General features: G+C 42.0%; 1 protein-coding gene across 2 annotated transcripts; it reads right to left on the bottom strand.

Moving 5' to 3' along the window:
- Nucleotides 1-2,989: 2,989 nt before the first annotated feature.
- On the bottom strand, nucleotides 2,990-46,020 carry NCKAP1L (NCK-associated protein 1-like). Of its 2 annotated transcripts, none has more exons than XM_012653861.1 (31): nucleotides 45,837-46,020; nucleotides 44,627-44,737; nucleotides 43,843-43,935; nucleotides 37,005-37,061; nucleotides 36,082-36,224; nucleotides 34,851-34,941; nucleotides 34,622-34,759; nucleotides 33,302-33,350; nucleotides 33,047-33,203; nucleotides 29,162-29,218; nucleotides 28,764-28,860; nucleotides 28,104-28,213; nucleotides 27,800-27,932; nucleotides 27,338-27,419; nucleotides 27,090-27,148; nucleotides 26,731-26,876; nucleotides 25,568-25,700; nucleotides 25,160-25,279; nucleotides 22,228-22,373; nucleotides 21,803-21,934; nucleotides 19,072-19,290; nucleotides 17,401-17,531; nucleotides 14,540-14,637; nucleotides 14,317-14,410; nucleotides 14,081-14,163; nucleotides 13,707-13,787; nucleotides 10,885-10,978; nucleotides 10,238-10,354; nucleotides 9,793-9,902; nucleotides 7,420-7,509; nucleotides 2,990-3,530 (listed from the first exon to the last, which is right to left on the bottom strand). In XM_012653861.1, the coding sequence occupies exons 1-31, from the start codon at nucleotides 45,936-45,938 to the stop codon at nucleotides 3,399-3,401; spliced, it is 3,405 nt and encodes a 1,134-aa protein (XP_012509315.1). In that variant the 5' UTR covers nucleotides 45,939-46,020; the 3' UTR covers nucleotides 2,990-3,398. The 2 variants fall into 2 exon arrangements, with proteins under 2 accessions (XP_012509315.1, XP_012509323.1); XM_012653869.1 differs by having other exon boundaries at nucleotides 14,317-14,407.
- Nucleotides 46,021-61,117: the final 15,097 nt, after the last annotated feature.

Below are 61,117 nucleotides of genomic sequence, written 5' to 3'. Positions count from 1 at the left end.
ATCCCTAGCTGGGACCTCCCTACCTCCTGGATCCTGGTGCTCACACCACAGTTGTTCCCTTTCTGCAAGGCAAAGTACTAAAGGACAAGATCCCTTTGGCCAGGCCCTGGACCTTCTGCACTTTGAAATTGCCCTCACCTGCCCACTGGATTGAACACCATGGGGGTGGGGTGGGGGCTGTTTCTACTGTCCAAAGGAAAGGGAGCTCCTCTGCAAGCATCTTGCCCCAGGCCTAGTGGGAGGAATAATTCCATTTCATTGCAGCAAACAAGTTAATGGAGATTTTAATGAAAACACTGCACTAATGAAAATGCTGAGGCTAGCACCTACTCTCTGCCTGCAAGACAAAACAATCAGGGTCAGAATTTTTCCCTAATATTCATTCCTCAGTTCCTTTTGGCCCAAAGTAAAGCAAACTGGGGAACTGGGAACAGAAAGCAGTTCACAGTTGATTGTGTCCCAGGTTGTAAGAGGTCAGAAACCCTCCCGGTCAAGGAAGCAAATTGCCAGAAATGCTGATGAGTTTTGTCACCTTATCTGTCCCTTCACCTCTAGGCCTTTTGTTTCAGGTGGTAAAGGCCATTGTGTCTGCACCTTCTCCTATTTGCTCTTTTTAGGGTCTCTGGATTCTAATAAGGAAACCTTCCCTTACGAAGAGGCAATCTGGTCAGGTAGAAAAGGTTTAGGACTGAACATCAGACTTGGGTCCCCGTGCTAGTTCTGCTAAACATTCGAGCTTCATTAAGTCATTTAACATTTCTGAACCTGTTTCCTGACCTAAAATAGGAAAGCCTTCCCTGGCTACCTTGCAGAATTGCTATGAGGAGGCAAAAGCACTTTGAAAAAGTATAGGTGGTAGAAGTGTGTGTACAATTATATGTTTATAAAAAGATATTATGTCAAATGACAATTTTAGAAATGGAGAACAGATCTGTGTTGCCAGGAGTTAGGGATGGGGAAGGGCATTGTGGGAGGGAAGTGGGTGTGGTTATAAAAGAGCAACATGAGGGATCCTTGTGGTGATGGAGCTGTTCTGTATCTTGACTGTGGTGGCGGATACATGAACCTACACATGTGATAAAGCTCTGTAGAACTAAATACACACACAAGAAGTGAGTATAAGTAAAAACTGAGGAAATCTGAATAAGATCTGTGGATTATATCAATGTCAATATCCTGATTGTGACAGTTTATGGTAGTGTAGTTTTGCAAGGTGTTACCATTGGGGGAAACTGTAACAGTACAAAGAATCTTTCTGTATTATTTCTTACTACTGTATGTGGACTATCTCAATGAAATTTTCTTTATTTTTGAGACAGAGTCTCACTGTTGCCCTGGGTAGAGTGCAGTGGCATCATCATAGCTCACAGCAACGTCAAATTCCTGGGCTCAAGTGATCCTCCTGCCTCAGCTTCCCAAGAAGCTGGGACTACAGGTGTATGCCACCATGCCCTGCTAATTTTTCTATTTTCATTAGAGATGGAGTCTCACTCTTGTTGAGGCTCACCTTGAACTCCTGAGCTCAAGCAATCCTCCCAGAGTGCTAGGATTACAGGTGTGAGCCACCACACCCAGCCTAAATTTTCAATTAACACAAGTTTCTCCAGAGGGATAGGGAGTCCTTAATTTTTTTTTTTTTTTTTTTTTTTTTGGTGGAGACCAGGTCTCACTATGTTGCCCAGCTGGTCTCAAACTAATTCCTGGCCTCAAGCGATCCTCCCCCTCCACTGGGATTATAGGCATGAGCTCAGCCCTGCTCTTATGCAGTTCTACATGCAAATGGAAAAGTCTCCATCCCCTCAAGCAGAACTGAGCAGAGATATATGAGAGTATAGGTAGTTGTTCAGATACTTCTGAGCCTTCTCTTCCTCAACAACTTTATAGGACTGACACCAAATCACTCCTTAGAACATAATGTCTTTCCCATAGCAAGGAAGGACAATCAGCTGATGCGTGAAACAAGATTCCCTGTTGCTTCTATCCTAAAGAGCAGACAATTGTTGCCAAGAACAACTTGTATGTGATTATGGGTGCCAAGTTAAGAAAGTATTGACTAAGCCTGAGTCTTGAGAAATAAAAAGCAAACACGCATACAAAATCCAAAAACAGCTGTCAAATTGGTTTAATGAAGGCTGGATGGTTTCGCTGAAAACCAACAGTTGCTTCTCTTTCATCACGGAAGTATGGACATGACCCTAATTAATCAACCAGCTAATTATTTTTGCTCCTTCCAACCACACTAGACCTGTGATCTATATGATCTGTTGCTCCAGTCCTCCATGGCAGTGGGTGCACAGAAGTGAAGGATGGAGGCCACTGTTTCCTGCCATGGAGTTAACTAAACCTAGTTTAATGCCATCTTGAATGCCCCAGGCTCTGACACTTGAAATTCTAATTAGTGCAGAAAAGGACCAAGTTGAAACAGCTTGTACTCCCTCAAGGATACCCACTCTTAGGGCCCTACAACCTAATGAGGTCTGTGAAATTTAAGATCTAGAAGAGAAATCCCTGCCTGGAGCAACAGCTGTACCCAGGCTGACAAGAGAATTTAGGGTTAAATTAGTACCCCTAGATAGGAGGGGGAGTATACCCCCAAATGGCATGGGAATGAAAACCCATGAGCCTGGTCCAATTAGTTGTCATGTGACTTAGAACTGACCTACACTGACCCTCAGCTCTGGGCTGTGGAGATATAAAAGCAGGAGGGGTTAAAGCATGAGAGAACTCACTCATTACCCACAATGTGTAGTGGAGCAGGTGGGCAGTGAAAATCTCTGAAGGGCACTTCCTCTTTGCCCCGGTAGGAAAGGCAGTCAAGCTAGAGGCTAAAGAACAGCCCCAGTGACTCCTAAAATAGCCCCACAAAAGAAAAGAGGGGTTCCTTTGCTGCTACTTTGTAGTATGAGCAGGCTGAATGTTTGCTGAACACATTTGGAAAAGGAAGAGAGGAGATAATGGTCCTAATGAATGTGCTGGAGACAATAGCAGCTCCAGTGGGAGGATTATAAGCTCATTATGGTTTAATATGATGATTGATCATCTCTGCCCGCCAGCATTATCCTAGAATAGTGATGAAGGTCAGAGAGACCCATGCCTGTCAGAGCGCAACCTCCACTCACCAGAAGATAGAAAATATACTTGTACGTCACTTGTTTTTTCATTGTAAAATTCACACTTGTGGCCCCAATCCCCTAACTTTTTCCATAAACTGTTCTCCATGGCCCCAGCCTGTGCCACTTCTCTGTGATTTCTCAGCCCTGATTGTTCCTCTGTGACCTGCCCATCAGCTCTGGCTCCTGACCCTTTCCCTAGTGACCCCACCCCATTCCCATCCCACCCCTTGAGAAAATGACCAAGCTTTCACTAAGGCAAGGGTTTAGGTAGGCCCCAAGGGCCCTTCAGTGGGTACCACCAAGCACCCGGTTTAGATGGAAGGCCCGGGATACCTCCCGATAGGCATTTCGAAGCAGGACATAAGGGAAACAGGACTCCAGCATGTCCAGGGTCAGGAAAGATGACTCCTCCACCACCTGGAAGAGATAGGGACAAGAGATAAGAATCTCAGGTAGGACATATGTCTGTGACATCCTGTTCCTCTTCATGTAGTTCCTGGGCCCTCTGAGCCCTTAGAGTCACAAGTGAACAGCATTCCAAATCGTGCTCTCCCCGCTTCCTCCCTCACTTGGTTTGGCTCCAGGAAAGTAATGGGGCCTCTTCAGCCCCACTGTAGTGGCCCCTGTCTCCTTCATGAGGGCCACACAAAGGGCACGGAAACAGAAGGCAGGAAAGAACCACTTCCCTAGCAGCAGAAAAACCCATTCCCTACCATTCTGGATGCTAAATCATACGTGGGTGGGAAGCACAGATGCAGGTAAAGATGGATAAAAGTGCTAATTACAAAGCTTTGCAGCAAGAGAAACAATCGCCACTGCAGGCCAAGGAAGAAGGGCCTGGAATCTACATGCACCCTCTTGTGTTGGGCCTCAGTCTCCTCCCTCTCTCAGTACAGTGCTCGGGGAACTGTAAGGATGCTGCATGAAGGAGCAGGCATGATTAATTAGTTTAATTAGAAGCCTGCATGCTGCAGTAATCCCAGACGCCCCCACGGCCAAGCAGGAAGATAGATCAAGATGCCTGGGTAAGGGTGGGGGTGGACAGAGGGGCATATTCGTAAGAACAGCACAAACGAGTGTTGGGCTGGAGGGTCCCCATCCCTGAGGAAGGAGCAGGGTGTTATTTCCTTCAGTACCCTCCTAATCCCAAACTAAAAAAACACTCTGGAGAGAAGTGTCCCATATCCTCTGGCAATTCACACAGATAGGCCCTCCCCAATATGTCTGGTATTTCAAGTCCTGAAAATTCACTAAGGAAAGAGAATCTCCCATTTCTGTTCTATCATGTTTCTTTCTCTGAAGTCCTTTCAAGTTTTAAAATTTGTAAGAGTTGGCAAACACATGCACACACAATACACACAACAGCTGCAACAGAGTAGAAGCTTCAGGCAGAAGGAAAGGAAATCTGCTCATAAAACTGTAACCCTGATCTTAGGTTAGACAACAGAAAGAATTCCTCACTAAGCAAGACTTTCAAACTCTAGGCCAGGAGAGAGATGAGATCTCTTCTCTAGGATACTACCCTCAGGTACAGGGAAATGAGTAATGACCAAGTGAATTCACTGGCCCAAGACTTTCTATTCTCCAGGAAGCACAAGAAAATAACAGGACTCCCAACTGGCCGACGTTTATGGGAGTGGAAACAGCCCTAAAGTGAAGGCCAAGAAACCTGGGTTCTAGTCCCAAATCTGCCATATGTTTTAGGGGAGACTTTGATTGTCATCTTTCGCTCTTCCTCGGTCTCCTCACCTATGACTTGTATGTACTGGACTAATTGCCAGGATCTGGTCTGGTTCTGACACTAGGATTCCATGATACTATGAGAGAGCCACCTCCTTCCCCAGGAAACCCAGGCCAGGAACAGGCTGCCAACACCGGGCGTGGGCACTGCCCAAGCTTGACACCAAGACAGAAAGACCCCAGGGAGAGAAGTGCTGGCCAGAATTTGAGGCTACAAGAGTAACCTCTTAACTCAGAATACGTCTCCTTCCCCTTCAGTCGTTTCCAATTTCTCTGTGGAAACATTTGCATTTAAATTGCTTTGCAGCAGCTAGTCCCTCTAGTTTCCCCCTCCAGCAAAAGCGCCTGGTCCTAGCTCTGCTCCTGTCACCCTGCCAGTCTCACTGGGAGGCCACAAGGGGCAGACACTTTTCTACACTTGGGGGTGGTGTAGATGGCGGTGTCAAAGCAGAAGAGGGAGTGGGGCTGGGGGGTGATACAGAATCACCTCCAACCTTAGAGAGGTGAAAACATCTTACAGAGGCATGCCGAAATCATCCAGAAACAAAAATGAGGGGCAGAGAGAGGAGCTTATATTTGTTGAGCAGCTATTAGGTACTGGGCACCTTCACACATATTACATCTCACTAATTCAAGCCTCTCTCTCTTAAGAGTTATTACCCACTTTTTTTGTTCTTTTTTTTTTTCAAGACAGAGTCTGGCTCTGTTGCCCTGGCTAGAGTGCCGTGGCATCAGCCTAGCTCACAGCAACCTCAAACTCCTGGGCTCAAGCGATCCTCCTGCCTCAGCCTTCCAAGTAGCTGGGACTACAGGCATGCGCCACCATGCCTGGCTAATTTTTTCTATACATGTATATTTTTAGTTGTCCAGATAATTTCTTTCTATTTTTAGTAGAGATGGGGTCTTGCTCTTGCTCAGGCTGGTCTCGAACTCCTGACCTTGAGCAATCCACCCGCCTCGGCCTCCCAGAGTGCTAGGATTAGCCACCACGCCCGGCCGGGTTATTACCCACTTGTATGGATAAAGAACCAGAGTCCCAGAAAGTTAACTGCTTTGCGAAGCTCATGCTGCTCCACATCACTTGCCCACCTCGCCCACTAGTAGCATTTGCCCTCCCTCTGTCCTGCCTCCTCTTCCCTCTCACGCCTTACCACACCCACGCGCCCATGTCCATTCTCTTCTCCATCATAATCCTTAATCAGCCCAGGCTAGGCCTTTTTCTAGCTGGAGAAATAAATACATAAATACCACTGAGACATAAATACCACTCGGTGCCTATGTACTTAACGGAGACCAAGAGGGAATCCCAGGAATTCTGCCCCTAACATTTCTGGGCCTGAGTCAAGAGTACAAATGGAGATGCACATAACATATGACTAATTAAATCAAACCAAGAAACTTATATTCTATCCTCCAATCTTCAGAATGTATCTTTGTAATTTTATAGAAATCCAGGTTTGAATTAAGAATTCTCGGACTCCTGAGAGTTCTGCAGCAGAACAGGGTGAAGGGAAGAAACAAGCTTCCCACCCAGTCTCCCTTCTCTTCCCACCCCCAGTTGGAGGGGTTTTGTGTACACATGTCGACCTCCCTAGCTGCACATCTAGACTCCAGCCATATGTTGCTTGGGCACTAGAGGCACATCCACCAGGAGCATAGTCTGCCTCAGTAGGATGGACTTGGGGAAGAAGTTCCACGTGGGCCCTACGAGTGGGCTGGAGCTGCTTAGAATTCTGGGGTCCCAGATATCTTTAGTGTGGGCTTGGAGGTGAGGCACAGGCTCCAGGTGGGCATATCCTCTCCCTATAGGCCAGAGAAAGGCCAAAGGAGGGCCTTTTAAACATGGAGCCCAGGCAGGTGCCTTCCTGTCCATGCTTAAGTGCAGTACTAAGCTGGAGGATAAGACATTTAGAGGAGAAGAGTAAGTGTGTTGAAGATCGAAACAGGGTCATGATAAAAAAAATGTTTTAAGTTAACCGAGTCAGAGTTCCCAGAACTTTCTGCCAGAGTAGAGGAAAGGCCACAGCTTGGGAAGCAAGGGGAAAAGATAGCAGGCGCTGCCTGATTCATAGCCCGCTGGGCTCCCGGCCTTATAGCTCTTCAGCAAAAATCCCTTCTGTCCTCTGAGCCCGGGTCCCTCAATTCCTTGCGTTCAGCTCTGTGCTATCCAGCATCCTCGTCATAGTACCCTTAGTGACAAGAAATACAGTGTAGGAAGTTGGCAAGTGAAACCAAGCATGTACTGAAGAGGTAGTTACAGATAAGGGACATAGCTGCCCCACCAGGCCAGACTCAGAAACATTGCAGGAAAAGGGGCACCACCAGCTACGGGTCAGGAAGGCCCTGTCCTGCAGAGAAGTCCCTGAAGACTCTACTCTGGGGTTGCAGGACAAGTTTAAAATGTTAACCAGGATGTGAGGACTAGACCCAGAGGGCCAGGCAGAATTAAGTTCTTAGGTAATGCTTTTGGATGATAACAATGGCAGAGACCCAAAGACCCTAAAGAGGAGTCTCCCTCTGGCCTTTCCTCTCTCTTTTCCCAGACCAGCTTAAACAAGATACATACCAAGCGCATGAGCAGAGAAATGGATTCCCGATTTCTGGTTTTAAGCTTGTCTGTCTCCTGGCCCAGCTGCAAAAGGCTGACAGAGGCCACCTGTAAGGGAAGAAATTGTAAAGCAGATTTTTATGAAGGTCAGAAAAGGACAGCCTTGGGCCACAGGAAGTTAAAAAAGATCAAGGAGGAGAGTTGAGAAGTGCCAAGATGTTCCTGAAGACTCAGGGTGGAAAAGTGGCAAATCCCCTAGGTTTCAGAGACACACATTGCCTGCAAACCAGCTTGGATCCCGTTGGCCTGCCAATGCAGACAACAGGAGGTGCTGGGGCAGAGGCTGCAAGGAGCAAGGAAAGAACCTAGAGCAAAGGCAAGAGATGCTGTATGCCAGGAGAGTCATCTCTCTTTTCTAGGCAGGCTCCAGACACCACTGTCAACAGGCTGTTTATAAGCTGATTTCCCACCCGGCTCAAGACAGAGCTGGGCCTCTGATTCAGACACAGAGCTCTTGGTATTCTCCTCCTGTTAACTCCCAAACGGCTGTCATCTCCATTCACCTCCAGGCCCCCAACAGATCAAAGTGGGAGGAAGAAACATGATTCACTGTATCCCAGGCCCAGGTTACCTGCATTTAGCAAATAAAGAGGATAAAAAGGAAAAGAAAGGGAAAAAAAAATTCCCATCTCACCCCATCTTAGAGATCTGGCATGAATCCTCCTTATATCAAAGATGCCCAGAGCCAGGTCTATCTGGTTGGTTGTCCCAGCTTAAACAGAGATCCTCTAACTAAGCTTAGGTCCCTGATACGTACTTCTCGGGATGAGGGTATAATTTCTGAGAAAACAGTCTGATCTGCTGTATTTCCTCCTGGAAAGAGACAGATGAGTCCCCAGTTTTTAAATTGGGACCATGTTTTGCATAGAAATAAGCTCCCTATTACTGAGAATGCTCAAGCAGGCAGTGGGTAATGGACCATGTATCAGAAGTATATGAACGAGATTACTCCATGGGAGATTTAGAATGGAAAATTCTAGGGCCTCTTTCACCTATGGAAATAGTTCGTTAATTCTGTTTTCCCCAGAGGCAAAACTGAGATCAATGGTGATAGTTACACAGAGTCAAACTTTGGCTAAATTTTTTTTAACATTTTTTTCAAACAAATTAGGACATATTAATAATTTACAGTGGAATCAGCTGCCTGCTTGTAAGCTCCAGTCCCTAGAAATTGAGACCAGTGGCTCTCAAAGTGAGATCCCCAGACAAAACAGCATCAAGATTACCTGAGAACTTGTTGAAAATGCAAATTATTCAGCCCCACCCTAGTCTACATCAGAAACTCTTCAGGTGACTCTGATCTATACTAAAGTTTAAGAACTAGTCATTGACTATTTCTTAGTACAGAGTTAGAAGAGGCCTTATGATTATGAAACTAGGCAAGGCGTGGTGGCACATGCCTGTAATCCCAGCATTTGGGGAGGCCAAGACAGGAGGATTGCTTGAGGCCAGGAGTTCAAGACCAGCCTAGGCAACATAGCAGAAACACAGTCTCCACAAAAAAATAATATTAACCGGGCATGGTGGTGTGCACCTGCAGCCCTAGCTACTTGGGAGGCTGAGGCAGGAGAATCACTTGAGCCCAGGAGTGCGAGGCTGCAGTGAGCTATGATGACACCACTCGACTCCAGCCTGGGTGACAAAGCGAGAGACTGTCTCTCTTTTTCTTTCTTTTTTTTCTTTTCTTTTCTTTTTTTTTTTTTTTTTTTTTTTTTTTTTTTTTTTTTTTTTTTTTTTTTTTTTTTTTTTTTTTTTTTTTTTTGAGTTAGGGTCTCAAGAGACTGTCTCTTAAAAAAAACAGATTATAAAACTCAACGTCTCTCTAACTTTAATATGCATCTGATCTTCTGGAGACCTTATGAAGAACACAGAGGCTGGGACTTACCCTATGATATTCTAATTCAGTAGGTCTGGTGTAAAGATCAGGAATCTGTATTTTAATGAGCTCCCCAGGATATTCTGATGTACACCAAGGTGCATGGATTCACTTTAATTTGAATTCATGGATTTAGTTTAATCTCTATATTTTATAAATGAGAAAACTGAGGCCCCAAAAGTTTGTCTCTTCAGAGGTCGAACAACTTCTTAGTGGCAGATCCAGAACTAGAACTCAGATTTTCTGACTCATTGTCCAATGATCTTTCCAGCTATTCAGCTGTTAGGGAATTCAGAAGAAATTCCTGCCTTTCGAAGAGTAGCCTCTCACTACTGAATGAATTAGGTGGGAGGTTAGACTCGAAAGCCTGTTCAACAATAACTGTTTACATATTTAAGTCAAACCAATCCCGGCCCTTTGCTATCTTCCATTCCTTATAACCTCGACCCACTCACCACTAGAAATTCCTTGAGGTGAGTTTCAATGTTCTTGTTGTAGAGAGTGAAGAGGGCAGCAGATACTTGGATGATGGCTTTGGTCAAGCAATGAATATTGTTGTTGTATCCTAGGTTATTGATATCGGGGAAAGAAAAAAAGGAAATCACAAAGTGAGTCACCCCAGGCTGACCCCAATTGGTAATTTCTCATTTTTTTAGGCTGGGCCACCCCTATTTGACACCAAAAGGACAAAAAGGCATTTTGGGATTAGGGGAAGGATATTCCTATGAAATCTTACTGGAACAGAATTTTATGCATAGTTCATTCTCAAGTCCTTTTTGAAATAGAACTTCACACCTGAGCCAAAAGTCTGTAATTTCCAAAAAGTGTCTCTGTCTCTTCTCCCCACCCCAGGACACTAACCTGAATAGCACTGGCCTCTCAGACCTACTCCTTACTTACCATCCTTCTCAATGCTATAGAAGGAAGAAGGGTCAGTGGCGAGGAGTGGGAGGGAGACGGCAAGAAAGATCAAGAGCAGGCAGGCCACCTTATATTCTTCCTCAGGGGATGAAGTATCTGGTGAGAAGGAAAAAGAAAAAGAGGAAAAGTAAATAAGGCTAGCAAAGAGGAGTTATCACCTGTAGGGATCCTACTTCACAGAACTGCCATGAGGATCACATGAGAAAATATCCATGAAAACATTTTATAAAGCACCATAAGCAAGTTTTACTGCTGAAGGGGACAAAACTAGCATCCGCCTAGAGTGAGGGGCCCAAGTCCTGGAGGCCTCCCCCGGTAACAGAGAGAACTCTCAGCCAAGGGCTCTGCTGTCAGAGAGCAGTTGTTCTCTCATTGTTTCATTTGCATTAAGACTCTCACTTAATACTTTTTAGTTGATTGGTAGATCAACTGATTGGAACCTGAGATGAAATCTAAACTGCTTATGTATGTATTTTCTGGAGGTTAGGGTTTTCCTTAGCTCCCGGTTTATATCCTCAGTTTATATCCTCTGAATTCATGATCCCAATAAAGTCTTCTTTGGCATGGACATTTTCCCACCCAAAAATAGGGCCCAGGCCCTCCCTTGTCCCCTTTCCCAATCTTACCGGCTTTCAGATTGGCAATGGCCGCCACCAGGGCCGGGTCAATGTCACAGCCCACCCCTGCAGCAGATGCCAGCTCAAAGACACTCAGGGTCACCTGGTAGAGAAGAAAACATATTCTGGAGAGGATTCCCAGGAGAAAAGTGCTTGGCAGAAGCTATCAGATTCTTGGATCAGGAATTCCTGGATCAAAGATTTTTAAACTTTTGGTGTACTATCTTTTCTAGGTATTCCTTTCACAGCTCTCCCCAACCCACGGGGAAAAAATCCAAATGCTTTTAGCTTGGCATTCAGGATACTCCATAGCACAAATTTATTTTTTTAGTCAATGCTTCCTTCAGTCAGTGCAGCCAGGCTAATTTATTCACTGCCCACAAACTACAACTTTCTTTCTTTCTTCCATGCTCTGGTTCGGGTCCCTTCCTCTCCTCTATGTATAGCTAAGTAATGCCCGTCCGTTGAGGCTTAACTCAAATCTCATCTCTGTGGAGCCCTCCCTGATGACTTCAGCCCAAACCCATCTCTCCTTCTGTTTTTTGTTTTTTTGTTTGTTTTTTTTTTTGAGACAGAGTCTCACTGTTGCCCGGATTAGAGTGCCGTGGCATCAGCCTAGCTCACAGCAACCTCAGACTCCTGGGCTCAAGCGATCCTCCTGCCTCAGCCTCCCGAGTAGCTGGGACTACAGGCATGCACCACCATGCCCGGCTAATTTTTTGTATATATATTTTTAGTTATCCAGTAGAGACGGGGTCTTGCTCTTGCTCAGGCTGGTCTCAAACTCCTGAGCTCAAACAATCCGCCCGCCTTGGCCTCCCAGAGTGCTAGGATTACGGGCGTGAGCCACTGTGCCTGGCCCATCTCTTCCTCCTTATATCGGTACCACTGATTTAGCATTGATCACACACAGCATCTGGTACTAGTTATTTTTTAGATAGGAGGTGAGACTCACCTCCTTATCTCACCAAAGAGATAATTTTTTAAAACCTCATGACATGGTGAAGGGAGAAAAGCGCTTTGGAGTAAGACAGATCTAGGTTCAAATCCTAGCAGCACCACTTAACCAGTGTGTGATTTGGGCTAAAAGTTGCTTAACCTCTTTGAGCCAGTTTTCTCATCTGTAAAACTGGGATAATAATACTTACCTCATATAGTCGTCATGAAGATTAAGTTAGACCACATGTGTAAAGCATCTACCCTAGTGGCTAACAGAGTAAATGTTACGCCTTTCCCTCCTCTTCCTTCATCTTAAGGCCAGGAACTTAGCATGTCTCTCGATCCTCTCTAGTGTTTAACACAACGCTGAGCACATAAAAGGCATTCCATAAATATTGACTGGTTGACACCTGAATCCCTCAGAGTACTTAGAATCAGGTTCCCAGGGCATAGCTTCAACCCCCCACTCCTACACCAAGGACTTAGTAGTCTTTTGAGGTTAAAAAAAAAACTTAAAAATGTTCTGAGAGAACAAGGATAATTGTTTCAATACTAGACAACTAAGTAGAGGGAAAGATTCTTATGCAAAGAATCCCACAGACATAATGACATACACACACTTTGCCTATGGTACTGACACAGAAGCCAAACCTTTGTCAACTCTGCTCTGCCCTTTGTTTAAATCCCCTGCTACCTAGATGACTCTGTTTGCAGCAACCATGGCCTAGGAGATGAGGGACCTTGTCCATGACCTGCAGTTTTCTGGAGGAAGAGAGGAAGGATTGAAGTGGTCTTATTTTCTCTTCTTCTAATCATCTCTTCCCTCTGAGGCAGTAACAGCTTCTCTGATGGACAGGCCATCCTCCCCCTCCGCCTCTACCAGCTTATTTTCACAGGCAAACAGAGCCTAAAGAGCAGAGCTGCCCAGAAGATATCAGCTAGACAAGCTCCTGACAGGCTAGAGCATTCGGCCCAACATTGGCAGCTGCCAGAAACCCAGGCTCAGCTTAAAATCAAAGGCCGTTCAAGAGGGGCAGCCATCATAGCAAAACATCGCCCCCTCGCCGCCTCCACGGCCACTTGACCCTAGTAAGATGTTAGGCAGATACAGGAGGAAATTTCATAACTCTTTTGATCTCGATGTAAGGATGTTTTCCTTAATATCTAACTTTAATTCTTCCTGCTAGTCAGTATCCTCTTAGACTCTCTCCACTAAAGAAATCAATTATAGGACAAGTTAGCCTGCCCTATGTGTTGGAAGGCCTTTGTTCCCAGGCTTCAGTTGTATTTCCTGTATAACACCTGTTAGTTCCGGATGATTCGAAAGACAAGATGATTCAAAGGTGGGGAGGCGTGGGGAGTGGATGTTTAGCTTAGGCTGTCTGCAGCAGCCCTTCTCTGGCCCTCCATCTCCTATAGCAAATGGTAGCCTGAGGCAGGTGATGCGGTAGAGAAACCAGAAAGTTTAAAAGGCCAGGAAAAGAAAGGACACCCTGAGGGCAGGCATGGTGGGTGGGAACAGAAGGAACAAACCTTACAAAATGTACCTAAGCTCTGGACTAAGGAGGGTACTCGTTTGCACATAGTTTGGCTTCTAATTTGCACAGTGCTCCTTTCAGGTGAAAACCTACAGATACTTCTTACCCCTCTCCTTCCGGTAATGTTCCCCCAAGCCCCATGGGGTCTCCCAAGCTCCCACTTCCCTCCATCCTCCCACATCTCCCCAGCTCTGTTCTCTCTCTCCAAGAAGAACTGTCTGACCGGGCTTCCCATTCAAACCCTGGCCTTTATCCCTATGGGATTCTTCAGAGCCATCCCTCCCTTAAAAGATCCTAGCTACACCCTTTGTCAACAACAAAAATCTCTTAGATTCCACTTTGACTCCTCCATACCTTGATGTCTGTGTCTGGAGTGACAAACTCCTTCAAGCACTCAATGGGACCCATAAGAAATGGGCAGTGGGAGGAGAAAACCTGGAGAAAAGAGAAGATAAATGGGTCCACAGGACAGTGACCAACCAGTGCCTTCAAAAATGGGTGGAAACAAACAAAAAAGATCTTGACTTAGATGAGAACCTAGCCAGCTTTCCAAGCCGTCCCTCTCCTTATGCCTCTAGGTTTCCTAAGCTCATCTATCCCTAGGGATCTTCCAAGACCTCTGCCAAATGAAGCTGCTTCTTCTCAGTGCTCACCAACCCCTTCTGCAACTTCTCATGTGAACCCTACCCACAGATGTTTTGGTGATTCCTCGCTCCTCCCCAGCTCACCTCCCGAAGTCCTTCTTGCGCCATGGCCCTAAAACTCAGGATAACTCCAATGATGGTCATGCGCTTCAGCACATTTTCAGCCCCTGAGGAGAAAGAAGGGTGTTAGAGAAGAGAGCTTAGGAGAACAGCAATGGTTTTACTTCTTCAGACCCAGCCTAGCCCCCAGATCCCTGAAAACCCCTGTCATTCGCAACACTATTCCCACAGTTCCTTCTCACTGTGCAGACAGTGCTCACCCATCAGCTGGGGCAGCAGAGAAGCCATCAATTCCGGCTTGCTAAAGTTGGATCTGATCTGAACAAGTATGTCCATGTTTTCCACCACCAGCTTCTGCAGCCCAGGAACACAGAAACATTAAGCAGGAAAAGAAGACCAATGTTACCTCTTTCCCCAGAATCCTACACCTACCCCCTTTCTCCCAAGGTGGGACCTTTTTCCCAGGGCTTGTGCCTACAGTACCTTCAGCTCCACAATCTGAGAGGTCACATGCCACATCAGGTTTTCACTCAGGAACTTCATGCCATAGGGGCCCAGGAGTTCAGCCAAGGCCCGCATCTCTGGAACAGAGTTACCGAGGTCCCAGGTGGGACTCAGAAGGCACTGGGACATTTACACAACAGCTACAGGGTAATTTAAACATTTAAAATGTTTTGCATCAATGAAAGGAAGCAGGAAGTCAAGGAGCAAAAATGGCCTGAAATCCTACATTCCTACAGGTCTGGACTTCCCGTGGGACAGTCACCCTGTCCCCACCGGTACTCACACCAAGACTTACCACAAATAACTATTTACTTTACTTTCTTATGAGAATCCATACTTTCCCAAATTCCTTTACATGGTACCTGGGTTTTACTCTGGCTGTACTAGCTGTACTATTTATTAGATGTAAGACCTTAAAGAAGTCACTGAACCTCTCTGAGCTTTAGTTTACATCTCTGTAGAATGAAGAAATTAATATCTGCCAGGAATACTTCACAGAGTTGATGTGAGAGTAAATAAGATACATATAAAAACCTTAGAAAATTATAAAGGTATATATGAATAAGGGATTATTGTGATGATAATTATTAACAGCCCTCTGAGGTATGTGGCACAGGTACTATCATCCTGGTTTTACAGATAAAGGGGCTAAGTGCTTGTCCAAGGTCACTTAACCACATCTGGGGCTGGCACCAGAAACCTAGTGCAATGCCTTACTACCTCCTTACTGTGTCCCAGAACACACAACTATTTCCTTACCTAAGGTCTGGCTTTTTGCATGTTTCTCCCTTCACTTCCCTTACTTAGTACTTCACTGTACAAATTTCCCTGTCCTTGAGCCACCTTTTCTTTTTTCATAATCAACACGCATCCCCACATCCCCAGAGTCCCAGTTTTTTCCTCTAAATCCTTCTTCTCTTTCATCTGCCCCAACTGCCTTATCCCTCACTCCCCAGCCTGCTCTGGCCCTCTGTGAATTAAATAAAACCTTCCTGGGGAAATCCCATGTTGGAAACACCAGTGACAAATTCAGACAGGAAAGAGCTCTAGCTGTGATCTTTGGCTGTGGGCCATCCCAGCAGGGAAAACCATGAAAGACCAGAAGTAACAACAACAAGAGGCCAGTAGAAGAAAGGCAAGTGTAATATTGTTAATAAGAGTTCAGAGAGAAAAGGAAGTCAAGGCTGTACACTTAGGTCTTTGAAGGCAGGACCAGTTGATCTCTACCTCCACCAGTGACAGAGGAAGTAGAACTGGTCACAGCAGCTGAAACAGAGCTTTGTCCAGTAGATATTAAACATTTTTAGAGTCACCTGTTGACAATAGGAAGAACTGAGCTGAGAACTATAAAAGGATTTCCGAACTGGTCAACTTAGATTATGCTAAAATGGCTGACATAGAGGAAGAGGGGCTGAATCGCCTACTCTGGAGCTGATAGAGGAGATGCACTGATCTACCAGTTTAGATCTGCCAGATCTCCTTGTTCCAGTCTTCTCTACCCCTGGCTAGTAACCCTAGGGCATCTTTCTCTTTCCATCTATCTATTTTTGTAGTAGCATTGCCCCATCACCATGGCAACCCGGAGAAATTGGGGTGGGGGTGGTAGAAGGGGGGATGAGCATTACCTCCTGCTCCTTGTCATTTGTCAGCAAGACCTAAAGCTGATTTTAGAGGCTGCCTACGGTTTGTGGGTAGAGCTGATGAGAAGGGGACATCTGAAACCTCCAGTGGGTAAGAAGTAGGGTCAGCTTACTGATGGGGGTGGGATGCTGGTAAGGAGGCAGAACTAGAAAACAGAACTATGTATTCTGGCTTTCTTGACACCCCCTAAGAAGGAGAAGACTGGAGAGGGCAGGGTCACTGGAACATCTTCTGCCCATCCCAGATACCGTGCAGTATCCATGATTTACACGGAGGTGAGAGGAAGGAGGGAGAAGTAGGGTAGTTTATGAATTAGTCAGTAGGTAAAACAAGTATATTAAAAAGGATCTGTATGGTTTCAAGCATTCTTTAAAAAGGGAATGGCTTCCTGACTCATTCAGTACACACCCCTTACCCACTCTGCCTTGAGACACAAAAGCACTTCTGTATACTGGAGAGCAGAACTGCATGGTAGTTAAGCACCCAGCTTCTGAAATTTGACTGCCTTGACTTGAACTCCCAGCCCTACCATTTATGAATGTGTGGCCTTAAGCAAGCTCCTTAAACTCTGTGTCTCAGTGTCCTCATCTGAAAAATGGGGGTAAGAGTATCTGCCTCAGGGCTGTTGTGAGAATTACATGAGTTAATATGTGTAAACATTTATTATAACTTAGCCCACAATGAATGTCAGTTATCGTCTTATCATCATTGTTATTATTAAACATCAGCAATCCAAACATTGGCTGAGGCTCTAAAATTTATGTCTAAGGAAGAAGATTCTGTGACATCAGACCATGTTAAATAATTCCAAGCACAAGAATGTCCTCCTTACACTTTATCCTTTACCCTTTACACTATGTCCTGCTCTTTCATTCTTTGTGGAAATGGAGAATAACCATTTACCACGCTTCGAAGAATAAATCCCTTCAGCGAGTTGAGTGCCCCTGCTTAACTCCTAAACTCCCCCCATTTTCCCATTTTCCCTCTTCGCCTTCAACTCCCAGGCCACTCCCCAACCCTAGGTCTCACTGAGAATCTCTTTTTATTGTCCCGAAGGTGGAGGCTAGCAGAGACGCTGAGAGGAGCGTAGAACGGGCCTCTGGGAAGGGAGGAGAATTCCGCCGGGGTCTGTAGGCCGAGGTATTGCATTGAGGGGGACAGCTCAGCTCCTTGACAAGGAGACCAGGCCCCAGGCTCACCGGAGATGTCAGAGAACTCCTCTGCGCTGAAGTTCTGCTCTCCCTCTCGGGGGAGGCTGATGAAGGCCTGCATGGCTGGGGAGAGGATGATGGTCCCACTGCTCGCCTGTCTGAGCAGACTTTCCAGGTACCTACAGAATTGGCCAAGAAAGTACAGATGATTAGTGTCCAATCCCTTCTCCCTACTAGGACCACTGGGCTCAGAAATAGAAACTCTGCTAAAGTCTGAGGTGGGGTGAAGAGTCTCAAAGAAGACAGTACAACGCTCTGATTAACACCCCACGCTGTTGGGTCAGAAACAACTGGCAGTAATATAATTCCACTTGGCCTCTAAGCTGCAGAGAATTTTGCTATGCTGTCCAATGCAATGGCGCAAACGCCCCTTTGTCAGCCCCTGTGCTATTCCAATAGCTGTACTCCCCTCACACTTATCCTCACAGGCTCAACCTGGCAAGAAAATAATTCCTACTAACTGAGCTCCTCTGAAATAGATTTAGCCTCAGTCTCTCCAAGGAGAATGGTGGACTGAGGACCTATGATCCTGGAAGCCAGTTTCAAGTCAAACCTCCTGGGCAGAGAGATGCCCCATGGGCATCTGGTCATCTAGTCTATAACATTCCCTCCTGACCACTGGGCAAGCTTAGAGGGCCTGGGCTCCAGGCAGTGTTGGCAGAGGAAGGCTTGACCAATCCCTGCCACTCTCAGGTACTAGCTCTGGGTCTGGGTCTTATAGACATCACAAGCTAACCACCACTGAGCCAAACCCAGCTGTCAAATGGGGCTGTTTTTTTTTTCCTTGTAATTTAAGTTAAATGGCTGCAGAGGGGAAGAGGGGCTGAACACTGGAGCTCATGGATAATTAGTTATCAAAATTTTGAAACGGAAATTTCACATAAAAAATAAGGATTTAGTGGGGCAGCAATCAGGTGGAGCCCCTTTAGAGGGGCACTCTTTCTCCAACTTGTCAAGGTCCCCACTTAGCCCACCACATCCATTACTTTACCTGCCTGACCCCTGGTGGCCTTTGTATTTGCAAACTTTGTTCCCCCTTACTTAGGAGGGGCTCTTTGCGGCCTGGCTCCTACTGAGCTGATTTTGGATTAAGAGCGCCACCCAGTGGCTTGGGAAGGTAGGAATCCAGTTCCTTTCCATTCCTTAGAATCTCAAAGGAAACTGATTCCACCTTCACCAGTTTGGGGGAGGAGGCCCCCTTCTCTATTAAGAATAATCTACTAGACTCGATATGTTCATGTCAGGGGACAAGGAGATAGTGTTCTGGAGAGATAGGGGTAGACAGAATGGTTTTCATGAGGGAGAAGCTAGGACAAAAAGAGAAATAAGAAGTTCAGAAAGAGGAAGAGAGATCCTTTGAAATTGAAACAGTAAGAATTCAGAAAAGGAAGGTTAAGAACTGGAGATTAAGAGGGAAAAGGTTAAATAACTACAGGGTAGGTCAATATTGCATTGACGGTTAGAAGGAAACTCTGCAGTGGACAAAAGGGGATCTGGGGTTTGCCCAGGCTATTGTTCCAATCCTCAAGCAGAAACAAGCTGCCATTTGGGGGTCTCTGACCCTGGAAGCCAAAATGCTTGGGCCCTGAGGTCCTCCTGTGTAAAGGAAAAAGTGCCAACACAGAGGTGAAGCAGCAGGAAAGGGTAAGCAACACTGACCAGTTTGTGTAGAGAGTGGTGATAGTCTGCTCCCCACAGGAGTCCAGTGGCTGCGTCTGCTGCAAGAGGGCATTGCGGATGACTCTGGAAGCATCTGCACCCAAAAACCGGGCCAGTGACTGTATGAAACTGATGTATGCTTTGAGTCCTGCCAGCAGCTCGGAAGGCCTTACGATCTCCTGGGTTGTGGCGTTGTAGCCGGCCAGCCACACAATGGCTCTGGGTTATAAAAATCCATAATTACAATCATACTGATGAACGTGGTAACAATTGCTGAGTGTATACAGTGTTCCAGGTGCTGTGCTATGATTTTACTACATATATCTCATTTAAACCACATAACAACCCAATAAGATAGGGACAATTATTATCCCCATTTTACAGAAGAGGAAACTGAGACACAGATATTAAATCATCACTGAAGACCACACAGCTGCCAGTGGCAGAGCTGGGACTTGATTCCAACAACATTCGATTCCTAATCACTAAGCTTTTCTGCCTCTCTGGAGAAATTGGTTCAGGTGGGTTCTCAAGTTCTATCTAACTCTACCTGAGAGTTCATACCACTTGCATTCTCAGTGCCGATATTTATGTTCTCTCCTTGGAAAGAATTAGTTCCAACCATTGTCAGAAATGGAAAACCATGCCTAGAAATCCTTGGAAGTGCAGTGTAATCCTGAGTTAGCCATGGGATGCCAGGGCTGAATAAAGAGCACGTTTGGCTAGCATGCAGCCATAGCCAGCCTTAGAGAGGGTGGAATAACTGTCTCCATTATGCTATTATAGGGGCACATCAGCAAGACCCCTCCCCACTGGACCCCCAACTCCTTCCAAAATGCCTTGCCCAGGTATCAGAGATTTCACAACTAGAGTCAGTCCTTTGACTAAAAGCTTTTTTCCTTGTTAAAACATAAACCTTAGGGGAAAGAGGTAGCCTTTGTCAGTCATCTGCACATCAGTATGAATGAGTTAACCACCCTCTTCCTTAAGCCATAGATGTTTGGGAGTTTTTTGTGGTTTTGGCAAAATGCTTATGACAGGGGAGGGGAAGGGAAGAGGAGGGTCTACTAGGCAGATGAAAGGGAAAAGACCCTCACGTACCACTTGAGGGAAATAATACAGAAGGGAAAGACTGAGGGCAAGCCTAACTTATTTTAGAGTTTTCACCAAGGTTAAACCTCTAGGCCAACCTTGGGGCTTTGGGAACACTGAGGTCAGTGAGGCAAGCTTCAGAGACATGCAGGGAAAACTTGAATATCACGTGCTGCTCCAGGGCCTGGAAATCACCACCAGTTTCTGAAGGTTTGCAAATGGGCTATTATCAAACTATCATCTTCCTGACATTGTGCATGCGACTGAGACACTTCCTTCCATACAGCTAATGTGTACATAATGAAAACAAATTTTACTCCACCCAAGCAAAAACCTAATTGAAAAATAAATCTGCATCTCCTACAATCAAACCATAGACTCATAACTTGTCTCCCCACTTCTGTCCTTGCCCCCACTAATGCAGCCAGAGTGAAATATTGCATCAAATTTTACTATTACAGCTCCACTCAAAACCCGCCAAGGCTACTCACCTCGCTCAGAAAAAAAGCCAAAGTCCTTGCAATGACATATAAGCACCTACACAGTCTGCCTCTCCTGCCCTCCAATCTCACATCCTACCAGGCCCGTTCCGCCACAGCCACACTGGCCTCCTCCATGTCCCTTGAACATAGCAGGCATGTTTCCACCTCAGAGCCTCTGCACTTGCAAAGCATTCCTCTTCCTCCTGAGAGGTGCATGCCTGGCTTTCTCAGTTCCTTCCGCAGGTTTACACAAATGTCACTCTCTCAAGGAAGCCTTCCCTGGCCACCCTATCTAAAACTGCAACACCCACCGCCACCACACACACCTCCTATCTCCCTTTCCTGCTTTATTTTTCTGCTTAGCACTTATCACTATCCAAGCTACTATGCATTCTGTCTTCTTATTTTGTTTATCTCTCCCACTAGAGATTAAGCTTCAGGGGGACAGGAATTTTTATGTTTTGTATACTACTGTATCAAGAGTTATTAGAACACTTCTAACACACAGTAGTTATTCAATAAATATTTGTTGAATGAATAAATAAGCTACATATCCCAAAACAAAACTCAGAAGAATAGAGGATTATTCATAATAATTCTTCTTCCCATTGCCCTCATTGCTGACCATAGTGCCCAATTCCTATGTAAAGGGTATTCCTCCTACTTTAGGGGGCAGTAGAATGAGGGGCAAAGCGGAGGGAAGGGGATGTATTTTACTGAGGCTTAACATATGTCAAGAGCTTTGCACTCATTATTCATTTTCATTCTCTACCAATTCAGAATTGTAGGTAATTTTCAATTATCTATAAGGTAAATACCATTATCCTTACTTGATGAGGAAAGAAACTGGCTCAAGTAAGTTAGATAATCTGCTCCAACATCTTAGCTAAGGGCCAGGTTATTAACACAGGTCTGCTGACTGCAAAGGCCCTGCTCATTCTACTAAACCAGTGATCAATTCTGGCTGTTCATCAAAACCACCTAAAGAGGATTGGGGTTCTTTTTGTTTGCTTGCTTTTAATAGAGATGCTGGGACCTATGCCAGACTGACTGCATCAGAATCTCCATAGTGTGGCCTGACCACCAGGGTGAATCTAATGGAACCCAACTGAGGACTACTATACCAAACAACATAGAAGATAAGGAAAGAGTGATACCTGTTGAGTCTGGCCTCCAGGTGGCTGCTGAGATACTCAGAAGGAAAGATAGTATGTTCAAACACGGAGAAACTGTATACATGATTCATTGTCAGTGCCAGCTCCGTCAAGTTTAGGTGCAGCTTGTCCATGCTAGAAAATAAAATGAGCCTTGATTATGGGTCTGGCACCATCTGCTAGTATCTGGGAAGGGTGTGTCAGGCTATGACCCTCAGGACCCTTCCATCTTCTGGGGATACTCAGCCTGAACAGTACATGTTGATGCTGACTTCAAAGGCAAAGTAGAAAATTTACATTTAAGTGATTTTCCATATCCATCATTCCTCACGACCACTTCCACATTTTTCTGCTACAACACCGTCCCCCTTCCCTTTCTTCCTTCTTTGATGCAGTGCCCATCGGCCCTCTAGGGCCTGGGTCCTCACTTGGTGACGATGCTGCGGTTCTTCCGGTGACTCTCAGCTCCTGGCTTATCCCTCTCAGGCTCTCCTTTTCTGGGAGTCTGCCTCTGCTTCATGGTTTTCTTGTTCTTGGCCTTGCTGATGGTAGTAGCACAGTGCTTAGGTAGAAGCTTTAGAAACAAACGCAGGTGAACAGAGAAACGGGATTTGTTGCTAAATCTGCCAAGTAGCCCATCAAACAGTTATTAAGAGGTCTCTCCACTGTTGTCTGTTCTTTTATCTTTCTGCCTTTCTCTCTCTCCTTCCACGCATCTCTTTCCCTAATGAGAGGCTATTTGGATGTGCTCACCCCTTTTAGTTTTCATAAATATCTTTCCATGTATAGGCTCAAAGTCTCAAGAGAGCAGTGTCTTTCAGGGATCAGAGCATCATTCCCCCACCCACATCCTGAGAGAGCCTTTCCTAATGGAAAAATTCAAGCAATAATAAGATCTAGGCTGGGCAAGGTGGCTCACACCTGTAATCCTTGCACTCTGGGAGGCGGAGGCAGGAGGATAGCATGAGCTCAGGAGTTCAAGACCAGCCTGAGCAAGAGTGAGACCCTATCTCTACTAAAAATAGAAAAATTAGCCAGGTGTGGTGGTGCACGCCTGTAGTTCCAGCTACTTGGGAGGCTGAGGCAGGAGGATTGCTTGAGCCCAGGAGTTGGAGGTTGCAGTGAGCCATGATGACAGTACTGCTCTCTACCCAGGGCGACAGAGCAAGACTCTGTCTCAAAAAAAAAAAAAAAAAAAAAAAGATCTAAGAGCTCCACTGAACTGTGCTTTCTAATATCTTCCAACCTAGGAAGCCAGTTATTATTTGCTAGCTAGAACAACCATCTCACTTGCTATATTCCTTCATAGTCTGTCCTATGGGACAGTTACCCACACCACCACAGCCCTCCAAAGATTCAGAATTCACAATATGCTCATCACTTTATTCCCACTTCTTTTTTGACATATTTCTTTCTAGTTAGCTTAAACATCAATCCAGCATCTCTTCTCTTCACCTAGATATCCCAATTAACCATACAAAAAATATAAGCTAGAATTATATATTCAAGTATCTCCTTCAAAATAACTGGAATGCTCTCCATTTATTCCAGTGCTGCTGAGCATGTGCAGAGCATGTCTGGAAACTCCTCAGCTGGAATTACTCTTAAAGCAGCATAAGGGCCACGTGAGAAAACTGGTTTTGTTATTTTATAGTCACACCTTCTTTTTTAAAGTTCAAATTCTTATCTGTTTCCAAAAAAAAAATCAAGTCCACCTTGACGGAAAAGGATGTATCAAACCCTGAGATTATGCAAAAGTGTCTGTAGTAGATCCTGAAAGCAGTCCCAAAAAAATGTAACTCTATTAGTAATTAGTAGTCACTAATTACTTACTCAAAATGTTAACCTGGGAAGGCCAATACTCATTTGGTTGCAAAGGTTCTGGTGTGGGTGAAAATCATTCACACCAGGTTTTAGTCATCCCTGATACAGCACTGAGCAAACCTCCTTACCAGTGTCCCTCGCATGTAGCAGGTATTCACAGCGAGTGATGAATACACCTACAATTGCACTTGTTTGCATATCTTCCTTGCATTAATTATTCAAATTTCTTTCAAACATGTATTTGTACTCCCTTTTCCGTTAAACTGGGACATTCCTCCAGGGCAGGGATCGTATATCTTCCTTCTGGGCCCCCACCCCAAAACCAAGCACAGAGCTTAATGCCTGGTAAGTAACAAGTAATATAACAGCTAACATTTATTGAGTGCTGCATGCCAAATATTAAATGAACTCTATTTTATTTAATACTGTGACACTTCTGTAAGGAAAGTATCTTTTTTTTTTTTTTTTTGTGTTGCCCGGGCTAGAGTGCCGAGGCATCATCCTAGCTCACAGCAACCTCAGACTCCTGGGCTCAAGCGATCCTCCTGCCTCAGCCTCCCAAGTAGCTGGGACTACAGGCATGCGTCACCATACCCGGCTAATTTTTTCTATATATTTTTAGTTGTCCAATTAATTTCTTTCTAATTTTAGTAGAGACGGGGGTCTCGCTCTTGCTCAGGCTGGTTTCGAACTCCTGAGCTCAAACAATCCGCCCGTCTCGGCCTCCCAGAGAGCTAGGATTACAGGCGTGAGCCACCGCACCCGGCCAGGAAAGTATCTTCATCCCCATTTTACATAGAAGAAAATTAAAAAGTTGAGTAATAATGTAACTGTGTGTCTGTATACACACACAAACACATACACACACACACAGCCTGGCTCCACTTCTACCAAAGTTGCTACAAAGCCTGACTCAACCCCGGGAAGGGTGGGTAGTCTGGGAAATCTAAAAGACTCCAGGGCAACAGCAAAACAAGTTTCTCATTTTCAAATTTTCTAAAATTTAGGTTGAGCTAATCATGAGCAGGTGCTATGAGTCAGTGAAGGGAGGGGAGGGTAGGGGGAAAACAAGAAGAAAAAGACAAGAAAGCAGCCCCGAGGATAAACACAAAAGAGGTGCCCCCAAATGCCCAAATAGCCACAGATTAGGATGCAGATGAACAGAAAGATGAGACAAGACAGGTGATCTGGGGGTGACTGTCCTAAGTATATGTACACAGGGCAGAAAGAAGAGGGGAAATAAATTAGAAAGTAAACTCATCTCTCAAAACTCTTCAAATGACAGCACAGATTTTGTTGGCAGGCAGCTGTTCAAATAAGAGTATTTTTATACACCTCTATCTAGTCCTAAGGGAGTAAAGACTGAAGGGACTATACTAAGAAAAGAATCCTGCCATAAACTCAAGTACGCAAAGGCCCCAGTCATCCTTGAGAGAAAGAGAGAGCTTGGCATCCGAAAGGGAAGCAAGGATGGACAGAGGAGAAGGCACTGAGGGCTGGCAGAGGGGAGGCTGAAACAGGGAGGGCTCAGCCTACCTGCTCACTCAGGTTTCGCTGCTCAGCACAGATCTCCAGGACACAGTTGCTGGTCTGCTTGGCCAGCTCTTCCAGGAAGGAGTTACAGTGGTGAAGACCATGGTTCTTCAGATGGGGATACTATGGGAAAGAGGGACCAAGGAAGAAATTGTCACCCCTGGGACAGCCACTTCTTCCTCATAATACCACTCTGATCTCCCCTTGCCTGAGCTACTCACTCCTACAGAAGAAGAAACTGAGGCACAGAGAGAGATGTACATTCTACATCAAGCTATTTAGGGACTCGTATCACATACCTATGTTTGCACACTTCCTGGGACGAAAATCAACCCTTGGAATTGTGTTTTTGGGGAATAAGGATGAGATGTGACTAGAAAGATGACATGGTTTGGAGTTCAGGATACCCACCTCCTCTGGACACATCTCATGTGTGCAGTGGACAAAATGAGCACAAATCAGGGGGAAAGCGATGGCATAACGCAACATAGAAGGTTCCTCCAGTGTCATAGCAAACATCTTCTCAAAGGTACGGAGATGAAAGCTGCAGAGAAACAGTTCAGCAGCTGGTCTCTTTGAGGTGGAGAGAATATTAATTCTTTCAACAAACATTTATTGATATTTATGACTCTTTCCTTAATTTCTCTACCCTTGAGACAGAAGGCAACCCAAGAAACTTAACCCTTCCAAACTTTTATAATGGACCCCAGGGCAGTTTAGTGATAATCTTCTTACCTTTCCTTACACAAAATTTGCTATTCCCCCTCAGAATCTTGCATGATTTGGGCCATTTCCTCTAATTTAGAAGTTGTTCAGTAATGCTAATTCACATTCCTCCCAAAATTTGACACTCAGTCTCCAGAAAACCTTCTCGAATTAATCCCATGAGACTGATCTTTCTTTAACCCTATATCCTCTCAACTTCTTGTACTCTTTTTACACTTTCTTATATATCCAAATATTATTAATATGTTGACATCTTTTTCACAAACAAATGCTATATCTCCTCACCTGTATTGATTACAGAAAGCAAAGACACATATTTTTCACTTGTTTGATCCTTCAAAGGGTAGAGTTATGTACAACCGTGGTCACCTATATAATAAATGTTGAGTGCTACCTAAGGAGAACAAACTAATGTTCATTCTCCAATTCTATTTTTCAGCCCATTAAATTATTTTCAGTTCTCTCCACCACACCTCCAAGTTTTTCATGTCTCTTTTAAATCACAATATCCCAAGAGAAAAAAAAGCTGAAAAAGTTCCCAAAGATAACAGTGAAGGTGAGAAAAGACATATGGATGAATTATCCTAGAGAAGGGAAGGTCGTGTAAACTCCAAATGGCTTCCCACAAGAGAATCAATACAGAACAAAAGGGAATCAACTTCAAATTCCTACCACTTAGGATTATTGGTAGAAACTGGCATGAATGAGCCGTGGAGTTTGAGCATCTGCCTTTAAGGAGATCTCGAAGAAAACAAGACTTTCCCATCTGTCTAGGGGAATTATAATCCTCTACAGAGGACTGTCAAGGGAGCAAATGAATTGGAAAACAGCTCTGAACCAAGACATACCAGAAAATAGATAGGTCAGAAGTTTCCACCAGCAGTTTCTCTACTGAGTCCAGCATTCGGGAGTGAAAGATAATGAGGTTCATCACCTTGGCTAAGTCAGGGTTCTCATGCAGGTGCAGTGGGGCCTTAGCCACACTAGTGTACGCCTGTGGTTGGAGTTGGGAAAGGGCAGAGAAAACAAGATGAGTGAAAGGACCTCCAGCCTTGGAACTGAAATTCGGCCTGGGTACGTCCTATCCAGTCGGCAGTTTTCGAGATTGACTCACTCCATAAAGCAGAACTTAAGAGATAAAAAGATAAGGGATTGTGGGGAAGGAAGAATCTGAGGATGGGAACCATTAACAGCAACAGACAATTACCTGTAGGCGGAACCAGTCCAGCCTCAATCCTGAGAATTCAAATTTCTCTCCGTTATCAACTGCAAGAAAAACAGAAGCAAGTTTTTTAAAGGACACAATAAAACAGCAGACTAATATCCAACTGCATGGAAGGGTAGGTCCTCTTCAAAGACATCTTGTCCCATTCTCTGGCTGAAAGGTCAATATTTCTAGAAAAAAGATGTTCACCCTCATATATGCCCTGCCTTCTCCACCTCCCCCCAAGTTACCTTGTTTGAGATTCAGAGAGGAGAGAGTGCTGACGAACGAGGACATGATGATGGATTCCTCCTCTGGACACACAGACAGGTTCTAAAAGAGGAGTGGGCATAGGTTTCCCAGGATAGAAACCGGGACCACAGGGTTCAGTCAATGTATGAAGGTAGAAGCATTGCTAAGTGCCAAAAACCAAGAGAAAAAGCCAAGCAAGAGATGGAGGAACCTTCCTGGGTTCTTTGGCATGTTAACACCAAGCTTCTCTTTATTTTTGTCTCCTATTTCTATGTAGTTTTACTTAGGGAGGAGGAAAAAAAAGGATGGCTGAGATTTTTTTTTTTAACAATGTAGAGGGGGAAATCGTATTTTTTGACACCCAATCTAGAAAGCACAAGATTCAGCCAGGTTAGCTCCAATAGGAAAATGAGCAGGGATTGCCTTGAAATTTCCGAAGTAAAATCAATTAAACATCATACCTGAATGATGTCACTAAGCACAAGAGCATCAAATCTTGCCAAGTACTGCAGGTGGTATTGCTGTATCACTTTGATGTGTCTTCGGACCAGAGCCCTAATCTCCTCCAACAAGAAAAGTAGTTCTGCAATGCTCCTATAAAGTTGAGGATGAGAACAGAGAGATGTATGAGACTAGAAATTTGAATTAAGACAAACACAGTGATAACAGGGCAGAAATTAAGACCTCCTGAGGTCATTTGATGTCTCCTTGTCCCTGGTTCATCCAAGGACAGGGTTCTTAGCCATATCTTAGCCAAGTACTAACGAGTCAGCATAGTCCTCAGGTGTCTTTGTCTTGGTGACATTTTCAGCATGGCGAACCAGCCAGGTGACCTCATCACGAATGAAGGACAGGGCCATGAAAGCAAAAAGAGCCTATGGAGAGGACAGGGACTATTAGAATTTTCAACTTTAAAAGTGGATTTCAAAGCACAGAGAAAACTTCCATGATAATATACATATGGATACAATTGTGTAGCCACACCAACAGTGTCCAATAATAAACATACACACCCACAAACAATCTCAACTACGTGACGCAAAATCAGACACGTACGTATGCTGACACTGGCTCACAGTCAGTACCCTCTCTCCCTATCAAATTAAATTTCAGAAATATTTACTGGGCATTTATGTGGTTTAAAGCAAAAAATCAAGCTGTCTCCAATTAGTTCACACTCAAACCGATCATAAGACGAGTACACAAATAGCTAGCTATAATATATGACATGCTATGATAGTGCCAAAAACAGAGATATGAAAAGCTTTGGGGTGCTCCAAGAATATTCAAGGGAATCAGCATATACACATACAAATAGATCACAAAAGACTCAGAAATGCAAAATCTTGTGAATGCCAAGTCACTCCCCACATAGAGTGTCTTATCACTGGTCATTGTCCCCCTCCCACCATTTCTTTCTCTTGCCTTGGGACCCAGTAGTCCTGGTTCATCAGTTAACACAGCCTCCAGCTCCTTCACTGCCATCCGCAAAAATTGCCGCCGTTGACAGTGAAACTGGCCACTGAGGAAGAAAAGGGAAACTAGAGAACATTGCCTCTCCCACCCTTAAAAATCCTCCACAGGCAGCACAGGAGCGAGATGCACTTAGGAAGTGATGTAAGGCAGGAGGAAGGTCCAACGCTAAAGTTAGACTTGATGAAAAAAAAAAATTAAAACCAAACACAAGAGTCTGTGGGGCAGCAGCAGGTTCTTCAGCTGAGGTGGTAAAGCTATACAGAAACTGGGGATGGCTTAGGTGAGAACAAATGTCAGGCGAGATTCCTATTCCATCCCCTTTCAGAAAGCACATTCCCCACCTTTACCTGTTTGCAATTACGTGTTCCTTGCTCTCCTTTATGTCTGCCACTCGCTTGCCATACCTGAGGATTGACACAAGCACAGCAGTGTTGGCCATACTACCAGTCAGGGGCTCTGCCCCACCTTCCCAGTCCTCAGAGTCCAACCTGCAGCCCGGGGGGAGAATGGGCAGCCCACACTGGCCGCGTCTTTCCAAAGATCATTCAGTTCTACCTCACTATTTTGCAGATAAGGCAAATAAGACCTAGAGAAGGGAAATGACTTGCCAAGGTCACATAGGGCTTTAATGGCAAAGCTGGGCTAGATTTCCTTCAAGTCAAGGTACTCTTCCAGGTTTGAGAGGGGTAAGAGGAGCAGTGCATAAGTATAACACAGGCCCTGTTGTCAGGTAAAAGTAGATACTCCAGCTCTACCTTGGGTCCCATTCCTGCACGCTTCCTTTTAGAATGTAACTATCTATTATCTCTTTGTCACTTTAATCTTTCCTTCTTCATTAGCTTATTCTCTTCTCCCAACAAACAAGTTCAAAGCCTCCCTTATTCTAAGAAGGCCCTAGTTTGACCATGACAATCCACAATTCTCCCACACCACCAAACTCCTCCAAAGAAACACCTATACTCTTTACTTCCTCACCTCTCACTGACCCTTGAATTCCACAATTCCACTAAGCAAACTGCTCTCTCCAAGGTCAATGTGAATTTTTGTATCACAAAATTAAATGGCCTTTTCATTGTTTTTGGTTTGTCTGCAATACTTGACTCTCCTGACCGTATCTCCTTTTTTCTACTAGTGACCCATGCTCAAAACCCCAGCATTACCTTAGACCCTGTGCTAAGTTCCCTATAGCTGTCTTCTCTTGTCCTGTGTCACTGTTACCACTTTAGTGGGACTTCATAACCTCTCATTTCCCTTCTCCAAACCACTCCTCTATTGGAATTAGCACAAAATCAAAGAAATCTGGAGTTGGAAAATATCTTAATTAAATCAGAATTCAAAGCCACAGCATTCCTATTGGATAATTATTTCAACCTCTGCATAGTACAATGGAAAGAGACAGGATTAGGAGTCAAAAAAATCTAGAATTATTTCCTAATTCTACCTCTTCTTAACTGAGTGATGCTGAAACTGAGCCTCAATTTTCTCATTTATAAAAAATATATTAATACTTGTACCTGAATTATGAAGATCGAATTAGATCATTTATGTCAAAGAACTCCCTAAACTATAAATCATACATGGTAGTTGCTGTTTTTAGAGATAGGGAACTGAACACACTTCAGACATCCCTTCCATTCCTGAGAAACAGTAATCATTAGCAAGTTTTTCCAAAGCCACCTCCTGTAACTTCTAATTATGATTCTTAGATTTATGCTTTCTTAACTCGGGCAATGTTTTTTTTAATCATACTACCCAGTTATTGAGAGTATAAAGAGTCGATATTCTCACAGACTGTTGATAATATAATCTGTTTGGAGGGCAATTTGGTAAGAGCTATTAAAATTTAAAATGTGCATACTCTTTACCCAACTTCTTAGAATTTACTCTATAGAAATAGTCACATAGATTCACAAATATATATGTCTAAGAATATTCATTACAGCATTGTTTGTGATGATTTTAAAAAGTGGAAACAGTTCAAATGTCCATCAATAGGGATTTGAGTAAACAAATTATGTATAACCACATAATGGAATATTATTCGACTGTTAAAAAGAATAAGTCTTTATGCACTGATATTCAAAGACAGCCAAAATATGGTAAGTGAAAACAAGCAAACTTTAGAATATAGAGTGTAGATCCATTGCTTTTTAAACATTACTTATATAAGGTTGAAAATAAATGTATACCTTTATATGTTTATATATACACACAAGTATCTGGAGGATGTTCATCAAACTATTCAAGGAGGTGAGATTATAGCCAACTTCCAATTTGTATTTTTTACATTTCTGGATGTTTTATTTGCAACCAGAAAAAGTAATATAGGTATTTTGACCCTTTCCTTAATCCCACACCTCCTTCTCATTATGGCTCTCTCTATTCTTGCCTTTACATCAAACTTCTTGAAAGAATTATTCATTAAATTACTTATCCTTCATTTTCTTCTAAACCCACTGCAACCCAGCTTTCAATCTCATCACTCAACTGAAGTTGTTCACAAGAAGGGCACTAGGACTTTACAGCCAAATCCAATGAATACTTTTCAATCCTCATTTTATTTGATCTCTCAACATCATCTGACATAAATAACCAGTTCTTTCTTCTTGGAATGCTTCTTCCCTTGGCTTCACTTTCCCCTTTTCTTCTCAATATCCCTCCCTGATTTCTCTGCCCATGCCTGGCCCTTAAATATCAATGTACGCAGAGGTTTGTTCCATCCTTTTCTCACTCCACATGTTCTCCTTGAGTAAATTCATCTACTTTCATAGCTTTGATTACCAGTTCACCAGTCTTCATCTGAATCCAGACATCATTCCTGAGTTCCAGGATCACAAAGTAAAAGTTCTAACACATATTCATCTTATCTTCACTGTCCTATACATACTTTAAACTCAACCTGTTCAAAACAGAATATACAAGCTTTCTCCCACAAACTTACTTTTAGTCACATATTCTCTTATCTTTTTTTTTTTTAAGATGAGGTCTCACTCTGTCACTCAAGCTAAAGAGCAGTGACTCTAATAGCTCACTGCAGCCCTGAACTCCTAGGCTCAAGCAATTCTCCCGTCTCAGCCTCCTGAGTAGCTAGGATTTCAGAAGCAAGCCACCACATCTGGCTGTTCTTTTGTCTTAAAGAATGCCAGATATCCACACCAGAAACCTTAACATCATCATGAATTCCTCCTAATTTACTTAATTAATCCATGTCTTTACTTTTTCCCATATACTTTTTCTTCTTGCAGCCAGAGTGATCTTTTCTAAAATGCAAATATGATTATGTCACTCCTCTGTTTGAAATCATTCAAAAGCTCCCTATCCTTTTTAGGACAGATTCAGACTCCATGGCAGAGCATACAAGGTCCCAACTTACCTCTCCAAATTCAACTCTTGACATCCCCACCTTCGTAACCCAGCTGCCCATGCACTGAACTCCATGAACTTCGTAGAACTTGCCATGCTCTCTCAATTCAAATATCCTGACAGTTTCTCTGCCTAGAATATCTTTCTCTGCCTTAAGCAACTCCCCTGACTTTCTACCCAACACAAACACACACACGCACACACACACACACACACATACACACACACTTCATCTGTTTAGCTCTTCAGGTCTATCTGTCTACAGGTTTTTCCAGATCCTGCAAGGCCACTTTAAGTGTCCATCTAAATGCTCCCACGGTACTCTGTGTTTACACATCGTAATCCCTTACTATATCACAAGTTTGTCTATTTTCCACCAGTTTGTAAATTCCTTGAGAGCAGAAACTGTCTTTTCTTATTTAACAAGCACACAGCACTTACAATGTACTAGGCATTTTTCTACAGGCTTTACAAATAATAACTCTTTTATTCTTCATGACATCCCTAGGAAGTAGATCATGGGGAAGGTACTACTATTATCCACACTTTATAGATGAAGAAACTGAGGCAATGGCAGGGAGAAGTAACTTGCCCAAGGTCACACAACTAGGAAGTGGTGGAGCTTGAATTCAAACCCAAGCAAACTGGTGTCAGAGTCCATGCTCTTAACCTCCATGTTATCTTATGAATTATTGTATCCCTAAAACCCAGTGACGCACCTAGCAAATAGTAGATATTCAATAATGATTTCCTCAATAGTTAGAATTAACCCTTACAACCCATACTCTGAAGCGCTAATGGAGGCTAAAAAAGGACATTGGGAGGGGCTAAAAATCCCCCAAGATCAGCTTGGCTCTCACGTTTCTCACCCTTTCAAACTGCTAAACAGGTCCTCGGTGACCTTGTGCACCTGTAGCACCTCCTCCCGGATAAGAGTGATGTACAGGGAGCCCTGCAGACACAGCTTCCACAGCTTCTGGTACTGGCTGTTGGAGTCGAGGCACCCGTGACACAGAAGAAACCCAACTGTGGATGGGTAAAACAGTACAGAGGCAGATTTCTAGAACTTGTTCTCCGGGTAACATGCTGCTGTATCCCTTCCCACCTACTGCCACCAAACTTACTTATAATCCAGCGTTCCATGACTTCCACAGACAGATATTCACAGGCCATCTGTGAGAAGAGAGACAGAGATGGTCAAACAGTTATTTATCTTAGTCTTCCCCTAAAGGAAAAAAGTCAAGCTAGAATCTAAGTAGCAAAATCAACTTCTATTTTGCCAGGCTGGATTAGGGCACTTTGATAAACCAATAGCTGGGAAACCTGCCAGTAATGAAGATGAGGCACTGAAAGTGAAGTGATAAAAAAAGAATATAGTTGGAAAAAGGAAAAGGAGCTTGGGCTGGAAGTTTAATATAACCTGTCTTCAACCGTTCGAATACTTTTTTTTTTTTTTTTTTTGAGACAGAGTCTCACTGTGTTGCCCGGGCTGGAGTGCCGTGGCGTCATCCTAACTCACAGCAACCTCAAACTCCTGGGCTCAAGCAATCCTCCTGCCTCAGCCTCCCAAGTAGCTGAGACTACAGGCATGTGCCACCATGTCTGGCTAATTTTTTCTATCTATTTTTAGTTGTCCAATTAATTTCTTTCTAATTTTAGTAGAGACACGGTCTCGTTCTTGCTCAGGCTGGTTTCGAACTCCTGAGCTCAAACAATCCGCCCGCCTCGGCCTCTCAGAGAGCTAGGATTACAGGCGTGAGCCACCGCGCCCGGCCCGGATACTTTTAATAACAATAAAATGAGGAGAACAAAACTAAAACGTTCTCCCTCCTTTGGATTCTTTTACCACTTAAAGTATATATCATTTGTTTGGCACTTATCACTAATCTGGTACCAGTTGTATTTTTATGACATGGCATATCTTCCCTAATAGACTATAAGTTCTTTGAAGGAAGGACTTTGGGCCCATAGTTGTCAAACAAAAACATTTATTAATTAATTGACTCCTAAGCTCAAATTCCTACTGGGCTTAATAGGTGCCTAATGACTCTATTTCATTCATTCATTCTCTGAATATTTACTAAATTTCTTCTATGAGCAGACACACACTAATCCTGGTCCAAACAAAAGCTCCAACCCAAACATGATTTTTTAAGCTACAAGAAGTGATCAATTTTTTTAATTGATTGATTGATTGCAACTCACTATGTTCCCCAGGCTGGTCTCAAATCCTGGACTCAAACGATCTCCCACCTCAGCCGCCCAAGTAGCTGGGATTACAGGCATGCACCACCACACCCAGCTAGAAGTGATCAATTTAGAGGCATATCCTAGAAGAGAGCTAAAGCATTCTTAGGGTTGATATTTCCTGAAAGAAGCACCCTCAACAGAGATGGCCTTGGTGAAGAGAATGCCTCCACTAATGAAAGGAAAAGGGAACTCACCGTATCTGAATTGGCAGGGTTAATCATGGCTGGGGGGGTGCTGATGAGACTTAGAAGCTGGGCACTGCGCCACTGCTCAGCCCCCTGGTTCCTTCGGACAAAGAGGAAATACAAAGAGAGGAGGGCTCCGCTCACAGCCTGCAGGGGAAAAGCAAATGAAACCTTAATGTCCACAAGGAGGACAATGTACTTCTGCCTGAGGAATTCTCCACTCTCCCGAGGAACTTGCCTTTGTGTGAGGCCCAAACTCTTCTGTCAGCTTTTTCAGAGGGTGGTCATACTCCAAGACCATCTGACCCAAACGAGCAAAACTGGGGTCACTAGAAGAAAGCAAGCAGAAGAAAAAGAAGTTACAATCCTCCCTTAACTGTGACATAAATTCTTATGTTTAGATATAGGACAAAGATGTGTGCATAGACTGGCATTCCCCACCATCTCCAAAGATATGCTTACTAAACTAGGAATTACATGTACAGAGACCCCACTCCAGGCTCAGGTGTACTAAACTGTGGCTAGACAGAACAATACAATTTTGAATAGGTCCATGAAAGTTTTTTCCTTATAAGCACCCAAAATTGGGTTGGACACATGATAGGTACTCAATAAAGTTGCGTCAATTAGTTGGAAATCAAGTAATAAGCCTGGACCCAAATCTGTATACAACCCAAAAGGACACATAAATATTCAAAGCTAACAGATAAAGCATGTGCCTAAGTATCAACGTAGACACATGGGAACACACATCATGCATAGAACGATAGGCCACAACCCACTCTGATCCCTCTGATCTTTGTTTTTTTCAGCCCTTAAATACTTATATTTGTACTAATGGAGGAGGACATAACTGCAGCTAATCCAAAATCCATTTGTATTTGGCTTCAAATGTATTATCATACATTACTTACTTCTAATGGCTTTATCTTACTAATATTATCCCTACCCATACTAAAAGGAATTTTCTTTGCCTTTTGTAATAACCTGAAAAGCAGAGTAGAAGCCAGTCCAGGATTAAAATTGATCAGAAATAGTGCAAACTGGATAATCCACTAGCAGATATTCAAGAGTTAACTGCAGTTGTCCTTCAGCATATGCAGGGGATTGGTTCCAGGACCCCCGTGTATACCAAAATCCATGCATACTCAAGTCCCACCATCAGCCCTGAGGAACCCAGATATACGAAAAGTAGGCCCTCTGTATACTCAGGTTCGACATACTATGAACACTGTATTTTTGCTCCATGTTTGGTTGAAAAACTTCTGCATACAAGTGGACCTGCACAGTTCAAACCAGTGTTGTTCAAGGGTCAACTGTATATGTAAAAGTGTACCTTGTTTTGCCTAGGTTATCATGTAGATTATAGGTTCTTATATGAGAACTCATGGCATCTATCCTTTGTATCCATCCCCTACCTCGTAGAACCATCTATGAGACTGTCCATATAGTATCCTCCCTTAACTCACCCATGACCATGCACCATCTCATGGGCACAGTTGTACATGCCAATGAGTATCCGTCGATCCTCAATCCGTGACAGAAGTAAAATAACTGAGGTGTAAGTCACAATCAAGTCCAAGTAACTCCGAGTGAAGTCAAAGTTGAGATTCTGCAAAGAAAATGCAAAGGAACTCAAGAACAGCATGGCCAATTAATTTGGATCTCCCTATTTCTCCAACTACTCCAGACAGTGCTAAATGATTCTGAATGGGTCTATTTAGAAGTAGGAACTGACAGGCCAAGTGTGGTGGTTTGCATCTATAATCCCAGCAATTTGGGAGGCCAAGGCAGGAGGATCTCTTGAGGCCAGGCGTTCAAGACCAGCCTGGGCAACAGAGTGAGACCCCATCCCCACCAAAAATAAATAAATAAATAAGCCAGGTGTCATGGTTCACACCTCTAGTCCTCACTACTTGGGAGGCTGAAGCAGGAGGATTGCTTGAGCCCAGAAGTTCAAGGTTGCAGTGAGCTATGATTGAACCACTGCACTCCAGCACGGGCCACAGAGCAAGACCCCATCTCAAAAAAAAAAAAAAAAAGAAAGGAAGAAATAGAAACTAACAGAAAAATCCAAAAGAAGAAAGTTGGAACAAAAGTCAGAGGCTCTAAAAATGGGCTCAAGATGCAAAGACACCAGGAAATAAGGTAGCATTTGGGAGCTGGAAGAAGTGGAGTAAGATTTTTGCGTAAATTTTATATTAATTAAATCACATTGCTGATCTGTTTAACATGTAAATATGTTTTATCTTTAGTACTTTTTACAAAACAATTATAATCCTGAGATGGAACAAATGAAATAGCCATTCTTCCAGTCCCATCCCACCCCACACTGTCCCACCTTGGCCTTTTCTTTGACTCTATGATAGAAGAGAATTGCAAAGGATCTTACGATATCGAAATGGCACTGGCAGGCATCAATGGTGTTGAGAAGTTCATAAACATGATCCTGGGGGTGGAATTGAAGATGTGAATGAATAAAGAATAAAGAGAAGGTGACATGTACTACTAGAATTTGAGATTCTAGAAAGCCATCAAATAACAGAAGAAAGGCATTGTTGAAAAGAGGAAGTTCCTCCTCAGTAAGCCATCAGTAAGGCTACACTGCCAAATGCCTATGTTTCTGTAGGCACAAGTCTCTACCATATTATACACACCGTCCTTGATCTTACCATCCCTGTGTCTCATTCCTCCACATAAAAAAGTTTACAAAACACAGATCACCTAATAGGCGATTTCAAAAGTGCCAAAAAGCAAACCCATTTTTGACAAACGCCAAAATAAATCTGTTCTTGGATTCCATCTCCTGTTCTCGGGAGTACATCATTAACAAATGGGAATACTAGCCAACTTGCCATGCGTTTCTATCTACTGACCACTCACTATATGTTAAGTACTTAGTAGGTAACTTGCATGTACTTCATTTAACTCTCATTCTTTTGTGATAGGAATTCTTTTTCTTTTCACATGTAATTTTACCTAAATAAATGTGCAGTTTTATTGTGGGCACTTCCTTCCCCGCCCCCCCCACCCCTCCCACCCCCATCCACATCAGCACCCACCCTCCATCCTGCCCAACACCCAGGTAAACCAGTAACAACCTAATATGTCTTTTCTTATTTTTCTCCCTATTTATATAATTCTGTTAGATAGAAAAGAAAAAAAAGAAAGAGAGACAGGTTTTTTTGGTCATCACTTGTGTTACAAAATTAAGATAATATTACACCCTTCTTGTCATTTGCTTTTCTCATTCAACCTTGCTTGCTAAAGTCCTCAAAGTCATCTGGTAGAGCACTAATGCATTCTTTTTGACAGTTGCATAATAGCTTATGGTATACCACAATTCATTCAGACTTTCTCCCACCGATTCATTTTGTTCCCAGTTCCTGGCCTTTTTGCACATTGCTACTTGTGTTTCTATAAGAGTAAAATTGCTGGATCAAAGAGTATATTTTGTATATTTTTATTTTTAAAATATGTTGTCAAAAGATTCGAAAAGGCACTTCACAAAAAAAATATACAAATGGAAAATAAGCACATGAAAAGATTCTCAATGATGTTAGTCAGCAGGGAAATGCAAATTAAAACTACAATAAGGGGCCGGCGCGATGGCTCACGCCTGTAATCCTAGCACTCTTGGAGGCCGAGGCGGGCAGATTGTTTGAGCTCAGGAGTTCGAAAGCAGCCTGAGCAAGAGCGAGACCCCGTCTCTACTAAAAATAGAAAGAAATTAATTGGACAGCTAAAAATACATAGAAAAAATTAGCCAGGCATGGTGGCGCATGCCTGTAGTCCCAGCTACTCGGGAGGCTGAGGCAGAAGGATCGCTTGAGCCCAGGAGTTTGAGGTTGCTGTGAGCTAGGCTGACGCCACGGCACTCACTCTAGCCCAGGCAACAAAAGCAAGACTCTGTTTCAAAAAAAAAAAAAAAAAGGGAACTGAATCACTGATACGTGTAACGATATAAATAAATCTCAAAAACATCATGCTGAGGGAAAGAAGCCAGAGACAAAAGAATACATGCTGTATAGATTCCATTTACCGGAACCTTTAGAAAAGAAAAATCTACTCTAGAAAGCAGATCAGTGGTTGCCTGAGGCTAGGAGTGAAGGGTAGGGATTGACTGAAGGGGAAAAAAGACACAGGGAATTTTTGGAGTGATGGAAATTTCCTATGCTTGGATTGTGGTGGTGTCTACACAGGCATACACATTTGTCAAAACATGTTAAAATGTGTAGGAAAAATTTTTCCAATTTATCTTCCCAAAAAGGCTGTGTCTAAATTAACAGATGGGGAAACCAAGGCTACGAGCAGTTAAGAAACTTGCCCAACATGCCCCTAACCCTCGCTTGGGTGCGGCAAAGACATAAAATGTAACCATAATGTTTGTACCCTCATAATACCCTGAAATAAAAAAAAAATACAATACTAATAATAACTCAGTAAACCTTATTTTTAAGAAAGAATAGAAAGTAGTTATGTTTATTTTAGTTTTGTATGGATACAAATTTTTAACTTGTACATTGATGTAAATTTCTAATGAAGTAATAAAATGTACTATTAATGATATATAATTTTTCTGTAGAAAATAATCTTGAGGAGAAATTTGGTAACTTTGTATAATTAATGGTATTTACCTAAAGTCTTTTTCTTTGTAAAATGAAAATGAATAATAAGTTGTAACCTACTGCCATGTATTTGTGTTTATTTTTTATAAGTACACCCACTGGAAATGTAACCACTGAAAAATGACTGGAATTCTGTACAACTTTATTATATAGTCCAAAATCAGTCCATTCATCCAGAATGAACATTGTTTAACTTGAAAGATGTCAATTATCATTAGCTGATACCATGTGGTAATTGTTGAAATGCTTAATGATTGTATCATCTCAGAAATGACTATGTTGAACATATAAAAGCAAGCTTCCTTAGCCGGGCATGGTGGCCCATGCCTGTAGTTCCAGCTACTCGGGAGGCTGAGGCAGAAGGATCGCTTGAGCCCAGGAGTTTGAGGTTGCTGTGAGCTAGGCTGACGCCACGGCACTCTAGCCCGGGCAACACAGACTCTGTCTCAAAAAAAAAAAAAAAAAAAAAAAGCAAGCTTCCACTAAAGTTTCTAAGGAAGATTAAAAAAAGAGAGAGAAGAAAAGAAACTTGCCCAAGATCACAGAGCTAGTCAGCAGTGGTACCAGAATTTGAACCCAGAGTCATATCTTCCCTTTATGCTACCTGACCTCTAGACCTCTGTCTAGCTCTATGTTGCCTCATTTGCTAGTAACGCCCTTCTATAACTCTAGCCTGCGGGATATAGCTAAAGTTCACTTTCAGCCACTCACACAACCAATGTCACCATATAGGTCTTATCCTCTAAGAACAAGAGTCAGAAGTGGACAGAAGGGAACAGAATTAACATTTGTTGGCCTATTACTTAACTGTTAATATATGCTGAACGCTGAGCTAGATGTTTTCCATGCATTATCTCATTTAATTCTCACAAAGATTCCATACAGTAAATTTTATTTCTCCGTTTTATAGATAAAGAAATTGGGATTCAAACAGTTCTTTGTCTGAAGCTGTACAGCTTATAAGTGGTAAAGCTGAGATGTGAAACCAAGTTTGTCTAATTCAGTGCCTAGCTGCCTTACAACGGACCCTACTTCAAGGTCCTTACTTCCCTTCCTGCCCTAAGCAAGCTGTACCAAACACCTTAGGCTCAGGACTTTACAACTGCGGCAACCAGCAGATGCTCTAAAATCCCCCGTGGACTCCAACTTTTTCCAGTAAGAGGCTTTTTTATATGCTTCCAGCATTCTTTCCACTGCCTCTACCAGTGCCTGTGCTCCTCCCAGCCACTACTCTCGATGCCAAGATTAATACCTTTGGCATTCCCTCAGATCTTACAGTCCTTCACGTTCCCACTTCTCTCTTCCTTGAGTGATCTAATGAATGTCCTGGATTAGCCTCCCTGGGGTAGGCACAGAGCACCTAAGGCAGGGCCTGTACTCTTGTACCACCTGAAAAAATATTATAATACCAGCCCTTGGATTGTTCAGAGGGCTAAAATTTGTATTATTTCTTAAATACATATATAATACATGTTTATTATAGAAAAATTAGAAAATACAGATAAGTTTAACTTTAATTAGTTTTTGAAACCACTAATAATCCCATCTCCAGGGATCAGGGGGATGAGGGGTAAGCCTACAACTAAAGGACACGGGGAGCATTATAGAGGGGAAGGGCATGCCTCTAACCCTCACTTGGGTGAGGCAAAGACATAAAATGTAACCATAATGTTTGTACCCTCATAACACCCTGAAATAAAAAATAAAATAAAACTGGATAACAAAAGTAGAAATCTTAAAAAATTAATTAATTATTAAAAATCCCACCAATCAGAAATTCTAATCTTCTTTAAATGCACATTTAGCTATGTAAATATCCATTTTACGGGCATCTTATATCTTAAACTGTATTGTAATTTGCTTTTACATTAAACATATATGAAAAACATTTTTCCATGCCAATTAATATAAATAATGTGTTATCATCTTTAACAGCTGCAGAATATTCATGTATGCACATGTATTCTGAACTGTCAACCAAACATCTATTTATTGGATATATCATCATCAAGTTGTAACTGTCATAAATAATGCAACACAATACATTCTTACACATATCTTTGTACTTCTATCTGATTGTTTCCTTAAGACAAATTTTTAGAAATAGAATTACTACATTAATTTTTAAGACTTCAGAAACACGTCATCAATTTGTTTTTCAAAAACATTGTATTAAATAATTTTTAATTTTTATTTTTACAAAAATAGTATGTGCTCATTGTTTTAAATTTAAATAAAATATCACCATGTAGTACTGCTACTAAAAGCTGTTAACAATAAGACAAATCCAAATTGAACAATATTCTAAAAAACAACTAGCCTAGACTCTTCAAAAGGTCAGTGCTGTGAAAGATAAAGGCTGGGAATTATTATTAATTAGATTAAAGACTAAGGAGACATAAGTAAATCCAATGTGTGATTCTTGAGACAACTGGAGAACTATGAATATAAGTTATGTGTTACCCAATAATATTATAGCAATGTTATATTTCCTGAGTATTATAACTGTATTAGGGTGAGTAAGAAAATATTCTTGTTCTTAGCAGATGTACACTTAAATATTTGGGGAAGGAAATGTCATGATGTCTGCAACTAACTCAAATGGTTCAGAAAAAAAACAGGGATAAGTAAATGTGGCAAAATACTGACAATTAGGGGATCCAAGAGAATTGTAAAATGATATTCATTGTACTACTCTTGGAATTTTTCAGTAGGTTTGTAATAAAATATCAGGGAAAAGTACTTGAAATTTTTAAAATCTAAATAATGCAAAGACTTATAGGTTATACAAGTTGACCATCCCCAATCCAAAAATTCAAAATCCAAAATCTGAAACTTTTTTTTTTTTTTTTTGAGACGGAGTCTCACTGTGTTGCCTGGGCTAGAGTGCCATGGTGTCAGCCTAGCTCACAGCAACCTCAAACTTCTGGGCTCAAGCGATCCTCCTGCCTCAGCCTCCCGAGTAGCTGGGACTACAGGCATGCGCCACCATGCCTGGCTAATTTTTTCTATCTATTTTTAGTTGTCCAATTAATTTCTTTCTAATTTTAGTAGAAACGGGGTCTCGCTCTTGCTCAGGCTGGTCTCGAACTCCTGAGCTCAAACAATCCACCCGTCTCGGCCTCCCAGAGAGCTAGGATTACAGGCGTGAGCCACCGCACCCGGCCTAAAAATCTGAAACTTTTTGAGTGCCAATCTGACACTCAAAGGATGTGCTCATTGGAGCATTTCAGATTTAGAATTTTCGAATGAGGGATATACAGCCATATAATGCAAATATTACAAAATCCAAAAACATGCGAAATACAAAATACTTCTGGTCCCAAGCATTTTGGATAAGTAATATTCAACCTGTATGGAGAACTCCTAAAACTCAACAAGAAAAAGCAACCCAATTTCAAGATAGGCAAAGGATGTGAAACAGACATTTCTACAAAGAAGACAGACAAGTGGCCAAGAAGACAGACAAATGGCCAATAAGCGTATGAGAAAAAATGTTCAACATCATTAATCATTAGCAAAATGCAAATCAAAACTACAACGAGATAACACTTCACACCCAGTAGGATGGCTACTATCAAAAAAAACAGAAAATAACAATTGTTGGTGAGGATGTGGAGGAAGTATAGCCCCTGGGCACTGTTGGTGGGAATGTAAAATGGTACAGTATGGAAAACAGTATGGCAGTTCCTCAAAAAGTTAAAAATAGAATTATACAATCCAGCAATTCCACTTCTGGGTATACACCCAAAAGAACTGAAAATAGGGTCTCAAAAAGATATTTGTATACTCATGTTCATAGTAGCATCATTCCCAATAGTTAAAATGTGAAAGCAACCCAAGTGTCCATCAATACATGAATGGATAAGCAAAATGTAGTATATCCATACAATGAAATATTATTCAGCCTTAAAAAGGAAAGAAATTCTGCAATATGATACAACATGGATGAACCTTGAAAATATTATGCTAAGTGAAATACGCTAGTCATAAAAATACAAATACTTATTATTCTACTTACATGAGGTACTTAGAGTAGTCAAAATCATAGAAACAGAAAGTAGAATGGTGTTTGCCAGGGGCTGAAGGGAGTGGTAAACGGGAGTTATTGTTTAGAGGGTAGAGAGTTTCAGTTTCACAAGATGAAAAGATAGTTGCACATTATGAATTTATTTAGTATCACTGAACTGTACACTTAAAAGTGGTTAAGATAGGTTTTATTTTATTTATTTGTGTATTTTAGCACAATTTTTTAAATTGGGGGAAAAAAGTATAGCTTAGTAAATTGAAGCCAACCATAATCCATCTCCAAAGATAGTTATTTTTAACAGTTTAATGTACAATACTCCAAGTATTTCTTACATATATGCTAACACTATGCATATACAAGCTTATATATCTTTTAAAATAAAAGTATGATGTGCCACATGCTATTCTGCAATTTGCTTTCATTTAACAATACAACTTAGATATCTTTCCATATCATTACATCTCATTTTTTCAAGAATTTGTATTAAGCAACACATATGAACATTTACTAAAGAAGGAATAGCCTCTGAAAGACCATGCCTACATTAGGGACCTAGGATAGGGAGAGCTCACCCGAAATTCCATGACATCCACAAATGACTGGTAGTAGTTAGTGAGGAATCTAATTATTTCAGTTTTTTCACGATGTACTGGTCCTAAATGTTGCTGAAAGAAACACAAGACAAAATGAAAAATGCAAAATAGAAGACAATTGATCAAAGTAACTCAAAAACAACAGAGGTTATAACTAAAATATTCTTAAAGAGGGTTGAAATACACTGACAGAAGAAGATGGAAACTCTCCGATGCTCTGCAAGTCTTTAAACAAAGGAGATTCTCTATCTAGGCCAGATGGTTGCGTGAGAGGATATTTCAAAGACCCTTTCAGCCGAAGAGGTTTACTATTTATATCAAAGTCAAAAGAAGCAGAATGAGAAGATGCTATAGGTAAGATGGATGAGAAATTGAGGGCTAATACTTAATAAGGAAGAAGTGATATCCCACTAGATGCAAAATTCTAAGACAAGTAGCAAGAAAACACTGAGTGTGAAACAGGAACAACAATAAAATACATGCACCCTATCGGGTTGAGAGAGCTGACTGACTTCCTGTACAAAAAATGTGTTCTCCTGAATCTTGCAATGGAGAAATGGGCAACGCTTTGCTCCAGTTTACCCTGGAAGAATCCCATCTTATCTCAAAATTCTCAAGACCTAAAGCTCTACAACAACCTGAAGCCCTGTGGTTGCTCCATCCCCTGCCAAGTTTGAAGAGAGGCAGTCAAAAGAAAAGAATCCCAGCCATCCCAGTAGAGAGTTATTTCAGAGACAGGCAAGGAGGAGGACAGAGTTCTCACCGTGCTGTTTCGGACATCTATGTTGGGAAATTTCTTGTTGATGTACTTCAAAGATGACTCCATGGACTTTTCCAGTAAGAAAGGTGGCTTGGATTTGGGGTCTGCACAAGTCTGCACGGAAAAATCACACATATTTCAACCGTTCCTCCTGCCCCTCAGAAACATACCTCTTCCCTGCATCATTCAACCTCAAAGCTCTCTTAGGAAAAGGCAATCTGGGAATTAGTTATACAAAAGCATGAGAGTAGGTTGGGAATAAATTCCAAGACACTGAGCCAACTATCAAGGAGCTAAATACAACCTGAGCATTTTGTCTCACTGGGTAAAGCTTGATGTCTGCTTGGCCCCAGCACAAAGAGGAAGCTGTTTCCCCGCCCCTCAACTGCAGCCAGAAGGAGTGAGAAAAGCAACTGCTCAGGAGTTAGACTTTGTGCAAGACTCAGTGTCACAATTTGGTCCATTACATAAGTATCTTATCCCAAAGGGCATTTGTAGGAGTCATGGAGACAGAGAAACCATGTTTTTGGTGATTTATTTTAAAGTTCCTTCCCCCAAGTCCCCTACCTTCTCTTCCAGGAAAACACCGTCTTTACCTCTTTACTTCCTATGGCTTGCCAGCCCCTAGCCCACCTCTCGCCATGAGCTTCTCCCGATTGCACAGCTCCTCTTCTGAACACGCAGATACACACAGTCACAGCATAAATTGCCCCAGACTAAGTCCCTCAGAAGACAACTACCCTTTTTTATCTAAATATCTATCTTTCTTTTTTCCTTTTAGAGAAATACTTCTCTAAAGTGGAAAAGTTTTTGCCAGAGACCCAGCTTCAGATCTCGTCAGAGTATGGGAGATCAGCAATAAATAATAAAACCCAGAATTCTAGACACCAGAGCTTTATCCAAATCACTCAGAACACAATTATTCCCCCAACACTCCTATCCCTGCCCCCAGCCCCAGCAGAAAGCAGATGCTCTCATCGGGGTGAGACTCATACCTAGAAAGGGGAAGCCCTGGAAAGGAGCTCCTCTACTGCCTTCCGGAACCGGCTGGCCTATATAATCGCAGTGACTGACAAGGCCTGTTAAAGCAGTGGAAAAGAGGATGGGGTCTAACTGCTGGACCTATCCGTCTCAGGGTTCCCTGCCCACCTCAGGGCTCCCTGCCCTACTGTTGCGAGAATAATTAGTACTGGTTCTCGTTGCTCATGCTTACCTTCTTGATGTTATACATCCGGATGAGAACCCCCTGACCCCGATCATTCAGGATAGTGAGCTTCTCTGCAAATTTATGCTGATAAGCAGATGTCAAAGACATGATGGCCACTGAGAGAGAGGAGCATCCAGACAGCAATGCCTGATCTCCCTAAACACTTTCAGCTTGGGTGGTGACACCCTCTGGGTGGAGGGACTCAGCCTGGTTGGTGCACTGGTCTTCCGTTGCCTCTGTCATTGGCTTATGGGTGAAATCAGTCATTATGGTTCACAAGCCCTCAGAGCCTTCTTGCGCTTCCTCTTGCACACTCAGCAGGGGAGACTTCCTCTTTCTGGCTGTACAGCACTTCTAGTTTGGCTGTGACGTGGGTGGAGGCTGGGGAGAGGGATAGGCTTTCAAGACTCTTCACAGACTGGCACTAACCGTTTTGGTCTCATGCCTCCACAAGTGTCCTATACAAAGCTCTATGCCAGATAAACAAGGATCTACCGCCCCACACCCCCATACACCTCTATACTTTCCCTCTTTTTATCCCCCCATCAAGAATGCCTGTATTATTTTCTACCGAACCTTAGACCTCATCATCTTTTAGGACCCAGATCAAATCCCATCTCTTCCTAACTACCCCATTCAATGTCAAGTATTGTACTTCACTATATATTATCAAATGTATTATTTTATTCCTTGTTATATTAAATGTATGTCTTTTCTCTCCCAACTATATCATACACTCTTTAATGAGAGGAATTATATCTAATACTTCTTTATATCCTTCCCAATGCTCTAGCACAGTGATCCAGCAGCAACAGCATCACCTGGAAGCTTGTTAGAGATGCAAATTCTCAGGACCCACCCCAGACCACTGAATCCAAAACTCTGGGATGGGTCCCAGCACTCTGTGGTTAAAGAAGCCCTCCTCGTGATTCCAATGTACACTCGAGTTTGAGAACCTCTACTCTAGTACAATGGTATTTAGAGGTGCTTAAGAAACCGAGATCAATCCCTGTCCTGAGATTTCAGGATTGGAAGGTACGTCTGTGGTGGGGCCTAGAAGTCTGCATTTATAAGCACCCTGAGAGGTTTTGGTGCAAATGTCCAGGGGACACATGTTGAGAAACACTGATCTAGAATAACACCTCTTGGACACAGTAGCTACTCAGTAAATATGCTGGTTTATTTGTTGAATTAATAAGACTAAAATAGGAAATAGGTCCCATGAAGAACAAAATTAATTGATTAACAAGAGGAAAGTAATTATAGCCCTTAAATCTTAGAGGAGTGAATGAATTTTAGCACTAAAATATTCTTGCCATTCCAACCAGGTCTTGATCCCCTAACTCAGGAAAATTTTCACTCATTTCAAGTTTCTTTCAAGGCACAAAGCAAAAGTCCCAGGAAAAATTCTAAATCAGAAAGAATTATCTTCATTTCCACCTCCTTTCTAATGCCTTTCCTCCGGTTTTCAATCATTCGCATTTTCCATATCCAGCGCTCTCATGGTCCTAATAAATCCTATGGGAGTGAGGGGAGATAGGCAGGGCTGATCAGCATCACTGTTTAAAGAACTTGGCATGTTTGCTCCCAAGACAATGTATTTTTTTTTTAAAGAAACAGCTAGATGGCAACACCTAACACATCTAGTAGAGATTTTGCATTTTTGGAAAATAGAATCTGCCTTGAATTTTATTTACTGGACTGTGTCCCTAGAAAGCTGTGGGCCTGAAATAACGTGATGTTGGCCCTAAAGATTTGGGTGGTTCTTTTTGGTTTTGGGTTTTTTAGGTTGTTTTTGTTTGTTTGTTTGTTTGTTTTTTGAGACAGAGTCTCGCTCTGTTGCCCGGGCTAGAGTGAGTGCTGTGGCGTTAGCCTAGCTCACAACAACCTCAAACTCCTGGGCTCAAGCGTTCCTCCTGCCTCAGCCTCCTGAGTAGCTGGGACTACAGACACGCGCCATCATGCCTGGCTAAATTTTTCTATATATTTTTAGTTGTCCAGCTAATTTCTTTCTAATTTTAGTAGAGACAGGGTCTCGCTCTTGCTCAGGCTGGTCTCAAACTCCTGAGCTCAAGCGATCCTCCAGCCTCAGCCTCCCAGAGTGCTAGGATTACAAGCGTGAGCCACCGCGCCTGGCCTGTTTTTATTTTTGAGATACATCTCGCTCTGTCGCCCAGGCTGGAGTGCAATGACGTCATCATAGTTCACTGCAACCTCAAACTTCTGGGCTCAAGCGATCCTCCTGTCTCAACCTTCTGAGTAGCTGGGACTACAGTGCATGCCACTACAACTGGCTAATTTTCCCATTTTCTGTAGAGACAGGAGTCTCACTCTGTTGCTCAGGCTGGTCTTAAACTTCTAGCCTCAAGCAATCCTCCCACCTTGGCCTCTCGGAGTGCTAGGATTACAGGCATGAGCCCCCACGCCACACCAGCCCTAAAGATTTAAATCACCTGCTGTTATCAAAGAGATCTGTGGGATTTCTAATGGCCTTTTACCTTGCTGGAGGAGAATTTAAAGCAGGCAGTAAGAGGCCAACATTTGGGAAGCTGAGCAGCAGCATAGCATCAGCCTTATTAGGGTTGGTATAGTTCTACTGGCTCTTTCTCACTTTCGTTTCTTACCCTTATCCCAAAAATTTGGTTGAAGACCCTCCATACCAAGCCAGTATTGTTTTCTGCTGTCCCTTAATATGTTCTCCCCAACCTGGTAGGGACCATCTTCTCAGCCTACTGTGAGTGTGCTACATTCATTTCTGCATCTCTGACTTCACTTGAGTATGCTTTCCCTCTCGCTGACCCAAATCCGATTCAATCTTCAGGATCTAGCTCAATAGTCCCAAGTCCAGCCCTTGCTGAACTCCTATAGCACTTGATCTACCACATACTTCACATCCAAGTCGTGTTCCACCTTTAATTGCCCACCTCATATTATACTGCCTTCCCAGATGAACCAAAAGATTGCTAGAGCCTGGAAACACTTATTCTCCTGTACTCGGTATGTGGGAAAAGCCTACACTTTGGTATGGGACAGAATTAGGCTCCAATGTAGTTGAGTACAGTAGACTGAGCCTTATGACTTAGTTACTAAGAGCCCAGGTTCTAGGGCAAGATATCTTGAGTTCACATCTCAACTCTTTCACTTACCAGCTCTAACCCAGTTTCCCTGTCTTTAAAATGAAGATGATATTGGTAGTAACCCCTATATGGGGCTATTGTATTTAAAAAGTGGTAACATAATTTTTACTATGTACCAGCTACTTTAAAATGCTTTAACTACCTCAAATAATATTAATCATGCTATTCAAACACTAGCTTTGTAACTTTAGGCTATCTATTACCACTAAGTGGGTTTCCTAATCTATAAAATGGTAGTAATCCCTCATCCAACTGTGGAAGTGATTAAATGATGCAGCGTATGTAAACATTTGGCTGAAGACCTGGTACTGTGGATTAGGCATGCCAACAATAAAGTAAAATTTTTGAGTATGTAGTGAGCTTGTTATGTCACTTTCTGTGGAATTCTATTTGACACCCCATAAAGAAAAAAGTCAGTTTAAAAATGGGACTAGTCGTACCAACTGGTAGTCTTAGAGGAGTGGCAGCTCCTCCTATAAACTGGAGGAGCCCTTCTAAAGGTATTTTATCCCCAAAGCAGGGCCTCATAACTCTGGCTGCAGATCAGAACCCCCTGTGGAACTCTTTTAAAGCCACAGTTGGCCAGACCCCATTCTTGAAGATTCTGATCCAATAGTTCTGGAGTGGGACCAAAGAATCTGTCACTTTAAAACTAGTCAGTGATTCTCATGCACAACCAGGATTGAGAACCACTTCTCCAGGACTTAACTGTGACATCAAAAACCTCCAAGCCTCTGAGAAATCACGGAACATATGGTGGGAGGAAAGAAATTGAGTAGCTTGAACAGAAAGTTGATTCACATCACTTGACTGAAAAGTATTGTGCTTTCTCTCTCCTCAAACTTCAGCTATTTGCCTTGTTTTGCCTTGCCCAAGGAGTGTTTTCCTGTTCAAGTGACATTTCCTGTCAGATTCTTGCGAGACACTGCTTCAAGAATAAGGTAGCCCGATAAATGTTATTCCTATATGTGCACTTAGGTGTTGATCAGTGAAACCAATTTGCTGGTGAGTACATGTGGTGTTTATTTTTCCATTCTTTGGATACTTCACTTAGTAGAATGGGTTCCAGCTCTATCCAGGAAAATACAAGAGGTGCTAGATCACCATTGTTTCTTATAGCTGAATAGTACTCCATGGTTTACATATACCACATTTTATTAATCCACTAAAAAAAGATTGGAAAAAAAAAAGAATAAGGTAGGTTTCAAAATCCTTTAGACTAGCATCAAGGTTGGAATACTCTTGTCAAATCTAACATGTATCAAACCAAATGGCCTCCATTATAGTCTTAGCCTCCCCACATGGGATATTCAACTATCAATGATTAGGTGAATGACCCAATGTCACCAATTCTCACTGCCTATTCTGAAGCAGTTTTCATTTATTAAGACTAGCCTTATCAGTCTGGTCAAACTTCATACTTTTCTAGGCTGCCGGCTAAAATAAGGGTTTGGGGTTGTCTGAAGATTACATTTGGGTATTAAAGCTCTTTTTGCATTATCTTTAAGAATCTAAAGATAACTGTATACAATAGTGAATTATATCACAGCGTTCATTTTCCAGAGAGCCAATTCACTTTAAAATAAGTGTTCTTTGTTCTAATATAATCATTAATATTCAGTGAAAGCTTTAAAGAGCCATGCTGGCTTGTGTTTCTTAAATGTACCTGAGTCTAAATCCCTGGCTTTAATCACAAAAATGCCCTTAGGAAAATCTGACATTTAACAGTCTAGCTCTATGCCCTTTGTCTATGCCCTAGGCATGACGCAAAGCAGAATTGAAATGGGCTATTCTAAGGCACTTTTCTATCCCTCCTGCTTATGCCAGTCTGCCTTGATCTTATTCCTTCCCCTTCCCACCCCCCCCCATCAAACTATACTGTCCCTGCTTTGCAGAAATCTCAGATGTAGCTGTTGCCTAGAAACTTGGGAGTCCTTAAAATGAATGTCTGCTAGGACAGTTAAAGACAGCTAGCCATAGAAGAAAGTAGGCCTTCTATTGGCAGTAAAATGCAGCAGATTTAAGATGGTATATTCTTAGATCACTTCTAGGAGTCTTCATATGTTAATTCCTACAACTTTAGAAATTTTAGACTGACATTCTCAGGTAATTATAAAGAAGCTCAAGCTGTACATGGTGGCAGGCACCTGTAGTCCTAGCTACCCACAGGACTAAGGCAGGAGGATCACTTGAGCCCAGGAGTTTGAGTCTATAGTGAACTGTAATTGCACCTGTGAACAGTAACTGCACTCCAGCCTGGGCAACAGAGCTAGACCGTCTCTAAAAACTAAAATAATTAAACAGTAGCCTGAACTTGAACATTATACTGTTCATTCTTCTGATTCCCTTTTCCCAAAAGTGACTATGCTGAACTATCTGACAATTAGTGTCCTTTCCCGGTAAAGAGCTTAATTTGGGTAAGTTCGAGAAAGGATGGAAGGGAGCAAAGCTGAACAGTAAAGGAACCAGCTTCCCCAGCCTTGCTTTCTTCAGCACTCAAGCTTACAGTATGGAACTTCATCTTACCCCAGGACTGTGAGTTTTCCAAGGATCCCTGGCTGTTTAACTCTCTATTTGATGAGCCAAACATTCTATTTAAAACAACCTATAAGACTAAAAATACATACAATGTTAATTTTTAGTCTTCCAAGGCATGGAAGCAGTGAATTTCCTCTATTGTCTAACTGGCCTAGGTGATCGCTTTAGTTATTCAAAACTTTCATAGGTAAGACTTTAGATACCCATATCTTTCACACCACTTTTCTTTTGACAGTAGAAAATAGTTCTATGTCAAGACTACCTAATCTTAAATGTCAATCTTTTCTTTGTCAATCTGCGGTTCCTGCCATTTAGGCCTCATGGAACCAGAATCCTTGGAAATGTGTCCTTATGACCCAAACCACAGGATGCCAGCCCCCAGCAGGTTACGGTACCACCTGGCAACATGCAGAAAGGTAAGTTTTCCTGATAAGAACTGTAAATCAGTAGAGGGATAAAATAAGGTCAGACTATAAAGTGTTCAAAAAAAAAAAACAAGCTGCTGACCATATGTAGCACCTGACAGTTCTTAATGTTGGAACATAGCATCTCTTCAGCATTTCCAGAAAGGAGTGGAGGGTGGAATACAGGCAAAAACCTAACAAGAACTTTCTAAAAAAATCTGAAGATAGCTAAAAAGATGGCTAACTGCAAATATAATGCTTATCATGTGGCCCCTTAGCCAAAAAAGAGAAAGAAAAAACAAAAGGAAGTTCCTACTCTACTTCTTTAACTTCTAGTCTGCTTTATTTCAGAGCCATTTAATTTTCCAAAGGTTATTTCTCCAAGTTTGGAACCAAATGAAAAACTTCCTAATGCTGCCAATCAGATTCCTGACCCTGATGTTTGGAACATAGGTGAGCAAGGGTGAAACAGTTAACATAGTCATGAATTGAGGCCTGGACCCTAACCCCTGCAGCTAATAAGTACTACAGCCCTGAGTAATAAAGTCTTAAAACTCTTCCCACAAAACCCTTCATCAGAACAATCAAAATAGTAAATCTAAGAATACCACTTGTCTATGGAGGGGCAGCCCAGTAAAAAGGAGTTTAACTAAAATCTAAATTCATTTATAACAGTTAAAAGATTCTTCTTATGATACCAATATCTGGTCACTTTCCTAAACATAGAAATTGTTACTGGTATACAGTGAAATTTGTAATCTGAAAGGTTGGGATTTATCTTATCTCAAGTGACATCCTTTCTCTAAGATGCAGCATGTTATAATGGAGACACTAGCTTTCAGTCAGATCTAGGTTCAACAATCTGCTCTGTCCTTAAGGGAAATTACTTCTCAAACTCAACTTCCTCATCTATAAAAGGCTGTCTCAGAGTCAACCTCATAAGGTTAATTAATATTAAATAAAGATGTATGTGTGTGGGCTGGGCACGGTGGCTCACGCCTGTAATCCTAGCTCTCTGGGAGGCCGAGGCGGGCGGATTGTTTGAGCTCAGGAGTTCGAAACCAGCCTGAGCAAGAGCAAGACCCCATCTCTACTAAAAAATAGAAAGAAATTAGCTGGACGACTAAAAAATATATAGAAAAAAATTAGCCAGGCATGGTAGCACATGCCTGTAGTCCCAGCTACTCAGGAGGCTGAGGCAGGAGGATCGCTTGGGCCCAGGAGTTGGAGGTTGCTGTGAGCTAGGTTGATTCCATGGCACTCTAGCCTGGGTGGCAACAGAGTGAGACTCTGCTCCAAAAATGCTGGTTTGTGAAAGGTAAGATAAACCAACTTTTCATTGTTGGAATAGAAAGCAGAATACCTTTCAAGTTGGACTTCTTTTTTTTTTTGGAGAGAGGATCTCACTCTGTCACCCAGGCTGGAGTACAGTGTGCAGTCATAACATTTACTATAGCCTTAACTCCTGGGCTCAAGCAATCTGAGTAGCTGGGACTACAGGCATAGACCACCACACCCAGCTAATTTTATTTTTCGTAGAGACAGGGTCTCACTGTGTCGCCCAGGCTGTTCTCAAACTCCTGGGCTCAAGCAATCCTCCTGTCTCAGCCTCCCAAAGTGCTGGGATTACAGAAGAGAGCCACTGCTCCTGGCCCTAAAGTTGCACTCTTAAAGTGATATGGCCATCAGGTCACAGGCATGACAGGTGCCTAAGCTTCAATTATAAACTTAAAAGATCTGTGTTGGTGGGCTCTGAGTACTCCCATTCCTTCTCAATGACTCCACTTTGGACGATATTCCATCAAGGACTTGTGTATACATTTTGATCCTGTGTAAGATTTCCAAAGAATAAAAGACCAATTCCTAAAATTGTGAAGGGGAAAGAATAAGCATACTGTACATGAACCAGGTCAGGATGCCCAGCCAAATAAGCTTGAAGGTACATCCAAGAGTTATAGGAGCCATTAATGTAGTTACCCACCACACATACACAGGGAAAAGGGAAGGTGCACAGGAACTATACAAAACAGAAGTTAGCAAAAAATCAATGATTCCTACTCTGACACTTAGTAATATTAACTGTGTTTGATACAGTAACTTTAATCTCCTATACTTGGTCATCCAGACTAATTCTCCAGTTCTGGTTGCCAATTAACTTTCCTCTTATGGTCATTTCCTATAGTGACTCAAGAGACCTAAAAAAGAGGTTATGAATGATAAATAACCTAACAACCATAAATCCTAGAGAAAAGGTAAAAAACAACTTTTTAAAACTAATATCATAGTTTTAACTAACATCACTTATGTTATATTCTAAACCTTTAAAGAGTCTGAGACAAACTTTTCTTCTTAAAAAAATTAAACCATATTTACTATTCTAAGTGCCTCTTCCACCCACAGTAGAATGCAGGGAAAGTCCTGATGGATTTAAATTAGACTTTGGAGAAAGGGCTGTTTAGAGCTCTATTTGAAATGCTACTAACACATGTCAAGCTTAGGTCTGCCGTAAAAACACTTGCTATCAAAACAACACTACTTCAATCTTCTCTTTTTCCTCACAGGTCAGAAAAACTGATGGAGAAATCATGGACGAAAGAGCCAGCAGACAGAAGATTTATTTTTGTTTTGTTTTTTTAAACCTCGGGAAAATCTTAAGTGTCAAGTTTTAAGTAATAACTCTTATCATAAAAAAATAACTCTTATTATTATTGGCATCTTGACGTGGTTTTTATTTAAATAAAGAATGTATTTCCTATGACAAATTTCATTGTTTTTCTTTATTCTTCCTTGTTTTCACATTCTCATTTGTCAATTAAAAGGCTAGAGGGCTTATTTGCTTACTTGCCTTCTTAGTAGGGGAAATACAGTGGTCAGTATATGAGCTATAATGCTATTCCATAATTGGGTTCTTCATCCTCCAATTTTTTTCTCCAAGTCACTTGGTATATGACCATCAGATCAACTTTCTTCAATCAATTCTCTATGCAAATTTTCCATGCTTAAAAGATACAGTTTTCATGAGAAGCTGAGTTTGGAACGTGGCTCCAGATCTACCTTCCTAAATCTATAAAAAGTCAATTTACTCTTAAATATGTCTTACACATGCCTTATTCTTTTTTACTCTGTTCATTTTTAAATGTCACCCCTTGCCCTTCAATCATTCAAATCCCTGTTCTAGCTTTTTTTTAAATTCAACTTTTATTCCTCACCTCATTTAAACCTTTCCTGTCTTCTTTAGTGACTGCTAACATGGCAGTTAAATATAGACAATTTTATTTAACGATACCACAAATCTTCATGAAGGAACTTAGAATCATGTGTTGCTTTGTACTTGCTATGCAACTAGTCTTGTGCTGTACATCTAATAGAATACTTGGTGTTTAAGCTGAACCAAGACCAAATTTATCACAGGCCAAAATCAGTTCCTCTTAAGCTGTAGTTTTTTATTGCAGCTAGCTAATCCTTTTAAAATAATGGCAATTGGTTTTTTGTTAGTTTAGTGATTAGTGTATTAGTGTTAGTTTAGTTCAGGTGTATTTCGATTTACAATTAAAAGTACAAGTTATAGGCAAATGAATGTTTTCTGTCCTTAGGAGGCTCATCCCCACATAAATATTTTCTAGATTATTTTCAAATCTTTTTCTTGTTCAGTTAAAGCAGAAGAATGAAAATAAAACTAGTCACTTTTAATATCTATTACTTGCTACTATATTCTGTACAAAGGAGGGCTACTGACTTTCTCCTTTAAATTTATATAATATAAATATGACTTAATTTCACCTCTTGACTAAGGCCTTATACATATTTTCAATTTTTAATTTACTCTTTGGTATTAATACCAGACTATAAAAACAAAAGAATTTTCCATAGGAAAAATGGCCCAATATCATCAGACGTCTTCCTTTATCATATTTTAGATATCTAGAATCTTCCCCTAAAAGGTCATGCAGTCTTAACTGGGGTAACCACATAATTTTTCTTCCAAACTAGGATACTTTTGAGCATGAAAGGGGGCACTATCAGTAATTATCCTGGGACAACCAGAATAACCAGCTTGGCTACTCTAGTCTTAAGAGATAAAACATCACATACTAGGCAATTGTATGATTCAAAATATGGGTGCCAGAGCCACTCACATCTTTTAGAAGTTTTGAGGCCCATGGAAGAAGGCAAAAATAGAAGTTAAAACATCACTTTTTGGCTTCTAACATAAAATTTGTTCAAAGCTTCAAGAAAGATCAAATAAACTTACAGGGGAGAAAAAGTAGAGCTTAAAAGTAATTGCCTCAGCCTGGCGCGGTGGCTCACGCCTGTAATCCTAGCACTCTGGGAGGCCGAGGCGGGAGGATTGTTTGAGTTCAGGAGTTCGAGACCAGCCTGAGGAAGAGTGAGACCCCGCCTCTACTAAAATTAGAAAGAAATTAATTGGCCAGCTAAAAATATATAGAAAAATTAGCCGGGCATGGTGGCGCATGCCTGTAGTCCCAGCTACTCGGGAGGCTGAGGCAGAAGGATCACTTGAGCCCAGGAGTTTGAGGTTGCTGTGAGCTAGGCTGATGCCACGGCACTCACTCTAGCCCGGGCAAAAAGAGTGAGACTTTAAAAAAAAAAAAAAAAGTAATTGCCTCAAAGCCCTCCTAGATTCTTCAAAGTCTTAATAATTTCTCCATGCTCCCATAACTGGTGGCTTGTGTCTCCATATAACCTTTCATTCTGCTTTATTATTGTTAAACTATAAGATGCTTTGTGATAGGTATGATCTTGACTATGTGCTAGTCCTGTGCCCACAATCAAGGTTACTGAATGTGGAGAATCTATAATTTATAGATATCATGGGGCAAAAAGAGAATACTCTGGGCTACATATTTCTATCAGAATAAATCAATCTTTCAAAAACTTTGGTAACCAGCCTCTCTTATATTCTCCAAAAAGTCCTGTTAAGGCAATTTATATTTATGGAATAGTAATAAGAATTTCCAGCTATAAAATTTCTTCCTGAAAATCAGGTTTCAAGGTTTCTACCCTTACATTCATGGTATGAACTATGGGGGAAAAAATGTCAAAGGCCCATTACTCATGTCCTAGATATGTACCAAAACCTATCGCATTAGTTCCACTCTTTATCTTTCCTGTGATTGGTCCATACTTTATGGGCCTTTTTGTGTAAGCTTTCCAAGCAGTTATGGTATAACACAAGTTAAAAAAAAAAACCTTCAAATACTTTAATCTCTTTTTCCCACATACTCACTTACAAGACAGATGATGTCTTGCACATGCTGCCGCACCTGACACACCTGTGTTCTCAAGGCAAATAATCAAGTATCTACTATGTTTGTGACACTATTTAAGAACTGTAGTGGCATGGTGAAAATGGGATGATGTTGATGAAAGGGTACAAACATTCAGTTATAAGATGAATGAGTTCTAGAGAGCTAATGCAAATATAGTTATAATAATGAATTTGTATACTTGAAATTTGCTAAGGGAGTAGATCTTAAGTATTCTCACCATATGCACACAAAAAATGTAATGATGTCAGATAATAGATTTGTTAATTAGCTTGATTGTGGAAATAATTACACAAGGTGTACTTATACCAAAACATCATGTTGCATGCTTTAAATATATATAATTTGTTAATCATACCTCAATTTCAAAAAATAAAAAGAACTGTAGTGGCCATGGTCCATTATGGGAGAATAATGTTGACAACTACAGTATGAGGCAATGGTTCTTAAGCTTTCATGGATATCAAAATTATAACAGTTGGAGGGCCAGGCGTGGTGGCTCGAGGTGGCTGAGGCAGGACGATTGCTTGAACTCAGGAGTTCCGGGCCATAGTGCACTATGCCAATTGAGTGTCCACACTAAGTTCAGGATCAATATGGTGACCTCCTGGGATCAGGGGACCACCAGGTTGCCTACGGAGGAAGGAACCAGAACAGGTCAGAAACAGAGCAGGTCAAAACTCTGGTGCTGATCAGTAGTGGGATTGTGCCTATGAGTAGCCACTGTACTCCAGCGTAGGCAACAGAGTGAGACCCTGTCTCTAAAAAAAATTTTTTTTTTTTTATATCACTTAGAGGGCTTGTCAAAACACAGACTGTACCACACCTCACCCCCCAGAGTTTCTGATTCAGTAGGTCTGTAGTAAGGCCCAAGAATTTGCATTGCCTCAAATCTCCAAGTGATGCTGATGCTGCTGGTCTGGGTATGACACTTTGAAAACCACTGATATAAGGGACAGTTTAAGTGCTGGGAAGGTAGGAGCATGGAGGGAGGTTACAAGAAAATATAAGGACTTAATCCCAGATACAGGTTAGAAGACGGCTTCACAAAGAAAATGATCTTGGATTTAAACATTTGACATTCCTTAAAATAACAGATCCGAAGAATAGCAGTATTGGAATTTTAGAACCGTTCTATGTAAGGCCAGTCCTTTACACAATTTTTAGTAGGTAAAGTTTCTTTAGCATAATTCTGCTATTCTACCATCTTGTCAACAATCTTTTAAGATGGTTCCATTTCCTTGCCTATCGGTTCACTAAACCTTTCAAAGTAATACTAACACTGGTTTGCAAATTTTGGCTTATAATTTACATCTTAGGTGCCAGCACCAGAAAGGATATGAGGAGCTGTTTGTTGCTAAGTCCTGGAGAAAAGAACAACTATAGGTCAAAGAAAAACACAGAGAACAGATTTCTCAAGTATACTAGTAACTATTAGAGGTAATGTGGTGGTTCACACCTGTAATCCTAGCACTTTAGGAGGCCAAGGTGGTAGGATTGCTTGAGGTTAGGAGTTCAAGACCAGCCTGAGCAAGAGTGAGACCCTGTCTCTACAAAAAATAGAAAAATTAGCTGGCTATGGTGGCATGTGCCTGCAGTCCCAGCCAGCTACTCAGGAGGCTGAGGCTATGATGATGCCACTGCACTCTAACCAAGGCAACAGAGCAAGACCCTATCTCAAAAAAAAAAAAAGGCAATGTGGATTACAGAATAATATGATCTATAAAACTTACATATTAGGACACAGAACAAATCTAAAGCGTAGATAAACAAAATATCACTACTGTTTTTTTTTTGTCCATCCTGTATCGTACTTTAGCTTTCTAGAGCTGAATGTTGGACATTCTAGGCAAGTTCCCACCAGCAACTCTTTTTTAAACATAAATTCATTTTCATTGGCTCCCACCACCTCTCCCTGCTACTTTGCCTGAGCAATTGTAACCAACCCCAACTTTTTACCCTCCTCTAAAGCAATATTTCCCAATCTATCCTCACCAATAAGAACACCTATTATGTTCCCTATAGATCCCTCATTTTGAAAGATTTGCAACTGCATTTATTGAATAATGTTTCTATTTTTAATTATACAATTAACTACCAATCAGAAATCATAATTAGATAAGAGAACAGAACTTAGTTTGACAAAATCTAAGCCAGAAACAAAGAAATATAATACTTTAGTCTTTTGTTGGGCAAAAGTTTAAGTTTCATTAGGATTTCTGAAACACTGAAAGTTTCTAAAGAATCTCAAGGACTACCAGAATTCTTCAATCCTAAAAGTTGAAAAAACTCTTTTTCTAACAAAGAGTTTTTTCAATCTCTAGCTTACAAATCTATCTAATCATTAGCCCACAGATTTTATTTTTAATTAACTCTAAAACTATAATCTATAATTTAGGGATAAACACTAGTATATGCACAGATAGAACCAGCAAGGATTAAATAGAGTTTAGAGTATTAATTCCCACTGGCTCCTAGAATGATCTGGTCTCATTGCTTTTTCCTTTTCAAATATAATCAACCTGGCTGGAAAACCAGTCTGAAAGAAAGATCAGCAGAGATCTCAGATAAAGCAGGAAATTTATGGGTTGGGAAGGAATGAACAAAGCACTTAAGAATAGAAAGAATAGATGTGTGATGCATTTTTATTTCAAAATCACCACTGAAAGACAGGTTTGGTTTTTTGTTTGTTTGAAAGTTGGTGAGCCTGTTCACTGGTGCTAAATGAAACAGCTTTATCAGTTGAAGATCCTGTCACCCTGACAAAGCATTACTGAATGCAGTGAAGCCTGACTTTGGATTCCAGTTAGGTACCCACTCCCCACCCTTCCAAGCTTTTAGCTCTTTCTTCCAAAGAAATTTCTATCTGCAGGTATCTGAATAAAAAGTACTTATGGGTCATAGTGTTAAAAACAGTGTCAACAATTGCACCAGATCACTGCAATTTAGAGCCTGAAAAATCGTATTTCTGTTTTATTTTTGCTTTTATTTTTCTTCAGGTTAAACAATAGAAATTTATTTTCTCATAGTTCTAGAGACTGGAAGTCTAAGATCAAAGTTTCAGCAGCATTGGTTCTTTCTGAGGCCTCTCTCCTAGGCTGGGAGGTGGTCATCTTTTCTCTGTGTCTTTACATGATCTTCCCTTTGTGTGTGTCCACATTTCTGTTTTCAATCACACTGGCCCAATTAATCTGCATAAATGATACTGTGAAGGACAGGAATTGATAGTAGGAGAATGTGCTTTGTTTTGTGTGGAAAAAATTGTCTGAGATTTAAAAAATATGTTCTCGTTGATTCTAACTGATGCCGTTTGCTTCTGTAACCATGCTCGCTTTTAGTTGTTTGTTAAATATAGGAGTAAGAGCAGGAGTGACTCCATGACAAGCTGAATTTCCTGGAATAGGCCTAAGTTTCAGTTTCCCCGAAACCGAAATGCGGACCACAACTGGCGCCGGCACGAAAATTGAAAATCCCGGGGCTTGGAGCCAACCAATCAGGAGTCAAAACAATCAGCCACTTTCAAAAGAACCAATAGACTAAGGGGAGAGGGGGGATGGTGTGCCCAGCGTGTCGTGTGGAACCTGCGTGTCGTGTGCCACCGGTGTGTCGTGTGCAAAAGAAAGTATAAAAGCTTCACTTTTACCCCAGGGCGGGGTCCTGGTTCATAGGGAGGCCACTGCGTTGGTGCTCTGGGACTTGGACCCTAGCTCGAGCTAGCCAATAAACTCCTTTGCCATTTGCAGCCTCGGTGACTCCGCCTCTCTGTTCCTGGGGCCGAGGGGAACCAGTTCTAACATTTTGGGGGCTCGTCCGGGATCCCAAAACCCCCAGAACGGAATCCAGACCCGAGGAGGAGTTGGATCTCTAAAAATCCGTGTGGTGCAAGTGACCGGGCCCTGGGAAGTGACCAGCAGAAGGCC

The sequence above is a fragment of the Propithecus coquereli genome, unplaced genomic scaffold (genome assembly GCF_000956105.1).
Source record: "Propithecus coquereli isolate 6110/MARCELLA unplaced genomic scaffold, Pcoq_1.0 Scaffold111, whole genome shotgun sequence".
NCBI classification, from domain to species: Eukaryota; Metazoa; Chordata; class Mammalia; order Primates; family Indriidae; genus Propithecus; species Propithecus coquereli.
This window is presented reverse-complemented; position numbering and strand designations above follow the sequence as displayed.

Coding starts and splice junctions, on each gene's coding strand:
- NCKAP1L (XM_012653861.1), bottom strand. CDS start 45,938: ATGTCTTTGACATCTGCTTATCAGCATAAATTTGCAGAGAAGCTCACT. Junction 34,760..34,850: donor AGTTTGGGCCTCACACAAAG/GCAAGTTCCTCG, acceptor TTTCCCCTGCAG/GCTGTGAGCGGAGCCCTCCT. Junction 19,291..21,802: donor CTGGAGGCCAGACTCAACAG/GTATCACTCTTT, acceptor TTTATAACCCAG/AGCCATTGTGTGGCTGGCCG.